This window comes from Cryptomeria japonica, chromosome 8 (assembly GCF_030272615.1).
Source record: "Cryptomeria japonica chromosome 8, Sugi_1.0, whole genome shotgun sequence".
In the NCBI taxonomy this organism is placed as follows: domain Eukaryota; kingdom Viridiplantae; phylum Streptophyta; class Pinopsida; order Cupressales; family Cupressaceae; genus Cryptomeria; species Cryptomeria japonica.
In genome coordinates this window covers 53,242,092-53,314,180 of record NC_081412.1, presented here as the reverse complement: position 1 = coordinate 53,314,180, position 72,089 = coordinate 53,242,092, and the positions used below count along the sequence as shown (strand labels likewise).

The 72,089-nt window shown below is 35.4% G+C and overlaps 4 protein-coding genes across 4 annotated transcripts in view; all 4 read left to right on the top strand.

Moving 5' to 3' along the window:
• Window positions 1-455, top strand: part of LOC131038772 (patatin-like protein 2) — a 2,186-nt gene extending 1,731 nt beyond the window's left edge. The window contains exons 7-8 of the mRNA XM_057971321.2: window positions 1-112; window positions 199-455. The exon at window positions 1-112 is cut by the window's left edge and continues 64 nt beyond it. Coding sequence (XP_057827304.2) covers window positions 1-112; window positions 199-271 — 185 coding nt within the window. The 3' untranslated portion in view covers window positions 272-455. The remainder of the gene's footprint in view (window positions 113-198) is intronic.
• Window positions 456-36,555: 36,100 nt separating this feature from the next.
• Window positions 36,556-37,974, top strand: LOC131857401 (patatin-like protein 2). The gene is made up of 5 exons (XM_059209932.1): window positions 36,556-36,757; window positions 36,878-37,059; window positions 37,157-37,409; window positions 37,493-37,668; window positions 37,755-37,974. The coding sequence occupies exons 1-5, from the start codon at window positions 36,632-36,634 to the stop codon at window positions 37,825-37,827; spliced, it is 810 nt and encodes a 269-aa protein (XP_059065915.1). The 5' UTR covers window positions 36,556-36,631; the 3' UTR covers window positions 37,828-37,974.
• A 14,785-nt stretch (window positions 37,975-52,759) lies between these two features.
• On the top strand, window positions 52,760-55,608 carry LOC131855768 (disease resistance protein Roq1-like). Its single transcript, XM_057971354.2, has 3 exons — window positions 52,760-53,506; window positions 53,791-54,955; window positions 55,355-55,608. Exons 1-3 carry the CDS (start codon window positions 52,965-52,967, stop codon window positions 55,586-55,588), a joined length of 1,941 nt encoding a protein of 646 aa, XP_057827337.2. The 5' UTR covers window positions 52,760-52,964; the 3' UTR covers window positions 55,589-55,608.
• Window positions 55,609-55,790: 182 nt separating this feature from the next.
• Window positions 55,791-57,646, top strand: LOC131038804 (uncharacterized). Its single transcript, XM_059210777.1, has 2 exons — window positions 55,791-56,666; window positions 56,857-57,646. The coding sequence occupies exons 1-2, from the start codon at window positions 55,797-55,799 to the stop codon at window positions 57,523-57,525; spliced, it is 1,539 nt and encodes a 512-aa protein (XP_059066760.1). The 5' UTR covers window positions 55,791-55,796; the 3' UTR covers window positions 57,526-57,646.
• The last annotated feature ends 14,443 nt before the right edge of the window (window positions 57,647-72,089 follow it).

Here is a 72,089-nt window from a genome sequence, read left to right as displayed (position 1 = left end):
TTGAAGATATAGGCCTACAACTTCTGCACAAGCCTGTTTCCAGAGTTGATTTAGAGACGGGATTATTTAAGCCAGTTAGTAATGAGGGTACCAACAGCGATGCCTTGATCAGGTAAACATGTATACATTATGAAATGAAAGACAGCGAAAATATTAGATGATTAGAATATCAATGACAGTTTCGTAATTTGTGAGCAGGTTTGCAAAGAAACTCTCAGACGAAAGAAAGTTACGAATGGATACAGCTCGTAATCGTGTGGCAAATCTCTAGTCAAATTTCATTTGGCATAGGTTGTTTTTCGTTTAAAGAGTAGATGTAGCGCATGAAACGAGCCAATAATGGACTGAAGGCCTTTCGACTTGTTTTTCTTGGAAATATATGTACTGAAAAATATCAAGAAATTGGAATTTCATTCTAAGAATGTTTTATTTAATTAAAAAATATTACTATTTTAGAGGTATTTTGCTCTAACCCGCACAAAATCAACGCCATGAAAGTAACCAATAATACAAAAGCATATAATGACTGGACTTCTGAAGAAAATACCACAGTTGGTGAAACGTTTTGCAACCACAAAAGTTGAAGCGCGTCAGACACGTTGAGTTTTCGAATTTGAAGACTAATTTAAATTTACTTACATCTCATAAAGAAAAGTACATTGACTGGCAATGACGACTCGTACAATTCAAAAAGAAAACTAATGCTAGTGCGCTCCACGGCAGACCCTGGCAATCACAGTGACACCTAATCTTGAAAACTGTGGAATGTAAACAATGTTAAAAGCTTGTGTTGGTTGTATTTGTTAGTTCTTGAATCAATTTTTCCCCTATCTTCCACTCATTCACACTAAGTAAACATGGGAAATTGTGTCTAAACTAGTTAGGACTTCCAGACTTCCAGACTATTTATTAGAAAAGATTACACAAAGACCTCAAACAAATCAAATTGAAAAATGGCTATCTAGCCCCTATGATGAGCTAATGTATAAACTAATTCATAATATACCATATCATATGCATTGTCTTAGCAACTCAATAGCCATTATCATTAAATTGTAGGATCCACAAAATCAAGTGAGACATTCATCAAAATATATGGTCCCTATAAGTCACACGTCATCAAGTGACATATGCTTATCACTACGATCCACGTCATTGGTGACATGAATGTAACTTTTACATTTTCAATTTCAATTATTTAGGAATTAGGGATTGGATGCTCTCCGTGGAAAACAAAACACGCGAGGAGAGAAAAATAAAGAAGATGTAACATTGACCATGCAAAGACGTGAACGATGAAAACACGAAGTGCTTTCCAAGTGAATGCAACCATGGAGCGTGCATTGACCATCAACCTACATCCAATATAATCTAGTCAAGATTGCATTTATGGTGAATACAATTATAGATTAGGAAATATCATAGTCAAAATTCTACTTATGTTTCGTTTACACATGCGAAACATTAAACAAAAATTTGGCCAAAAATACTACTTACAAGGTACATTTTCTTTTTAAGTAGATTGTTTTATGTAGTTTTTTTTTTCAAAATAACCAAATGGAACATATTATATTATATTGTGGAATGAAATAATTTATTTTGAATCTTAATTGTAATTTGCAAAGTTCTAATTAGTATAAATTGAATGTTGTGATTTTTAAGTAAAGAAAAAAACAAAAAACTAATTCATCAAATGTTTCTTTCTGGATTATTGAAATATTATAAATTGATAGGAACAAAATATATTTTAGTTGTATGCTAAAATTCATACCTTTGTAATTATAAATGTACTAGTTTAGGCATAACTCTATATCTTTCTACATATGACCAACCTCATGATCAAGTGACAAAAATAAATTTAGAAAAGAAAGGTCGCCTATAAATGTTCTCTCTTGTTTATTAGGATTAAATATGGGAAATTAGTTGCAAGTAAAGTTATATACATGGTTAGTCAATGGGATATACTTCTATTTTGTTGCTATACATATGAGGTATGAATGAACTTACAAAATTAAAGTATTTTGTGAAGAATATTACATAATTTTAAAAGGGTACTTTGAAGTACCTATCAACTATTAGAGTACTTAAATATTTTTTGTATTTGATAGTTATTGTAATCTATTAAATTATTTTTTAACAAACATTTAGTACAAAGATAAAATATTTAAAAAATTAATTATATAAGTTCATATCATTTCTATAAAGAAAAAAAGGGTTGAGAAATTGAAAGATGGAAAATTAGCATGTTATATAATACTGATCACTATATTTATAGCTAAATGTAGTCACTATTATTCTACAGCAAAAAATATGACCAAGAAAGCATTCTAGATCTAAACACATTGAGCAGTAAGCTACAACACTCTACATTCAAGTATGAATTTATGATTTATTATGTTATGTTTATCATTTTATTGCATTAACATTTGGAAGATTTTTTTAAAGAGCATTGCATCACCACCATTATCAATCATAAGGTATAATCTTGTCAATTCAAAATTTCAATTTTTAATTATCCTTTGTCCTCCCTAACGAAAACCAAGTTCATGATATAGCACAACCATTTTTCCCTATTTTCATGTGTGTATGTTAGACATTGACAACAAAAGAGGTTATAGGAGTGTAGAGCAATCTTAGGTAGACAATTCCAAATTTTGGACAAGCAGAAACATCTCGACTGGGGTGCCAAACACATGCATCTAATACTTTTTTGATGGATTTTAGCAAGATAAGGCTACCAGACCTCTTGACTATATTTTTGAACTTTTATGTCAATTTGGACACCCATAGGACTAGGGATCCCTCCTATTGTGTCTGACACTTTTGGTTCCATATTGCAGTTACATGTTCCTCTCAGTGTGCCATTTCTAAATCTTACTTACTATGTTCGTTTCCAATTCAGTATGTCAATGTTATTAAATTGAAATCCATCATTTTTGTATCATTTAACCTAGGTCATTCACACTCACTTCACAATATCAAATCCATCACAATAAAAGGAATCATAAAGCACAATTTTTCATCTCTCTTATTAGGACTATAGCTAAACTATTTATGTTTCCAATGATATGCCATGGAGATTTGAGATCTTAGTGTGTATTCCTAATTTTGGTTCTTATTTCCCACATATCAATACCAAAATAACAATTGAATATTTTTTCTTTAATGGAATTTCCCCAACCCCTACTATGGGCTCCACTCTTATTCCCTCATTAGGGGGATCAACTCCTCAGGCTTGGTAAGAGGGGATTTGTACCTACACTCTCCAATAATTTTTTTCTGGGGAAATGTGACTAAAAAAGTAACCAAATTTTAAGATTGATGACATGATTAGTCGCCACAAACCAACAATCTCCCAATTAGAGACTAATAAGGCTCCATGCCAAAAAATCCCCCACTTGGAGATTATTCTTATAACAATATCATTATACCTATAGCTCCCACTAGATTTATGCACCTAGACTTAGATTGTTTCTCATTTTCAGTATTATAATTCTTTAAGACTAATAAAAGATAAGAATGAAATCATTTTCTCCTGAATTATTACCCTTTTTAACATATCTACAAGATTTTGGATAATGTGTATGTTTTCCAACTTCAACTATCCATCTTCTAAAACTAATCATATGAAATGGTACTTGATTTGTATATGTTTAGTCTTAGAATTAAGGGATAAGCTATTTGCAAGATGAATGATACTCTATCTATCACTATACAACCTTCTATTCACCTACTACTTTCCAAATTCCCATAAATATTTGTAACCAATTCGTATCTTTACTTGCCTCTATAGTACTAACATACTTTGCTTCAATTGTTGAAAGTGAAACAACCTTTTGTAATAATCAAATAAAATTGACTTTTGCTCCACCTGTACTAAATACATACCCTACTTTTCTCATCTTACTATCCATATCACCTTCCAAATATGACTCAACATATCCCTATAGTTTCAAATTAGAGCCTCCAAAATATAATTCTTGAGTATTAGTACCTCTCAAACAACTAAGAAATCACTTAATTACATTCCAATGCTCTTTTTTGAGATGGTTTATATACCTGCTCATTAATTCCATTATATGTGCCATATTTGGCTTTGTACATGCTAGGGCATACATCAAGCTACCAATTATTGAAGAGTATGAAAATTTAGATTGATAGGGCATCCCCTCTTACATCTTATGATGCACCTCTTTAGACAATTTAAAATGATCAAGCCCACATTTACTTACTAGTTTTGCATCCTACATCTGAAATCTTTTCAATAACTTCTCCATGTACTCATTTTGAGAAAATGTTAATGTGTGATTTTTATGTCTCTTTCTATACTCATAACAAATATTTTTATTTTTGTACCCAAATCTTTCAAAAAAAATGACTTTTACTATTTTCTTTTTAGTAACCTCATTTATATTTTGCATATTGGATTTGACAACAAAGATTTCATCAACATATAATAATAAGATAATGAAAAGTGACCATTATCCAATCTCTTAAAATAAACACAATGATCATAGTTAAATTTGTGGTAACCTTGTTTGAGCATAATAATATCAAATTTTAAATACCATTTCAGGATGCTTGCTTTAGGCCATACAAATTCTTATTTAACCTTCATAATAATTTCTTCTTGCCTTTAATCTTGTATTCTTGTGGTTTTTGCATATATATTTCTTCCTCTAAATGTCCATGGAGAAAAAATTTCTTTACATTTATTTGTTCAAGATACAAGTATTTGTAGCCACAAGACTCATAATAGTTAGATGATTTAAATTATTTTTACAATACAAAAATTATTTTATCAAAACCTATACCTTTCTTTTGTGTAAATTCCTTGTATCTTATTTCTCCTTCATATTTTTCCTATATCTTATAAACCCTTTTTTTTGCAATTATCTTTTATGTTCAAGAAATTGAATCAATTCTTCAGTCCAATTTTGTGTCAAGGAGTTTATTTCCTTTCTCATATCGTGCTCCCACTTCTTTATAATTTCTATGCATATTATTCCTAAACATAACTATAAGGCTCACCAAAATTGATCAATAAAACATATTATAATGAATGAGAGTCATTTTCATGGGTCTAATAATGCTAGTATCTCTTTTGGTAAGAATGTGATGGGCTTGTTATTCTTCTAGTTGTGGAATATTTTGAATCTTTTGCACTGTTGGAACTATATTTCCAAGGATCTCATGAAGCACTAGATATTTTATGTTTTATTTTCCTATTTATTTCACTATAACTGATCTTTGTACACAATCTTCTCATTGAATATGACATCTCTACTCTTGGCTAATGAATATGTTATTCTCACAATTCCATTAATAATAACCAAAATCATTAACTCCATATCCAATATATATGGTATCTAACAATGATGAAAACTATGGACGCAACAATTTTGTGTTACGAAATAGATGTAACGTTTATATTAATTAGAATATACATCTTCATCATTGGTTAGTACTATTTTAAGGTTTATCTTTTAAAATATATATCAATACATCTTAATATAATATTTTCTTCATTAATATTGTGAATGGTGCAATTATTACAAACTTCAGTTTTAGAATATACATCTTCATAAGTGGTTAGTACTATTTTAAGGTTTATCTTTTAAAAGATATATCAATACATCTTAATATATGTGTAGGGGAAAAAGCGAGACTAGGTCAATGTACCCTAATCCTACTTTTTGACACACATTGTGGAATACGAAAGAGCCTAGAGATATCACACGATTGGCTACTTCTTTTAATGAAAGAGATAGCCACGGGATATCTATTAGGATTTCTATTCCCTTGTTGAAATTGTAAGATTAAGTAATGTAAGTTCAAACTCTAACCCCAAAATCAAGTATGAACCAACAACAAGATTGCAGAATTGAGATTAAACAATGAACAGCTGTAAATGTAAGGATAAAATAAGAATGCAAATATGTACCCGGGGTCAGAATCGGACTGAAAATGTTCGGGATGGGGGCTCAGGCACCACTGTCCTGAAAACTGCACCGGAAACCACTGTTCTGCACCCTAAAACACTGTCTGGAAACTGTCTGTAAACTGTCTGTCTGGAGGACCAGGGCGCCCAGCGCCTCTGTCCCAGGGACCAGGGCGCTCAGCGCCCCTGTCCTGGCAGGACCAGGGCGCCCAGCACCCCTGTCCCAGTCTTCTGCTCTGCAATTTCACACAGAGTGTTGTCTCGACCTTCTCTCTCCGGATCTGTATCCCGCAATGTCGTCCGAATCCTGAAACCTGCAATAATATCTGAAAAGGGGGAGGGGCGGCTATATAGGGTTTTGCCTTAGTCAAACCCCCGCTTCGGTGATTTCCACCTCCACGAATAGCCAAGTTGTTTTGTAAAATATATTGTGTGTGCAAACCTAGTGTGTGTGCAAGGTCCAAAAATGCAAGAAAGCAATCTAGAGCAACCTAGAAAGTAAACCCTAATTGCTTGTAAATGATAATGCAAATGCTCTAAATCAAGATGCAATGTGATCTAAAGCATGAATAAATGATATATCAAAGCTTATACAAAGACATGAAAACAATATGAAATCATACCCAACCCTCAAGGGAGGAGTACAAGCCAATCTTTAGTCGGTAATCTCCTATTGTTCTTCAATGTCTTCCAAGCCCTACGTGGATGAATGAATTTGGTAGATGCTTGATAGAATGATGTTGAATGTTGTTGAAGTCCTCAAAGATCTGCTCTTTCACTGCATATGAAGTTCCTGGAAACAAAAATCGGATCCTTTCAACTGAGGAAAGAGAGCTCTGATGTATGAAACCCTAGGTCGTAAATTCGTATTTTGGCCAACCTAGAGATTGAATATCCCTCCAATTTCTTGGGGTTAAGCTTTATTTTATGATTGGATCGTGCTCCCAAAATTTCGGGAAAAATGTCTGGGACCATGTGCACGGGAGCCATGGTCCCGACAACTTTTCACCAAATTTTCAGGGCCGTCAGATATGATGATTTTAGAGAGAATCCCGAAGTTACAGGTGATTTCGAGATGTTTAGACCCCAAAACCAAGCCCCCAAGTTCGAAATAGGACTTAATTAGGGTTTTTGATTAAGTGGTGTATTGGAGGAATAAAATGCGAAGGGTGCGCTTTAGTGAAAGGGCCCAACTTTATGATGTAGAGAATGATGAAATAAGACCTTAGACCTAATTAATTTGATTAATTAAGTGCTTAAGGAGAAATGCAATGCAGAATGCAAAATGCACTAAGGCGGGTGCTAAACTAGGTGTGAAATTGTACCACCCTAGCGAGTGCGTACAATTTACGACGCTACATTTAGCCCCCACTTTAGCGGTCATATGAGTACTACGTGCATATGCAAGCTAAAGTACAGAAAAGTAAACATCATTTGAAAAAGGATATATCCATAAGTTATCGGACGAAGCCCCCAGCGGTATCTGCAGTACACAGTTAGGAACCGCACCCTACAAAACAAATGTTAGATCACAAAATCACCTAATGCTTACTAGGGAAAGTGATGAAATCTGTGAGTAGCTGTATGCCCCCCCTGTTTCGACTTGCTTATTTAGGGAGGTGAAACAGGGTAGCATGTTTACTTGCGACAAATTATGTAATAAAGTATTGATGAGGGGTGTTCACTAAATAGGCTTCAGCAGAGCACTTTTTGGAACATCCCGAGAGTAGGAGAAGGAAAATACGATTCCAATGCAACAAACAGCTCGAAAATCGCATCTCCCAAACTCCAGTTATGATAAAATGAATGATAGAAGAAAGATTAGGGTTTCAAAAAGTAAGAATAAACAAACGAGAGTATATACTTCGAAAGTGACACTTGTATTCGTCACTTTGTGGGTTTCAGGATACTATTCAGTGTAGCGGAGCCCACCTAGCCATCACCATGCCTTCACGACGATCGGAGCGTCCCACGAGGATCGAGATCCTGCGCCAGGCCGTGATCGACGACGAGCCACTGGACGAGGTGAGTTGACTGAACGTTTGACTTTTGATTTTTCGCATGTTTGACTTTTTCGTGATCGTATGCGGACCTTGAACGCCGACCGGGGCCCACCTAGGGCGCCATGGTCCCTGAGGGGCACCCTGGTCCCCCCAGGGCGCCATGGTCCCTGACAGGGGCGCCATGGTCCCTGACAGGGCGCCATGGTCCCCATCAGGGCGCCATGGTCCCCAATCAGGGCCTGGCGAGGGGTTACAAGGCTAGCATACAATGTGCGACGGTTTGCATTTACGATTTCGATGATTAAGTACTGATTATGGTCATGTTTTCATGTTGCAGGGTCTCCCATACATGAGAGAGCATACAGCGGGACATATTCTTCGCACTTTGCAAGATCAGATTCCACGGCTGACTCAGTCAGAGAGAGACACCCTATCGATTGTAGGATTGTGGTACGTGATTCTTATGCCGGCCATTCGATTTCATCCTGCGATGCTGATGGCACTGATGGAGCGATGGGATCCTGACACATGTACCTTTCACTTTCCAGTAGGAGAGCTGACGGTCACACTCGAGGATGTGTACCGTATACTGCGTCTTCCTATCAGAGGAGCGACAGTTACATACACGACCGATCAGTTAGCGGAGGATCATCAGAGAGAGCAGCTGTACTGCATAGGGAGAGTCATGCCGAGCGAGACGAGAGGTCGCATTATGGTCAGCTGGCTCTTACATCCTACAGGAGAGATACCACTTCTGAGACGCCTTATGATAGCCATCATAGCACTAGCCATCTGCCCTAATGGGCGAGGGACACACATGCATGGGGGCCTCACATGGTGTATCAGAGCGATGGAGAGACACAGGAGAGTTTATGCATGGGGTCGGAGTATGCTTGCACATCTCTATCACGACCTTGAGGAGTATGTATTCGGACAGGGTTGTAGTTTGATGACATGCACACTTCTGCAGGTGTGGATTTTAGAGCACTTCACATGCACCAGGCCCGTCGGCTTTCCACTGAGTACAGCGAGCGAGCGACCTAGGGTGTTCGCTTATCCACTTACCAGCGAGTGGAGATTTGGAGATTTGTTGTATTGGAGAGTGATTTTTGATAGACTGACAGCCGAGATGATAGTGTGGAGACCCTACCTGCTGATGCACAGAGAGGAACCGCCTACTGCGAGGATGATATGCACACATCATAGTCCCTTTCTACTTTGACCGAGTACGGAGGCAGTTCGGACTAGAGCAGTGTGTTCCAGCCGATGTGCCCATCTATACTTGACACTCACGGGTCCTTCCCAGACCTGGAGCAGTAGCGAGACCGACGGTGGATGATATCGAGACGACAGACTTAGAGGGATCTGATCAGGATATAGTCACTGATTATTCTGCAGAGCCTGGAGCACAACGCAGATATGTTTCATGGTTCATGAGATCATATCCAGGTCCTATCTTTCCACCAGATCATCCGACAGGCTATCCAGGCCCATGGAGACATGGAGACCGAGACGAGGACGAGGGATCCAGGTCAGAGGAGCCTGAGGAGGGAGAGGGTCACGAGGAGGCGGGAGATCCTGATGCACCTACAGGCAATCAGCCCAGTGACGAGGAGGAGGAGGAGGATACAGATAGAGAGGAGGACGAGGAGGATGCAGGTGATGATGCGGATGAGGACGAGGATGACGAGGAGGATGACGAGGAGGATAGAGATGATGAGGAGGAGTCGGATGTAGCTCCCCACCATTCAGGAGACGATACCATAGCTCTGGATCCACCTCTTATTCCCCAACAGGGGGAACATGAGGCGATACGGATACCTGTCACCAGTACCGTCCAGCCTACACCCATCGTGGATAGAGTATTCGAGCGAGGGGAGCCTAGCAGTTCCCAGTCACAGATGCTACCATATCATGATCCCTACTGGCGCGAGGGAGATCCAGGTATAGTAGGTTTATATTGATTGATTAATGCTTTGATGATATAGAATGTTACTAACAAAAATCTGTTCTACTGCCACAGCTAATGTGCAGAAATGGCGTTCCTTGATTCAGCAGGCAATGACAGACATTTCCATGATAGCACAAATCCCTAGTTCCTCACAGATTGCCTACAGGCCTCAGGGGAACGTGGGTCGGCATGAGGATTTGTTTTTCCCATTCCGAGTACAGGTAGATATATGGAGGGAGAGAGAGAGAGAGAGTCCTATCAGAGGACCTCCAGCAGGCGCGGCAGAGAGAGAGAGTCCTATCAGAGGACCTCCAGCAGGCACGATAGAGAGAGAGAGTCCTATCAGAGGACCTCCAGCAGGTGCGGCGAGATCTAGCAGCGGCCCAGACCGAGGCTACCACCTATCGTGCGATCCTTATGGATAGGGATCGTAGGAGTTCCTCTCGGAGTCACTCACGATCTGTATCGTGCTACACACCCATGGGTCCACCTTCATGGCCAGATCAGGAGGGAGCATCCAGTCGACACTCTCCAGCCACTAGCCCTAGGGATAGGAGATGATTGTATGATGTAGGAGAGAGGTCACATTTTGGATATACAGCGACCTAGATTTGTATACGATCCACACATATATATGTATATATACATGCTTCTCTTTTATCTCAAATGTGTCATCTTTAATGCTTAAACAATGTATATTTTGTTTTGATTAAATCTAATACATTTGGTAAATGTACATGTATGTTCAGAATTTAATTTCCATGTGATTGATTTCTCAATGCTCCATGATTAAATTGATACATGTGTGACTTAATTAAAATATTTAATCAAGTACGACATTGATGATAAGGAAGAAATATGCATTAAGTCTAAGAATCATATAACTAATGTGATTTAATTTTGAACTTAAACACAACATGATACGATTCTACTTAACACACATAAAGACACTGTATAATATGCTAGCCTAATGGAAATGTAAACCTTTTACAATTTACATAAACGAATTCAAGACAAACTATAAAGTAAGAAGACATGCTTGTCAGGAACGAAGCAATATAGATCATAACATTTAATTGTATTTTGCTTTAATTAAGAAATACTAACATATTATCCAATGTTGAAGAATTGAAAAGAAGATAGGTAAGAAATGAAGAATTAAGCATAATATCTACGCAAGTGCATAGCATTGATAGGTTCTTTAAGAGGCGTACCGTCTACATCCGCTATTTTGTAAGCACCTGATCCATAATCCTCAATAACAATATATGGTCCAAGCCAATTAGGACTAAATTTTCCCTTTTCGGCAGGCAAGGCATTCACATTACGCTGATTCTCATAAAGGACTAAGTCACCTACTGAGAAGGAACGTTGAATGACCTTATCATTATAGCTTCGTTGTAGAGTTTTGTGATACGCTTGAATATGCTCAAGAGCATTTATACGCTGTTCGTCAAGCATCTCAAGCTGTTGAAGTCGTTGTTCTCTATAAGAGTCATCATCTACTATACCTTTAAGAGAAACCCTAAGTGATGGAATTTCTAACTCTAAGGGCATAATAGCATCAGCACCATAAACAAGATTATAAGGAGTAGTTCCCGTAGCAATTCGTACACTCGTTCGGTAGGCCCAAAGAGCATAGATTAGCTGGTTACTCCAATCCTTACCATGCTTATTTACGGTTTTACGAAGAATTTGTTCAATTATTTTATTGGATGATTTGGCTTGACCATTTGACTGAGGATAATATGCTGTAGAAAATCGATGTTTGATATGATACTTCTCGAGGAATTTCTTCACATCCTTGTTCTTAAACGATGTCCCATTATCTGAGATAATAGTGGAAGGTATCCCAAATCGAGAAATAATGTTTTCTAGAAGAAATTGACAAATCACTTCAGCAGTAGTAGAGCGAAGGGGAATAGCTTCTACCCACTTTGTAAAGTAATCTGTTGCGGTTATAATGAAGGTGTGTCCTTGAGATGAAGGAGGAGAGATTTTTCCAATAAGATCCAAACCCCATGCGGAGAAGGGCCAAGAAGCTACTTGAGAGCGGAGTTCTTGGGCAGGAGCATGAATCAGGTTATTGTGTTGTTGACATTGATGACATTTCTTAACAAATGAAAAGGAATCCTTCTGCATAGTTTGCCAATAGTATCCCATACGAAGCAATCTATGAACCAAGGATTTGCCCCCAAAGTGCCCCCCACAGGCACCTGAATGTGCCTCTTCAAGAGCAATAGGGATTTCCGACTTGTTAAGACAACGAAGGAGAAGACCATCATAACCCCTTCGATAAAGGACATTAGAAAGGATGATATATCTAGCAGACAACTTGCGGATTCTAGCTCTAGTGTTCCTATTAGCAGAATCAGGAAAGGTACCATTGGTCAAATATCTTATGATATGCGAGAACCATTCATCTGAATCTACAAAATCACAACATGTTACCAAGCTAGAATCGTCTTCAATAGCTGGAGAAATAAGATTGTGAATAATGAAATTAAGATCGACCATAGGGTCCTCTAAAGATACTAGAGAAGCCACACATGCCATGGCATCCGCATGTCGATTATCTTTTCGAGGAACGGGTTCCATGGTATAAGAATCGAAATTTTGTAATAAAGAGATAGCAAGGTCTTTATATTGTGATAATTTGTCTTGTTTTGCTTGATACATTCCTGTTACTTGTCTTATAATTAATTGCGAATCTCCATAGATATGTATGTGTTTTATATTCAGAGCTAAGGCTGCTTTTATTCCCGTTATAAGAGCCTCATACTCAGCAATGTTATTGGTACACAGGAAATTTAGACGATATGATAAGGGAATAGGTTTCTTTGTAGGAGAAACTAGAACAACACCTGCCCCCGATCCCGTACGACACTTAGAGCCATCAAAGTATAACTCCCAAGTTTCATCTTTCTCTATAGAAAGAATGAAGTCATCAGGAAAGGACTCAGGGTTAGGGAATGAAAAAGGTGAAGGGGCCTCAAATAAGTGATCGGTCAACGCTTGTCCTTTAATTTCTCTTTGTGAAACAAATTTAAGGTCAAATTCAGTTAACATCATAACCCACTTAGCGAGACGTCCTGATAAATCAGTTTTAGAGAAAAGATGCTTCAAAGGATCAAACTTAACCATGACGTGGACTTCTAAATTTAAAAGATAATGTCTCAATTTCTGAGTCGCAAACACCACGGCCAAGCATTGTCTTTCTATCGCAGAATATCGGGTCTCATAATCGAGTAAGGTACGACTTATGTAATAAACCGGACACTCCTTACCATCTTTATCATGTTGTGCTAACAATGCTGTGAGAGCATGAGAGGAAGCAGCTGTATACAGGAGAAAGGGTTTAGAAGGTTCGGCCGGTTGAAGCATAGGAGGACTAGCCAAATATACTTTTAAGTCTTCAAATGCTTGCTGACAATCCTCATTCCACTGAAAAGTGATATCCTTTTTAAGAAGTTGAGTGAAAGGAAAGGTACGATCCGCGAGTTGAGACACAAACCTATGAATAGCTTGAATCTTTCCTTGTAAGCTTTTAAGTTGAGAGACATTTCGAGGAGGTGGCATGTTAACAATAGAATCTATTTTCTTAGTGTCCACCTCAATCCCACGATGCGAAACTATGAACCCTAATAGTTTTCCATTATCCACACCAAAAACACATTTTCGGGGATTCAAGCGCATGTGATATTTACAAATTCTTTCAAAGATTTGATGAAGGACTTTAACATGATCCGTGCGAAGAAAGGATTTAGCCAGAATATCATCAACATAATCCTCTAAAATCTTATGCATATAATCATGAAAGATAAGGGTCATCACTCGTTGATAAGTTGCACCGGCGTTTTTAAGTCCAAAAGGCATCATTATCCAACAAAACGTACCCCAAGGAGTAGTGAAAGCGGTTTTGTATTGATCTTGAGGGTTTATGAAAATTTGATTGTAGCCTGAAAAACCATCCATGAAGGATAACAAGGCATGTCCTGCCGTAGAATCAACTATCATGTCAATGTTTGGAAGAGGGAAATCATCTTTTAAAGAAGCCTTATTTAAATCCTGAAAGTCGGTACACATTCTTATTTTGTTATCTGGTTTAGCCACAGCGACAATATTTGAAATCCATGGGGAATAGTCAATAGGGCGGATAAATCCAGCCTCCAATAATTTCTCAACCTCAGCCTTAACAAGCAGAGCCACCTTAGGATTCATTTTTTGAATCTTTTGTTTCATGGGCTTAGCATCAAGAACTAAGACAATATTATGAGTAACAATCCTAGGATCTATACCAGGCATGTCAGAATATGTCCAAGCAAAGATCTCAGGGAATTCATGCAATAGTTCTTCATATTGTTTCTGTTCCTCTTCGTCCAAACATTTTCCAATTTTAATGACTTTTTCTTTGTTGCAAGGATCCATCTTAACATCAATGGTGTCACTTATAAGAAGATTACTTTGTTGAGGAGTATCCTTTAACTGAGGGAATTCTTTCACAATCTTATCGTCATCAATCTCTTTTCCAAAATAGGCTTCAGTGTTCAAACAATAAGAGAGTCCCCTATTGTGATGATAACGAGGAAGAGTGTCATAGGCTCCCAAGAACTCAGCTAAAGCATCGTCGGTAGGGAAGATATCCAGAGCACAATCACTCGAAGAATCCTCATCAATATACTCAGGGTGTTGTATTGATAAAGATGTAGAGATAGCATTAACACTAATGCATGGTCTTTTAGAGGCTTTAGTACGTCTGCAGGGATTATAGCCAAGTCCAAAGGCATAATGTTGAAAATTAGTCTCTAGAGGAACTCTAATCCCTTGTTCATTAGCACCGCAACCTTTTCCATGATACCCATGCTTAGCAAAAATGCGAAAACCACGACCATAATGATCAGCCATTTCAGGAAGAGAAGGTGGTTTTTCATAAGACAAAGAATCAAACTCTTCATAATTATAGATATGAGGAGAAGAAGTTTGAGAAGTGGCCACAAAGTTATTACACATAGCTTCGGGCAGGGTTGATTGATTTTTAGTTTCTTCTTTCTTTTCAACTTCGTGATTTTCAGCTTCTTCCTTCTTTTCAACTTTAATCTCTCTAGAAGGAATCTTATATTCACCTACAAAGGTAGGGTTAAAATGAAGGTTTAGCATCCTTAGGGTTTAAAAACTCATCTAAAGCTTCATCTAATTCATCTTGGCTATACTCATAATAATCATCAAAAGCATGAACATTTTGCAAATAAAAATCTGACATTTTGAAAAGATTGCATAAAATTTAACACACAATGCAAAGAAACACACCTTTTTTTTTTTTCTTTTTCTTTTTAATGAGAAATGAAATGAAAACACACTAAATCTAGATCTAGATCTAACAAATGCAATGCAAGAGGAAGCAATGATAGATTCACATCGGGTTCACCAAAATGTGTAGGGGAAAAAGTGAGACTAGGTCAATGTACCCTAATCCTACTTTTTGACACACATTGCGGAATACGAAAGAGCCTAGAGATATCGCACGATTGGCTACTTCTTTTAATGAAAGAGAGAGCCACGGGATATCTATTAGGACTTCTATTCCCTTGTTGAAATTGTAAGATTAAGTAATGTAAGTTCAAACTCTAACCCCAAAATGCAAGTATGAACCAACAACAAGATTGCAGAATTGAGATTAAACAATGAACAGCTGTAAATGTAAGGATAAAATAAGAATGCAGATATGTACCCGGGGTCAGAATCGGACTGAAAATGTTCGGGATGGGGGCGCGGGCGGCACTGTCCTGAAAACTGCACCGGAAACCACTGTTCTGCACCCTGAAACACTGTCTGGAAACTGTCTGTAAACTGTCTGTCCGGAGGACCAGGGCGCCCAGCGCCTCTGTCCCAGGGACCAGGGCGATCAGCACCCCTGTCTTGGCAGGACCAGGGCACCCAGCGCCCCTGTCCCAGTCTTCTGCTCTGCAATTTCACACAGAGTGCTGTCTCGACCTTCTCTCTCCGGATCTGTATCCCCCGGTGTCGTCCGAATCCCGAAACCTGCAATAATATCTAAAAAGGGGGAGGGGCGGCTATATAGGGTTTTGCCTTAGTCAAACCCCCGCTTCGGTGATTTCCACCTCCACGAATAGCCAAGTTGTTTTGTAAAATGTATTGTGTGTGCAGACCTAGTGTGTGTGCAAGGTCCAAAAATGCAAGAAAGCAATCTAGAGCAACCTAGAAAGTAAACCCTAATTGCTTGTAAATGATAATGCAAATGCTCTAAATCAAGATGCAATGTGATCTAAAGCATGAATAAATGATATATCAAAGCTTATACAAAGACATGAAAACAATATGAAATCATACCCAACCCTCAAGGGAGGAGTACAAGCCAATCTTCAGTCGGTAATCTCCTATTATTCTTCAATGTCTTCCAAGCCCTACGTTGATGAATGAATTTGGTAGATGCTTGATAGAATGATGTTGAATGTTGTTGAAGTCCTCAAAGATCTGCTCTTTCGCTGCATATGAAGTTCCTGGAAACAAAAATCGGATCCTTTCAACTGAGGAAAGAGAGCTCTTATGTATGAAACCCTAGGTCGTAAATTCGTATTTTGGCCGACCTAGAGATTGAATATCCCGCCAATTTCTTGGGGTTAAGCTTTATTTTATGATTGGATCGTGCTCCCAAAATTTCGGGAAAAATGTCCGGGACCATGTGCACGGGCGCCATGGTCCCGACAACTTTTCACCAAATTTTCAAGGCCGTCGGATATGATGATTTTAGAGAGAATCCCGAAGTTACAGGTGATTTCGAGATGTTTAGACCCCAAAACCAAGCCCCCAAGTTCGAAATAGGACTTAATTAGGGTTTTTGATTAAGTGGTGTATTGGAGGAATAAAATGCGAAGGGTGCGCTTTAGTGAAAGGGCCCAACTTTATGATGTAGAGAATGATGAAATAAGACCTTAGACCTAATTAATTTGATTAATTAAGTGCTTAAGGAGAAATGCAATGCAGAATGCAAAATGCACTAAGGCGGGTGCTAAACTAGGTGTGAAATTGTACCACCCTAGCGAGTGCGTACAATTTACGACGCTACAATATAATATTTTCTTCATCAATATTGTGAATGGTGCAATTATCACAAACTTCATTTTAAAAATGTTCCTTTATTATAGTTACAAATACCCTAATCTCTAAATGTAACCCATAAAGCCAATAAAAATACATAAAAAAGCCAAAAAAAGGTCTTTAGAAACTGAAGCTAGAAAGAGGTGGTGTAAGGTGGAAACATTTGGTGGGAGGAATTGCATAATTAGGTACCCATTCCTAGAGTCTATCACTATCTTCAACTATTACAAGGAAAAAATAAGTTTTCAATAATTTTAATAATAAAATTAAGAAATGTGTATACATTTTGCAAATGGGTATGCATATCTAGACACATACCCATACTAAATAGATACCTTTTTAAAACAGTATCCTAACTTGTGATTGTTACCCATTTTTATTTCAAGCTTGAGTCCCCAATGCTAAATGGGTGTCCTTTCCTATCATTTTGTTTTCAACCAAGACTTCCCCTATATGTTTTCCTAACTTCTTGCACACACTCACAACTCACCGATACACATTTTTGTAAAATCTTGTGATAGTTTTTTATTTATGATCTATCTTTAGAGCTATGCATGTTAGGTTACTAAGTTCCATGTATCATAAGTAAAGCATAAGGAAATTAAACTTTCACCATAGGAATTTGGGCAACATATTTAATTCATTACTAAACAACTATTAAATGATTTCTAGATTTACATAACTTATAAACTAATATAAGAAGTATTTATTTATAAACATTTGAAATTTTTATATAAAAAAAATTAGATATAATATAATTATCTAAAATTTATTTTGAATTAGAACATCAAAATTTATTGTAAAAGACTTGTAATCCTATAAAATGTCATTGAGTATAAAAATTAATGCTTGTTTATTTTTATTTCATGGGACTAGTAATACTACTTTGTTATGCAATTACCCTACAGTGCGTATTTCATTATGGGTAGTCATTTTGTGGCTATCCTAACTCTTAAATAAGTTGCATAGTCATTATTATAATTTTATATAGGTATTAGGGCCTTCTTAGGTGTTATAATTGAGTATCTAAGTTGGCTAGGGTGTAGCCAATGCATAATGAGGTATATATAGGAGTTAGTGGCTAGTTATTATCGACATGTTCAGTATCCAGTTCTTATGGAATAATATTAGAGGTATCCACCTCAAAGTGGCATATTATTATCAATAAAATTTCAACATAATTCCTTTTATACTTTTCTATTGTAAAAGTTATTTCATTATATACTTTGACTAAAACATACTTAATTATGGATTATGTACCAAACGTAAGTCCACTCAACTTGCTACCTTATTTATTCATTCATGTATATGATAGATGGGTTTCGTGAACCACTCCATTTATGAAACATCGTCAATTCATTGGACTACAAAACTATCCATTTGAAATTTGATAAAATGTCATATTTGACACTTTCAAATAAGCTAACAAATTAAATTGATTTGATATTGGAGAAATTAAATGATTAAATACATTTGAATTAAAATAATATTAAGATGGCTGACTTCCTTGAAAATCTGGATAATTTATTTTTATAATAAATTTAAATATATATATATATATATAGTGTTAATGTTAAAATGAACCAGCCCAACCTTATTGTATCTTACATTGTAGTCGACCTACAATGGTTGATAGTTAAAGAAGTAGGCGAAAGTAATAACGTGATAGATCATTACCAATGAAAAAATGATTTACCGCAGGATAGATTTTTCTTACTATCAAACTGTGAGTGATCGAGACGTCGATATTTTTGATACCTCCATCAATTATTAATTTTAAAAGATGACGGATATCATGACCTCAGATATCATGTGTTTCGTCTGTCCCGCAGAATTTTTGTGGACAAGATGATATTGTAAAGAAACTTATATAATTGTAAGCCTTATTTTTAGGAGACTCGATGATCAATTTCACCATTTTCTTGGTAGTGTAAGGCAATAACGTCGAAGCACGATTTCGGGGTACTTCACGGCCAACGAATTTTCTTGGTTATTGTAACGTAGTAACGTTGAAGCAACAATGAGGAAACACAGTCACTAATTTTGTTTTCGTCAACTCGGTCGTTGACACTAACATTTGCAACCACACCCCACTTGCGCACCCCTTGTTTATCGCCCATTTCTATCTCCATACCTGTTACCCGTTGAAGCACTCAATCCCCTGTTTACAACTATTTGCCAACAATTCTAAAATATCAAATCTAGATTCAGTTGGTTTTAACCAGACAAGCAATTTTCTTTTAATGGACTCCACTTTGTTAAATTTTCTGCATAGCAGAATACACACTTAGCTAGGAAGTAAGAAACAAAACTTCCAGGAAACAAAGAAGAAAAACAGAGCTGCAAGAATGAAATTATATTAATTCATTGTGTGTTTTACAATATGTCTGAAAGCATGATTTTATGCAAAGAATGAACCACCAAAAGAACTAAAATTATGGTAGAACCATAAACTAGAGGATATGCATGAAGAGTTAAATTGAAATTATGAGGAAGATGTAGAGTTTAACACTGCACTCCTTGGTTAGCTGACACAAATCTAGCAATGCACGAATGTCGATTACGGTGGAACACAAGTTTCCCGTTAATCACAAGCACCAAACTATTGCAGACACTAACACGTCCCCTTAAGTCTAACTAAGGAGAGATAAACCTAATGAAAGGAAAGAGGAAAGAGGGAAAACCCAGTGGGAATAAAACCCCACCTCAAAATTACAAGAGATGCAACTATATGAAGTGCAGAAGAATATCCTTTGAGATACAAGAAAAGTGTGAACAACTGTCGAATGATGACCACCAGACTGTTGAATGAAGAACCTCCTCACAAGCCAAGATGATGATCAAGATCAAAAATCTACATGAGTAGCCTCACTGACACTACTCAAACAATAATCAAATGGAAAACAAAGGCAAAATGTCTGACATTTGAAGATGCACGTGGCACATGAATCTGCATGAGTGACCCCAATGACACTACTCAACCATGCAAGAAGAAGCTGCTAGTTGAAAATACAGGTGCCAACAGAGAACTGATCAAACTTGAAACAAAACCAAGAAGCATTAGCACTAATAATATAAAATCTCCCTCATAATGTGACAAAGGAGAAACAAGACAGGTCCACTGAAATGATGTGTCACAAAGAAGAAAATGAAGGCAAGGCTTGTAACCAGAGGCTTACGTCAACTTCCATTCTTCAGAAATCTGCCTGCAAATAAATTGTCCTTCCTCCTAGCTCTCGGGCTCTGATACCATGTTAAATTTTCTGCATAGCAAAATATAGACCTAGCTAGGAAGTAAGAAACAAAACTTTCAGAAAATAGAGAAGAAAAAATAGAGCTGCAAGAATGAAATTATATTAATTCATTGTGTGTTTTACAATATGTCAGAAAGCATGATTTTATACAAAGAATGAACCACCAAAAGAACTAAAATTATGATGGAACCATAAACTAGAGGCTATGCATGAAGAGTTAAATTGAAATTATGAAGAAGATGTAGAGTTTAAGAATGCACTCCTTGGTTAGCTGACACAAATCTAGCAATACATGAGTGTCGATTATGGTGGAACATGAGTTTCTCGTAAATTACGGGCATGAGACTATTGCATGCACTAACACACTTCCACATCTGGTCAAGGAGACCAGGCATCCGATCCATTTTCAGTAGTTGAACCTCCGAACAAAAAGATAAAGTCCTTCTTGTCTATAAAATAGTTTGATGTACTCATCAACCATTGAGGCCCAGATGTCAAAACAACTCTGGCTTGGCAGCTTTACAATTCCCTACAGAATGATGGGATCTCAGCATATCTAGATTCTGAAGAGACTGAACTGGGAGATTATTTTCCCTCTACGATAAAGAATTCCATATTCTTTTCCAGAGTGCACATAGCCATCTTATGACCATGATATGAAGAGTCTGCTTGGTGCTTAGCTAAGCTAGCTTTAATGTTTCAAACCAAGGATAGAATTATTCCCTTGTTTTACCATGTCCAGCCTCCAAACTTCCGCCACATCAAAAATAGAGTTGCAGATGCATTTTCCAATTACGAAGAGAAGGGTAGATATCCTAATGATGACATTCAATAGTGAAAAGATTGCTTGTCGAACGTTGCAGGGATCAAGGGCTACAAACTCAACTGACAGAATGAGTAATACATCCTCATTTTCTTTCCTTCCACATACATTTTTTATATTTTGTTAAATTTTATTTTCTACAAAGTAGTTTTATTGGTGACAGATTCTTTTTTATATTTAGTATATTAGATTTTATACATCTCAGTAGAGATTATGTTCAAGAAATAAGATGAAATATTAGCTCAATTAATTGCAACCCTTTTTAATTCAATTTTTTGTTTCTTCTTTTCCTATTTTTAGTGATCTAAATAAGTTGTGCTATGATGTAGTGATGGCGGTGGTCAAGGAGAAGAAAAAGAGAAAAATTCCTCTCCAAGTTACAAAATATGATCTTGTGAAGGATTTCCAGAGCCATTGCCAAAGTAATGGGGAGATGAGAGAAAAAAAAATTCGCTTCTTTCGAATGGGAGGGTCTAGCAAGACCACTCTTGCCAAATATTTGTTTAATCACAAAAGTTCATAATTTAGTGGATCAACTATTCAGTTTGATGTATGGGAAAATGATGTCAAAGCTACGCTCACTTCTCTGCAAAGTAAGCTTCAAAATGATTTGTTTCTTGAAAATCATCAGTCATTTTCTAGTTTAGAAAATGGAATTGTCGTGATCTAGGATAACATTCAAAGGAAATGCAAATCAAGGTTCCTTGTAGTTATTGACGATGTTGATAATCAAAAGCAGTTAGAAGCCCTAATACCCATACATGTTCTCAATCCCAAAAGTTTGGTAATTATCACAACTCGTGACGAGGGGCTTCTTATAGAGGCTGGAGTAAGAGTCCGTTATAAGATGAAATAAATGAATCTAGAGCATAGCAAAGAGCTCTTCTGCTAGCATGCATTTCATAGACAATCTTGTAAAAGTGGATCTTGTAGATGGCTTTGTCGAAGTGTGTTGAGGTTTACCTCTTTCTCTTCGAGTAATGGGCAGGCATGTTTTTGGTAGTGACAAGTCTTAGTTTGAATTGCAATTAGATATAGTTAAGAAAAAACAACACAAAGTGTCAGATTTTGCTAAGATCAAGGAAACAATGAAAAGCATAAAGAGAGACAAAAGTATGCCAAGAACAAATTGCATTCTCATCAATATGCAAATGATCAACTAGATTAACCAATACAATGAATATGAACCTGCTTATATAGGCAAGGCCATATGGATATGTGAGCATATAATCATGACATGTGGCTCAATGAGAAACAAGGGTAGGTAAGAAATACTAGGGGTAGGTAAGAGAAATAATATAATATTCCACAAGAGGTGGATGACCCACTGAATGTGGAGTGTAACAGCAAGATAAGACCACAAAAGGTGGAATTTCTCCTAGAAGCTATATCCCTATGTGCACACTTCCCTAAGTGTCTCATATCCAAACTACGAAGAGATGCATTATCCTAAGTTAATGTAAGTAAAGTGTAATAATATACATGATGAATATTTATTTACACCAACACCCCCCTTTAGTGCAACTTAGGGGAATGAAGACTCAAGTCAACAATGTAAGATGGGTCCCGGCTACGAGTCCATGATAGGTACCCATGTACAATATGCAAATCAAAGCAAAATATGCAATGTAATCTCTCACAAATGGAGAAAGGGAGAAAACCCAGTGGGAAAAAAATCCCCCCCAAAAGAGAGATGAAGGTACAAAAGACTCTCAAAGAAGAAGGGCACAACCTAATAGAGGAAAAAATATGCCCCATAAGAGAGGAAGGAGAAGTCAGCTTCCCCCCCCTAATGAGACATCTCGCACCCCCAAGAGAGCTCGCAACTGTTGGAACTTACTCTCGGTGAAAGGTTTGGTAAAGATGTCGGCAACCTGCTCTGTTGTAGGACAATACTACAAATCAATGACCTGCTCCTGAATCAGCTCTCGGATATAGTGCATCTGGATCTTGATGTGTTTGGTTCGTTGATGCTGGACCGAGTTCTTTGAGATTGCAATAAAACTCTGGTTCTCACAATGTAGAACTATCGGCCGTGGAGTGGTGAACCCAAACTCTTTGAGAATCTGCTGAAGCCAAATGGTCTCAGTTGCTACGTTAACAGCTCCTTGATACTTACCCTCAGTTGAAGAGAGAGCAATAGCATGTTGCTTCTTTCTCTACCAGCAAATGGGGCCCGAAGCAAGGTGAAAGTTGTAACCTTAAGTAGACTTACGATCATGAAGATCGCCAATCCGATCGGAGTCTGTGTAAGCAGCCAAGTGAAGTCCTGTGCCTGGTACATAGTGAATCCCATAGTGATGTGTACCCTAGATGTAATGAAGAATGCGTTTGGCGACTTTCCAATGAAGCTCATGTGGTTCCTCCATGAAGCAGGCAACGATCATGCCAACTACAAATGAAATATTAGGGCATCTGTGAGTCAAGTAAATGAGACTACCCACAAGCTGACGATACGATGTGGCATCAACTGGTGGAGAAGAACATCGAGCCTCAAGATTTGACTCCTGAAAGAAAGAGAGTTAGTGCAGGCTTACAATTAGCAATATGAAAGTGTGCAAGAAGATCAAGAGCACACTTGGGTTGCGAAAGAGTGATCCCGGAAGATGATTGTGAAATCTCTATCCCGAGAAAATAATGCAAAAGACCCAAGTTAGTCATAGAAAATCTGTCATGCAAAGCAGATTTGACACTATTAATGATGGATGCGGTGCTCCCTATAATGATGAAATCATCAACATAGAGCGCAAGTATCAAGTGTGATTCATCCTATCAAAAAATGTAGACATTCGGATTAGAATGACACCTAGTGAACCCTGTGGAGAGAAGAAAGGAATCCATCTTGGCGTACCAAGCCCTGGGAGCCTGCTTAACACCATAGTGAGATTTCCTTAGTCTGCAAACCAAAGAAGAATCTTAGATGAAACCCTGTGGCTACTCCATATAAATATCCTTATCAAGACCCCTTGAAGAAAAGCTCTCTTCACATCCATCTGATGTACAGCCCAACCATGAGCTACGACAATAGAAAGTGTCAAGCGAATCAAGTTCATTTTGGCTACGGGCAAAGGTCTCAGTATAGACAACACCTAGAACCTGAGAGAAACCTTTTAGAACAAGTCGAGCCTTATACTTATCCACACTACCATCCACTGCAAACTTGGTCCAATAGATCCGGTTACATCGAACCATCTTTCTCCCCTTAGGGAGAGGGACTAACTCCCATGTTTTCTTCCTCATCAAGGAACTATACTCTTCCTCCATAGCTTGGTCCCACTCAAGAACCCCCGATGCTTCCCGAAATGTCTGCAGATTAGAAGCAGTAGCAATGAATGCATGTGGAAGGTCCTGATGCTGTGATCGATATCTCCATGTATCTAAAGGATTCCCAACAAGAGAACCCATTGACTCAAGTGCTATTGAGCCCAACAAGGTCTAGGTGGAGGTGGAGAACAAGGCTCCTCAACTGCAAGTGGACCTAGTGGAGGTGTAACCCTAAGAGTCAAAATTGAAGGAGTCTCAGCATCTAAATCACTAGCATCACTATCCATAATGGAGGAAGATGGAGGAGGTAGAGAGGCTAAGCTAGGAGAGCTTTCCTCAAAGTGAACACTCCTCTTAATAAACACCTCATGTATCTTAGGATCCATCAATCTATATGCCTTAACATCCTCAGGATATCCAGCAAAAATACAAGGCCTATTCTGAGGTTTCAATGCCTTGCGTTTCTGTGGAGGAATGTGAGCCCATGCTAGACACCCAAAGACTCTGAAATGTCTCACAATTAGTTTCCGACCAGTCCAAGCCTGAAAAGGAGTAATACTTTGCAAATCTTTATGAGGAACCCGATTTTGGATGTGTGTGGCATAACTGATAGCCTCTACCCAAAAGGAGGGACCAAGAACGTGCATGTATCATACAACTAGCCATTTCTTTGAGAGTTCTATTCTTGCACTCTACAACTCCATTCTTCTATGGAGTGTATGCAACAGAATGTTGAAGATCAATCCCCTCAAATGTACAAAAATCCTCAAGTCTTTCGTTCACATATTCTCATCCTTTATCTCTGCAAAGAATCTTGACCACTTTCCTGGATTGCTTCTCCACACGAGCCTCAAAGTCTTGAAATCTATCAAACACTTCGCTCTTATGAATAAGAAAGTAGACCCAAGTGAAGTGGGAGTAGTCATCGATGAAGGTGAGGACATAGTGGGCCTTACTAAATGAAGTTGATGGAAATGGACCTGCTACATCGTTGTGAACAAGTTGAAGAATTTCCAAAGCTCTCCAAGCTTTCCCCTTATCAAACTTCTCCTTGGGATGGTTTCCCATGGAACATCCTCAACATACACCCTCTGAAAAACTGATTCGAGATAGACTTGTGACCATGTCTTTAGTACTAAGCTGCTAAAGATAGCGGTGGTTGAGTTGACCAAACCGCTCATGCCATAGCTTACTTTCTTAATTTGAATGAGTAAGCAAGGCCCTAGAAGGAGAACTTGGCACAAAGTGGGAGAATGAATAAAGCCTTGAGTTGTCATTAACTTGTCCCACTACTACCAAGGCATCATTATCAAGTTCCTTTACCACAACTAAATCAGGTGTAAACTCAAACTTTTTCCCATTCCCATAGTGGGTGATTTGGTAGATAACAAGAAGATTGGTAGACAAGTTAGGAACATAGAGAACATTCTCAAATGTTCCATCATGCATGACAACTGAACCTTTCCCTTCAACCTCAACTTGTGTATCATCACCTATGTAAATGTGAGGTACATTAGATGGTTCCAATGAAGAAAACTTCTCCTTTGTTATTTTTCTTAAGAATATTTGTCAACTCATCAACTTTCTTGGCATGGCATCGATGTTCATCATGAACATACTTCTTGCAATATGCACAAGTTGGTTTATCCTTCTTAGGTGGAGTCCCCTTCTTGGAAGAGGATGCAAAATCGCCTTGTGATAGAGAGGATGATTGTCCTTTTTCTTGTTGTGGCTTTGAATTCAATTGCTTCTTCTTCTTGTTGGAATCTTTGTCTTGACCTCCTTGATTCCCTTAATTAGCCACCAAATCCTTGGACTTTGAATACTTGAGAAGCCCCATTTTCAACAACTTAGTTTGTTCCAACATCAACATTTCTATGAAAGTGTCAAATGAAGGCATAGTGTAGGAACTCCCTAGTGTCAAACGATGAGTTTGGAAGCTAGAAACAAATGCTGCATATTCTAGTACAAGCTTGTCCAACAAGTTGAATATCAACTAAGCATCCTTTTTGTCAATTCCACAATCCTTAAGCTTTGGTCTTAGCTCATTTTCTTTGGTGACATAATCTTGGATTGTATCAAAATTCTTAAGATCCAAATCAGTGAGCTCATTGTCAATCTTGTAACCTCTGATTTCATCAACTTGACCATACAATTTCTGAAATATATCCCAATCCTCTTTGATTGTAGAACACTTCTCAATGTGAAAAATGAGGTCATCTGATACATACTTATGCAAAGTTCCAAGAGCCATGTGATTTTTAGTGAGTCATTCTAACTGAGCATTAGGATCAATCTTAGGATCTGGTGGTGCTGCTATTGTTCCATCTATGTAATGCGTGAGACCTTTTTCCATTAATTTGCTCCATGCTTTAATTTTCTAAGATGCATAATTATGTGGAGTTAAAGGTGGAAATTTATGAGGACTCATTGCAAATAAAATGAAAGAGCACAAGGAAGGAGAGGCGCAATCATACAAGACACCCCCCAAATTCACTCAATCAAAGAACCCCCCCCCCCCCCCCCCCCCCGAAAAAAAAATGATGATTTGACACTTTAAACTTAGTCCATGTACAATGGGCCACTTGCAAAAAAATGGCAAAGTGGACTTTTGATTTCAACTTTATAACTGCCTCAATATGGCCAAAGGAGACTCAAACTGTTAATGCAAGAGATCTAAACTAAGATCCAAGCAAATTACAAGTACCAAATAGGCCAAAAAAAGACCAAAATCTGAAAGTACAACATCCACTCAAAATATTTGAAAAATGATAATAGATTATGAAAGTAGATGAAAAAAATATGCACTTTAAAAAAAAAACACCTGAAAAGGAGGTTGTATGAGCCCAAACGAAGCCTTTGAAGTTGCAAAATCGAGGATTGGACAGGGACAGCTGAGAGAATCCAAAAATTCTGAAAAACATGTGCACCAAAATTAGAAAATAACCACACCACTGCAAAGAACATGAAACATTAGCCCAAATAAATAAAAAATTGCACCCAGAAAAGAGCAAAATTGAGCAAGTTATGATCCTCCAAATTTGACCCAAAAATCCAAACTGCTCAACGTAGAGGGGTCTAAAAATTTCAGAAAATGATGATGTCAACAAAACACTGTGTTAAATTTGACGGCCGTATGACCGTCAATATGGTCGTTCCAACCCTAGACCAGGCTGACTAGGCATTGCTGACGTGGCAGAAGGTACTGTTGACTGGGCAGAAAATTTGGGTGTTGCTGACGTGGCAACAAACACGATGGGTGACGTGGCCGACAGCCAACGGGAGGGGTCTGGTGGGTGGTGGGGGGCCAGCGAGAGGCGTTCGGCGAGCTGGTGTGGCCGGCGGGGCTGGAGGGGCTGTTGAGGCTGATGTGAAGCGGAGGTCAGTGGCGGTTGCTGCACCCAGGGGAGCTACGGAGCGGAGACCAGAGGTGGCAACTACCAAAGGAACTGCCGCCAATAGGTACAACCTTCAAACACTGTAGTACGGTGGCCAAAGTACGGTGGGGGGGTAGGTCATGGATCTCCCCAAAATTTCCAAAAAAAAAAAATTGTATCAATTTTTTTATTTTGTTTTCCAAAAATAAAATTTCAAACTAGAAAAAAATTTCTGAAATTTTTTTGGTTTTTTTTAAATCCAAAAATTTCATACCGTACCGCAGCTGAATTGGGCAAAAAAATCCTCCACACCCAAAATTTGACTTTCACCAAAATAGGTTGAGCTTATACTCGATTTTTATGGAAATGGCCTCCCAGAAGAAATGTTGAGGTCGAAAATGCTCTAGGGTGCCTCCAAAACGCATAGTACCTCAGATCCAAAAAATAAAGTCTTCCAAGATGTCTCCCAAAACCAATCAATGAAAGCCCCAATAGCTCTGATACCATGTGAGATTTTACCAAGATCAAGGGCACAATGAAAAGCAGAAAGAGAGACAAAAGTATGACAAGAATAAATTGTATTCTCATCAATATGCAAATAATGAACTGGATTAACCAATATAATGAATATGAGCTTGCTTATATAGGCAAGGCCATATGGATATGTGAGCACACAATCATGACATGTGGCTCAATGAGAAACAAGGGTAGGTAAGAAATAATAGGGGTAGGTAGGAGAAATAATATAATATTCCACAAGAGGTGGATGACCCACCGAATGTGGAGTGTAACAACAAGATAAGACCACAAAAGGTGGAATTTCACCTACAAGCTATATCCCTATGTGCACACTTCCCTAAGTGTCTCATATCCAAACTACGAAGAGATGCATTATCCTAAGTTAACTTAAGTAAAGTGTAATAATATCCATGATGAATATTTATTTACACCAACACAAAGACATTAAAGATACCCTTAAAATAAGCTATGATGCTCTCGAAGAGGATGAGAAACAGATCTTTATGGATATAGTGTGTTTTTTCATAGGGAAAAAGGCGAGCAAGGTCATAAGTATATTGAAGGATTCAAGGTGGAGAGTCAAACATGCACTTCAGACCCTCAAAGACAAGTGCCTTGTTGACCCACAACTTTGTTTTGACTGGGATGATGTCACCCCAAAATTTGTTTTGAGGATGCATGACCACATTCGTGACTTGGGCAGAGATATGGTAGACAACGAGATGATAAATCCTTATCGGTTGTGGCATCCTACAGATTTTGTATGTGTTTCTTGAAAACTTAAATTCATACTGAAAATGGTTATGGTTTAATTTTTGTAATTTTTTATTAAAATAAACAGGGTTTGGGACTATTTTCTGTAATTTTTTATTAAGATAAATAGGGTTTGGGACTATTAATTTCCTTCTCCACCCACTTCCAACAGCTCTCCTGGCTTCTAGTCACTTTCATCACTAGGTTCATCATAGTATTATTCTTTTGTAACCCACTGTCCGCTTATTTAGGTAGAGTCCCCTATTTTTCCTGCAGGACATTAAGAGGAATGTCCAGTTTAATTCCTCTGCCCAGGGTCTTGGGACCATAGTCCTTAACCGCAAGCTTCTTCTTTTTAGAAGAAGGCTCATAAATCAGCTTGTTGGTTGATTTAAACTTGCTGGCCACCCATCTGGGGGGATTTTTGCTAGTTCTAAGGGTGACCAACAATTCACCTTCTTCAACCGGCTTATAATCAGGGTCATCAAAAGGTTTGGCACTTCCACTATCCTCCATTTCTATATCCGAATCAGAGACTTCCTGAATATTAGTATATGGGATTTGGCCTTTCTCAAAGAGAGAGGGCATAACTTCATGGGCCTTATCGTACTCCATAATGAGTACAGTAAGCCCTTCATGGAGGACAAGATTATTCAGATTCTCAACATGTTTTTCAAGACTCTTCTCCAAAGAAGAGGCCAGATAGAAAGGAATAGAAATGACTTTACCATGCCTAAAGTGATTCAAAATGGTAACAATGGTAAGAAAAGATATTGGCATATCTCCCATCAAGCGTAATGTACCTCATGATGAATTCGGCCATATCTGCGCAGGGAACCATAAGATTTTTCCGATTGTAGCCACCATCAGTCATTTTATTAACTCTTCCTCCCCTGTTTTCCTGTCTCTATAGAACCTTCTGTCCTTCATCGCTAGACCTGTAACTGTAGCTACCAGGGTTTCATCCAACTGGAATTCAGAACCATAAGCCCTCAAAACCCCTTTTTCCCACCCATTAACAAACGTTTCTGTGAGTAGAGGAGAAGGACCATGGAGTCTTTCCACGAAGGGGACAATTCCCCCTTCAATGATTTCCTACCACACCTCCTTTTTTTTCTTCCATTTCTCAAAAGTGGACGGCTCTTGCCTATTCTTGTCCTCACCCATAATGATTTGGGTCACCAAACAAAAGTAGGGAATGGGCCACACCAAATTAGTCTTCGAACAGTAGTAGGAACTGGGCCACATAGTCTCCAAACAGTAGCAGGAGATGGGCTACGCAATAAGACAGAAAATCCAAGCACAAGGGTAGTCTCTAGATCTTACAGTAGCGAAATCAAATAGTAGTCGTTTCCCCAACAAATTAATCAAATCATGATTAAAATTCATTAATTATTGCAAGTTGTAGGAATCATCACAAGCCAGAATGCACAATTTTTTTGGGAAAGAGTCCCCACTGCTCCACCATTTAGCCACCGCCATATTGGCTAGTAAATCTGCCACCTTATTGCCTTCCCGAAAGATATGCAAAATTTTGAATTCATTTAACTCTTCTATCATATCCTAGTAATCCTTGATCAGGCTGGCAATAGTCCAACTAGGATCTGTATGCCCATTCAAGCAATTAACAATGTTTAGTGAGTCAGATTCCGACCAGACCTTTCTAAAACCTTCCCTTTTAGCCATGTGTAACCCAAAGTGGGCAGCACTAGCCTCTGCAAAATGTAAACAATGTTAAAATCTTGTGTTGATTGTATTTGTTAGTTCTTGAATCAATTTTGCCCCTATATTCCACTCATTCACACTAAGTTTCCACCTGCATTCATCTTATAGTAATGGTGACCTCATCAACAAGGTCAACAAGAAAACTTATTTGTGCCATAATGTTTTTACTTTTCTTTTAATTGGTTTTACTAAATCTTCTAATTTAAAGTTATCTGTAATTCCACAATAAAATACATATTCCATTATAAAAGCCTAACATCAATTTTTATCTACAAACATGATGAGAGGACAATTTACATAATATTCTTTACCTTTTATGCTATAGGATCAATTAGGGAATGTTCCATTGTAATGGGTTAAGATCAATTTTATCTACAAAACTGATGAGAGCATAATTCCCATAACATGCTTCACCTTTTATGCTATAGAATCAATTAGGGCATGTTCAATTGTCAGAGACTAAGATCAATTTTTATATGCACAACTTGATGAAAGGAAAATTTGCATAACATTGTTCACCTTTTGTGCTATAAGATCAATTAGGGCATGTTCCAACTGATTAAATTTCAATACATAAACCAAATTGATATTTAACTAGTAAATAATTTTTTATGCACGATGAACTATACCATTGATTTGAGAACATATAAATAAAGACCTAAATCTCTACCATTTGTGTCAAATACTAGGGCAAACATACTAACCAATCATAAATCCTAACCATTTGTTACTCAAACATGTAAATGCTTGAGACTTTGAAAAGTGTGAAATTAGTGTAAGAAACAAAGTGAGAAATTAGTGTAAGCAACTAAGTTAAAATCAATGAGAAAAACTTGACTATGATGCCCTAGTTGAGAAATTAATTATGGAAATATCTTCACCATTGTCAAAACCCAATAAGAACATCCAAAATCTCATAAAAAAATATTTTTTCAAAATTGTGGGAAGATTCGCTTCCAACGGAACAATTTGGACTAGTACTTTGGAAAACCTAGAAATCACCACAACTAATTATTAGTATGATAAAACATTCATAAAAAAATCTAAGTAAACATGGGAAATTGTGTCAAAACTAGTTAGGACTTTAGGACTTCCAGACTTAGCTATTTATTCAAACAATATAAATATCTCCTAGCTTGCCACATTTATTAGAAAAGATTACACAAATACCTCAAACAAATCAAATTGAAAAATGACCATCTAAACCCTATGATGAGCTAATGCATAAACTAATTCATAATATACCATATCATATGCATTGTCTTGGCAACTCAATAGCCATTATCATTAAATTGTAGGATCCACAAAATCAAGTGCATAATCAAGTGAGACATTCATCAAAATATATGGTCCCTATAAGTCACACGTCATCAAGTGACATATGCTTATAACTATGATCCACGCCATTAGTGACATGAATGTAACTTTTACATTTTCAATTTCAATGATTTAGGGATTGGGCATTGGATGCTCTCCATGGAAAACAAAACACGCGAGGAGAGAAAAATAAAGAACATGCAACATTGACCATGCAAAGACGTGAACGATGAAAACACGAAGTGCTTTCCAAGTGAATGCAACCATGGAGCATGCATTGACCATCAACCTACATCGAACATAATCTAGTCAAGATTGCATTTATTCTTAAAAAAATTATGGATTAGGAAATATCATAGTCAAAATTGTACTTATGTTTCGTTTACACATGTGAAACATTAAACAAAAATTTGGCCAAAAATACTACTTACAAGGTACATTTTCTTTTTAAGTAGATTGTTTTATGTAGTTTTTTTTTCAAAATATAATAATTGGAAAAATTGTATTCAATTGGAACATATTATATTATATTGTGGAATGAAATACTTTATGTTGAATCTTAATTGTAATTTGCAAAGTTCTAATTAGTATAAATTGAATGTTGTGATTTTTAAGTAAAGAAAAAAACAATAAACTAATTCATCAAATGTTTCTTTCTGGATTATGGAAATATTATAAATTGATAGAAACAAAATATATTTTAGTTGTATGCTAAAATTCATACCTTTGCAATTATAAATGTACTAGTTTAGGCATAACTCTATATCTTTCTACATATGATCAACCTCATGATCAAGTGCCAAAAATAAATTTAGAAAAGAAAGGTCGCCTATAAATGTTCTCTCTTGTTTATTAGGATTAAATATGGGAAATTAGTTGCAAGTAAAGTTATATACATGGTTGGTCAATGGGACATACTTCTATTTTGTTGCTATACATATGAGGTATGAATGAACTTACAAAATTAAACTATTTTGTGAAGGATATTACATAATTTTGTAAGGGTACTTTTGAAGTACCTATGAACTATTAGAGTACTTAAATATTTTTTGTATTTCATTGTTATTGTAATCTATTAAATTACTTTTTAATAAATATTTAGTACAAAGATAAAATATAAAAAATTAATTATATAAGCTCATATCATTTCTATAAAGAAAAAAAGGGTTGAGAAATTGAAAGATGGAAAATTAGCATGTTATATAATACTAATCACTATATTTATAGCTAAATGTAGTCACTATTATTCTACAACAAAAAATATGACCAAGAAAGAATTCTAGATCTAAACACATTGAGCAGTAAGCTACAACACTCTACATTCAAGTATGAATTTATGATTCATTATGTTATGTTTATCATTTTATTGCATTAACATTTGGAGGATTTTTTTTTAAAGAGCATTGCATCACCACCATTATCAATCATAAGGTATAGTCTTGTCAATTCAAAATTTCAATTTTTAATTATCCTTTGTCCTCCCTAACAAAAACCAAGCTCACGATATAGCACAACCATTTTTCCCTATTTTCATGTGTGTGTGTTAAACATTGACAACAAAAGAGGTTATAGGAGTGTAGAGCAATCCGAGGTAGACAATTCCAAATTTTGGAGAAGCAAAAACATCTAGACTAGGGTGCTAAACACATGCATCTAATACTTTTTTGATGGATTTTAGCAAGATAGAGCTACCAGACCTCTTGAGTATATTTTTCAACTTTTATGTCAATTTGGACACCCATAGGACTAGGGATCCCTCCAATTGTGTCTAACACTTTTGGTTCCATATTGCAGTTACATGTTCCTCTTAGTGTGCCATTTCTAGATCTTACTTACTATGTTCATTTCTAATTCAGTATGTCAATGTTATTAAATTGAAATCCATCATTTTTGTATCATTTAACCTAGGTCATTCACACTCACTTCACAATATCAAATCCATCGCAATAAAAGGAATCATAAAGCACAATTTTCCATCTCTCTTATTAGGACTATAGCTAAACTATTTATGTTTCCAATGATATGCCATGGAGATTTGAGATCTTAGTGTGTATTCCTAATTTTGGTTCTTATTTCCCACATATCAATACCAAAATAACAATTGAATATTTTTTCTTTCATGGAATTTCCCCAACCCCTACTATGGGCTCCCCTCTTATACCCCCATTAGGGGGATCAACTCCTCAGGCTTGGTAAGAGGGGATTTGTACCTACACTCTCCAATAGTTTTTTTTGGGGGAAATGTGACTGAAAAAGTAACCAAATTCTAAGATTGATGACATGATTAGTCACCACAAACCAAAAATCTCCCAATTAGATTCTAATAAGGCTCCATGCCAAAAAAATCCCCCACTTGGAGATTATTCTTATAACAATATCATTATACCTATAGCTCCCACTAGATTTATGCACCTAGACTTAGATTGTTTCTCATTTTCAATATTATCATTCTTTAAGACTAATAGAAGATAAGAATGAAATCATTTTCTCCTGACTTATTACCCTTTTTAACATAGTTACAAGATTTTGGATAATGTGTATCTTTTCCAACTTCAATTATCCATCTTCTAAAACTAATCATATGAAATGGTACTTGATTTGTATATCTTTAGTCTTAGAATTAAGGGATAAGCTATTTGCAAGATGAATGATACTCTGTCTATCACTATACAGCCTTCTATTCACCTACTACTTTCCAAATTCCCATAAATATTTGTAACCAATTCATAACTTTACTTGCCACTATGGTACTAACATACTTTGCTTCAATTGTTGAAAGTGAAATAACCTTTCGTAATAATGAAATAAAATTGAATTTTTCTCCACCTGTAGTAAATACATACCCTACTTTTCTCATCTTACTATCCATATCACCTTCCAAATATGACTCAACATATCCCTATAGTTTCAAATTAGAGCCTCCAAAATATAATTCTTGAGTATTAGTACCTCTTAAACAGCTAAGAAATCACTTAATTACATTCCAATGCTCTTTTTTTTAGATGGTTTATATACCTGCTCATTAATTCCATTATATGTGCAATATTTGGCTTTGTACATGCTAGGGCATACATCAAGCTATCAATTATTGAAGAGTATGAAAATTTAGATTGATAGGGCATCTCCTCTTGCATCTTATGATGTATCTCTTTAGACAATTTAAAAGGATCAAGCCCACATTTACGTACTAGTTTTGCATCCTACATCTGAAATCTTTTCAATACCTTCTTCATGTACTCATTTCGAGAAAATGTTAATGTGTGATTTTTATGTCTCTTTCTATACTCATAACAAATATTTTTATTTTTGTACCCAGATCTTTCATAAAAAATGACTTTACTATTTTCTTCTAGTTGTGGAATATTTTGAATCTTTTGCACTGTTGGAACTATATTTCCAAGGATCTCATGAAGCACTAGATATTTTATGTTTTATTTTCCTATTGATTTCACTATAACTGGTCTTTGTACACAATCTTCTCATTGAATATGATATCTCTACTCTTGGCTAATGAATATGTTATTCTCATAATTCCATTAATAATAACCAAAATCATTAACTCCATATCCAATATATATGGTATCTAACAATGATGAAAATCATGGATGCAACAATTTTGCATTGCGAAATAGATGTAACGTAGGAAAAGACGACAAGGTGAGATTAGAAGCATTCTATCTAATATTCTTGAAGATGTTGTAGAGTCCATATTGAAGGGGTTGGAACTTTGTGTGTTACTCTTGAATCCACTCTTTCTCATTGTTGAAAACCTATCAACCACTACAGACACAACCATGACAATGTTTGGTTGTAGGTGGTCATACATGAAATTCATATAGATAGAGCATCAAGACTTATTCAAAAATTAAAAAGTTGCCACACTTTTCTCGTCCTCAAAAAATTAAATGAACATTTAGATAAAGAGACAATTGAAAGCATACTAGAAAAACATTTAATTTTGATACCCTTATATGACAAGACAATATCCTACCTCATTAAATAAATATTAAAGTACATTGATGCTTTAGAAAACCTTAAAGAAAACTAGATTTGATTTGGGTGGAAAGGATTCCGTAACGCCCTTCCTACCTAATGAAAGACTATAAAGTCAATTCGACTTTGCAACCATCTGGAAAAATAATAGAAAGTGTAAAATGTACCCCCAAAAAATGATATTTCCTAGAATGAACCATGCACGTTTCCTTGAATGCCTTTACTAAATTGGTCAAACGATGGGTCCCATTGCACCGATATTTAATTAAAATGAGGACAACTTTGTTCAATTTGGCGTGTAGTGAGGCTTACCTATACCATCTAGTAGAGAGGAATTTTTCAATTCTTCAAAGTCTAAACAAGAAGATTAGTTACTTGATCTCTTTTATGTAGAGTACCATTTCCTTGATTCATTCATGCCCTACTGTGGTCTCGAAATTTCTCAGCCCTTGCGTCTTCAACACGCACTCGTGCTTTCATTGTACTCTCATATACCTACTACACTAAAAACTGCTTATAAAAATGTTTCCATCTCAGATCATCTTATATAATTCAATATTTGCATGTAATCGTTGTACTGATTTGAAGAAGTGCAATGACAACCATGAAAAATCTACCACCCAGTGATGGAGATATGATCACCATTCTTAGCATTGACGGAGGAGGCGTCCGGGGAATCATCCCTGCAACTATCCTTGAATTTCTGGAGACACAGCTTCAAGTATTTATTTCTCTCCGATCATCCCTGCAACCATCATTACATATTCTAAATCATTTCTATTGTTCTTATCATTAATAAGGTTTTCTTTTGGTTTAATTAATTACTTGATTCTGTTGACAGAAATTGGATGGTCGAGATGCTAGATTAGCTGATTATTTCGATGTCATGGCGGGGACAAGCACAGGAGGGCTTGTTACCGCAATGTTAACAGCTCCAAGCAAGGAAAAAAAACCATTGTATGCGGCCAAGGACGTTACACGGTTCTATTTGGAACATTGCCCTTCAATTTTCCCATACAGAAAGTTAGTGCCCTGCAATCTCTAAGCATTGTAATTTTGTAGAATAGGACAACTTAAAATGTGTACTAGGAAACTAAATCGTTAAATGAATCATCACCAGGGGCCCTTCAGGATGGTTGCAATCAATTTACACTTTACTGAGAGGACCCAAATACAGTGGAGATTATCTGCACAATCTTGTTCAAGAAATATTGCGTGGCATTCGATTGAACGAACTACTAACTCAGAGTAGTTCAAGTGGGAGGGTGCCAATATTAGAGACTTTTATGCAATCAAGTTCTGATATGGTGGACATTCATGCTTCTGTGGTCTTCCAAGCCTTTGAATCTGAACAGAACTATCTCAGAGTTCAGGTATATAAAAATTTCTTCTTATATAAAAACTCTTTACCCATTAAATTTTTTGTGATGTTTACCCATAAATTGTTTTATTTTAGGAAAGCGAATTGACGGGAGAGGCAGCCTCTGTTGATATCTCTACTGAGCAAAACCTTAAGAAGCTTGAAGATATAGGCCTACAACTTCTGCATAAGCCTGTTTCCAGAGTTGATTTAGAGACGGGATTATTTAAGCCAGTTAGTAATGAGGGTACCAACAGCGATGCCTTGATCAGGTAAACATGTATACATTATGAAATGAAAGACAGCGAAAATATTAGATGATTAGAATATCAATGACAGTTTCGTAATTTGTGAGCAGGTTTGCAAAGAAACTCTCAGACGAAAGAAAGTTACGAATGGATACAGCTCGTAATCGTGTGGCAAATCTCTAGTCAAATTTCATTTGGCATAGGTTGTTTTTCGTTTAAAGAGTATATGTAGCGCATGAAACGAGCCAATAATGGACTGAAGGCCTTTCGACTTGTTTTTCTTGGAAATATATGTACTGAAAAATATCAAGAAATTGGAATTTCATTCTAAGAATGTTTTATTTAATTAAAAAATATTACTATTTTAGAGGTATTTTGCTCTAACCCACACAAAATCAACGCCATGAAATTAACCAATAATACAAAAGCATATAATGACTGGACTTCTGAAGAAAATACCACAGTTGGTGAAACGTTTTGCAACCACAAAAGTTGAAGCGCGTCAGACACGTTGAGTTTTTGAATTTGAAGACTAATTTAAATTTACTTACATCTCATAAAGAAAAGTACATTGACTGGCAATGACGACTCGCACAATTCAAAAAGAAAACTAATGCTAGTGCTCTCCACGGCAGACCCTGGCAATCACATCGATAAGATGATTGTTTTTTATTAGGCAATAACATGTTTTGAAGGGATTTGGAACCCTTTACAGTATCTATATGATGATTGTTAATCCTCACTAGTGGCAATCCATCTAACATAGTATATAATATTATACCACTATGTTTTGTCAATGATTCTAAAATTTTGGCTTTTGGTTCCTTACTTTTTACTATTCTACTATATACTTTGGGAATTAATATAAAGCACAAATTGTAATATTTTTTTTCCATCCACCAAAAAGATATGGAATATTGCACTCTCCTAATAGAGCAAAAATATCTTTTACCATCCTTCATCAAAGTGTAAATATTTTCCCTATCATTATGTATAAATTTAATATTATATTTTGGAGGATCTTCTTTTGAAAAAGAAAATCTTAAACCAAGTGGGACTCCATCAAGTTGTCTCTTGACCTTCAAAAAGGTGTAGATTCTAGTTGTGTTCTTAATCTCTCAATCCCAAACTCTCGAACCATAGAGTCTTAAATCATTAAACAATGATCCCTAAGAGATACAACAGATCTATAACATTTCCTAATGACCACGAAAGGGTACCTCTCAATCCCAAACTCTCGAACCATAGAGTCTTAAATCATTCAACAATGATCCCTAAGAGATACAACAAATCTCTAACATTTCCTAATGACCACGAAAGGGTATAATTCTTGATCATATACTTTGAAGCTCACTTGACAACAATCCATATTGAGCTCAACACCAAATCTCAAACCTGTCTCCAAAATATAACCTTCAAAATACATGTATTCTTCAAATCTGTCTCCAAAATATAACCTTCACAACACATGTAATCTTCAAATCAGCCAACGTCAAAAGGAAGACCAAAAGAAAGAAATACCAAAACCCAAAACTCTTCTAAAGAAAAACGCCATCTCAAAGTGAGAAGCTAACTCAAGATGATAGAGATTCCTCCATCCTCCGATGTTGCCCGCCTCCAAAGTTTTGAAATTCTATAGTACTAATGCACCATTGACACCAACAAATGCACAATTCACACTGGCAGAAGAGCCATTGTAGGTGGTTTCTCCTTTCCACTTACTATACCCTATAAATTTGTATTCATCAATTGTATTTGAATTTTCATTCTCCAAGTGTAAAAATTGAATCGAAAATACTTATCGAATAAAATTTCCATTTTAACAAATTACTCCCAGCCTTATCCCTTCGAAATGTGTCAAAATATTTAACCACCTTTATTTCATTCTCAATGTTTCAAAACCAAAACAAAACTCGTTATAGCTTCATTTAACACTTTAACCAGTAACATATAGTGCAAAGTAAAACATAACTTTAACATTTCCTTTAAGTACTTCAAAATCGAACTACCAACTTTACTACCATATCCTAGCCTTTTCATTCTACTTTGATGTGGCATGCAATCGGCCAATTCATTCACAATATTCCTTTGCCATGTTTCTCCTTGCTTTGTTTCTCCTATTTCTTCCACAATTTTGTTTGAAATTCCTGGTAACTGCTATATGAGTATGTCATATACCCATATTTCATGTTTACCCAACCAAAGAAGACTGACAATAGAAGTGCTCCAACGCTATTCTTCCTTGTCATGTCAGGCTCTTGCATGTATAGAGTTTAGTGTTCTTATTTATGTCGTTAAATATCATCTTTCAATAGTTTCCAATGCCTTTGAATGGCAGATCCATATGTTGCTTTTGTTCTTTAGTTAGGATCAGGCTTCCTACATAACAAAGAGATTGAATTACTATTGTTCTGCTCAACACGGTTCTTCGCAGGTCAACTGCTCAACACAGCTCTTCATAGATCAACAACTATTCGTGCATATGCTTTGCATTTCCATGCACCATTAAAAACAAATGATGGATATCATGAATGCTCAATCCATTTTCTATTACGAAAACTCCAGCATATTATTACAGCTCTGATAGAGGAATTGGTAAAAAATCCAATGATTCATTCATTCATTCATTATCGAATGTAGGCGAATGCATAAATGATAAATGATATTGGAATGTGCTTGCTTGGACAGTTGCAGTAACTACCATAAACATCAATGTAATAAATTATGGTTGTTCAGTATAAATTTAGTTTTCCAATTTAAACTACATAGAATTGGGCTTTTACGTGTTGTATCTCAAAATGACAATAGTTGGTGAGTCCCATCTTGGAGATCGCTCTCCCACTTCTCTTTGTATTGGTCTTGTTTGTAGGAAGACCAAGGCACCAAAAATGCTTTGGACTCTTTTAAACAAGCCCCAATTTGAAATGGGGCAAGCCCTATATCTCCTCGATGGCTTCTAATCCTTATAGCTAGATATGATTGTTGGCAGTTAGTCTAATTGGTAATTTACCTAGGAAATCATATATATAGAACCAAATATATAAAGACATCTTATCAATTCATTATAGTCTAGATATCAATAAAAAAACTATCCACATTATTCATGCATCCATGAAGAATTCATCATCATGCATTTTCAAAGCTTGAAGGCTCCATTTTATCCTTCAAGCATTGTCAAGAAAATTTATGTCAATCTTTATGTAAGCATGTGTGTGATTAGGGTTTTTCATGTCCATGTGTTTTTCATGCCATTACGTTAAAAAATTTTGACTACATTAAAAGAGAATTGCATTATCAATATCTGCCATTGTAGATCTAAGGTATATCTCCTTAACATTTATTTTAGTATTTGCATTGTTTCATCCTAGGTTAATTCCTAAACTGATGTTTGACTTAGGCAAGCCCCTATGTGCAACATATTTCCATCTTTCTATGTGTAGAAAATAGGGTCAGAGTTGTACTCGAGCATTTCAATAGAGTCAACTATGACGAATAGGTTCACCTTTCAATAGAGGAAAATTTAGAGGATTGGGATAGATCTATACTAGCTCGTCCCGAAAAATTAAGCCAAACTTCTAACTACAGGTTTTGAAACTATTCTTTTTTCCATATCACATTTTGTGGCTCCATGGGAAATCTATAGCTTTCCATATTCATCAAATCACTTCAATTATTAGCTATTTTGCCCTAATTTCACAACTCAACTTCAAACATTCAACTAAAGGAGTGTGGAAAACATAACTAGTGAACCTAATCAGAATTTCAGCCCTTTATACATTTGAATTTTGGCTAGATCTAGTGGATTTTCCCCTCTTTAATTAATGGTTATTTTGGTTCGGTATTGGTATTATAATCTTGATTGAAGCCCTAATTCCAAATTACACCATTACATTTTAGTTAACCTGACATCTTACATGCTTATATCTGATTTGTATTCTCATATTTGATTTGTATGCATTTTAATTTTTAAATTTGCACTCATATATCATATTTACAATTAAAAAAATACATGTAGAGGTTAAATTCATTAAAAAGCCTAATTTATTTTGCTAAATTTTGCTTGTGGATTGCATAATTTTTAACTTGTGTTTTCAAATTCAAATGATTTTAGACATTCATAATGACATTTACTATATCTAATTTTTTTTTCATTTCACATATGATTACATTTCTTTTCACTTATATTTATTAAATTTATGTGTTGGATAATGCTTTCTTTCACTTTACATTACTTCTTTTCATTCATTGAACCTTGGCATATTGCAATTTTAGACTTTAAAAGATATTTCCTACTAACTAATAATATCTCAAAAAATTTATCCATGTTGCATATTATTTTATCATGATATTTTTAAGAAAATCCATTATATATGTAGATCACATAAAATCTTTTGAGGAAAATGATAATCCTAGAGAAGACATTAAAAAATATAATACTTGGATCTTTCCTAGTGTATCTCATGTGAATGAAGAAAGATTCAATACTCCTATCAACGATTTCTCTAATGGAGAGAAAGCATTGAAGATTAACATGGCAACATCTTCTTCTCATACACACATCGTAGTGCAATGGGATAAAGTTCAAAATATTGGTGTATCAATCCCCATAGATCCTCCTTATTCTCCTAGAGCTTTTCTTAATCATCGACACATTTGTAGAGAAGATGATCTTATACATTTTATTCATGATCTATATCCTCGCATAACATTAAGTAAAGATGAAGCCTTAGATTATAAGGATCTTCCTTCCCAACCTATCAAAGAGAATATGATTGGTGATAGAAAGGAGAATCTCCTTACAAAGGATATTCCTTCTTCATATACTTCTCCCTTTGATCCTTCTAGGAGTCGTTACACTACAAATTTTAAATAAATTCATGATAATGGTCTTTCTTCACAATTGAAAAAGTTCTTATAGGAGTGGTTATAATATCATATCAAAATAAGATTATAGTGGACAAGGACTTGGAAAATATGAATAAGAAACCCTGGTCTGTATAAATCCTCATTCACAAGCTAGTACAAAAGGTCTAGGACATCATCGTCATTCACCTATGGATGATCTCCTTAAAGTGCAAAAGCTTAATGAGTATGTTGCAAGACATAAACTTTTTTGTCCATACAAAGGTGCTTCTTCCTCAAATACTCCTTTTTGCTCATATAATTAGACTAATGACCATCATGCAAATGATTGTCCTGATTTTAATAATTTAATTGAAGGACTCATTAATAGTGCAATAGTGAAAATAATAATAATAAAAAATCCATCTGTTTCTACTAACACACCTTGCATCTTAAGAGACAAAACCAACCCCTATTGGAAATCAAGAAAAGTTAACTACAATAATCTTTTGGAGATTGAAGTATGATAGGAATGTTGTTTTTCGTCCAATAAAATATACTTATAAGACTAATGAAGGTGGTGGGGATTATCTTTTTCATAATTGTTATTCTCTCTCTTGGAAATTGTAAAGATTTTAAAATATTTATTCAAGACTAATATGATTGAGCTTCCATAGCTCTTACAACTGATCTTGCACTTTTTCTTGGTGAAGAGGTAGTTACTTAACACTCCATTCACCCTATCATGTTGCTCCTCACCCTATGACACTAGTAGTAAACTTCATTGGGGGCTCTTTGTCATAAGTAGTGATGCATTTTCAATTACAATCATACTTGGATAGCAACATCATTATTACTTGTGTTCTTGGTTTGAGCACAAGGATATTATATTCAAATCTCTATATCTCCCTTCTTTTTTTAAATTGCCTCTTCTTTTTAGTTGTATCTTACATAACTTAATGTCTTTTCTCGCATTGAATGTTCCTTCATTTGAGTGCATGTGTGTTCCTTGTTTAGGACATTTTCTTTGCTTGAAGTACTACATTTTGTTATGCATAATCTGTCTTTAGAAGATGCATAATTATTGTCTTTGTCCCTATTCTTGGGAGGCATTGATTTCTCCTATCCTTTCTAAGGATCTACTTTTCCTTTTTTGAGTGGTGTTTGCTTACAATACGATGTTATTCTTTATGTGAAGTTATTTGTTCAAGGATTCTCTCTTATGCATAATGTGTGTATTCTTTTTTACAACCTCTTCTTCACTCGACAATGTAAAAAAAATTAAATGTATTATAGAATGAGCCAATCCAACCCTATCCTATCTTATTAACTCCTACAAAAGGCAAGATACTTATGCTCCATTCATTTAAAAAATAAATAGTTTAGCTAATCATTGCAAAGAATCAAAAATTCTGGACAAAAATCCTATACTGTATTTTTAATTTCTATTTTAAATGATTTAAAAATGTCATTTTCTTATGTTCCTATTGGTTATAGTAAGTAGAAAATCCTGTTTTCCAAAAAAAGGTACGCATTTTTTAATTTCAACTCACTAAATACAATGTCACTCAAATGACAGTTGTGAGAAAACTTTGTCAATTGCTATTACTGATTACCAAATGACTCCATATTAAAATTCCAATACTTGTCTTTCTTTTTTAATTAAATTTTATTTAGAACCGTAAATAACATAAATCTTACTTTATTACAACCACACAACTACCACTAAGGCTGGATTAATTAACATTTGTACTCGTATTTCTTTCTTTTGTTCTTATTATTTTTCATTCTCTCACTTCTTCAGCATTTCGGTGCCAAATAAATAGATTAATTCTTAAACAATAATTGAAATAAAATGGTCTTTGTTTAAAGAAACATTTTTTTTTAATTTTGGAGTAGGTATAGGGTATAAACATTATGGATTTTTTTTCAAATATTTAGTTTTTATATTGAATAAAAAATAAATTTCAAATATCTTAAATAAAAAAATTTGTTAATCAAATATTTTTACAATAAAATAAATATAAATAGTATATTTTAAGAGACTTGTTTTTATCTTATTTCTTTAAAAATGTTTTCCTCAAATCAACTTAAAAATTAAATAATGCATCTTTATTTTTTAATCTAATGGACCCCTTTTAGGTTGCTACCAATGATTGGTGCATTGTTTGTTCTACCTATGTGATGAACATTCATTCTCCAATAGTTGGCAATAGTTGGTGCATTTACACATAAGTACCCTTATTAAACTCTTTCATTAATTTATTTAAATTTTTTTTATGGTTATCAACCCAACTAATAAATCTAGATTAATTGTGATTATAGATTGTATGTATTTAATTAGCTTGTATTATTCAATGTAAAGAATTCAATTTTCTTACATAAATTGGTGAACCAAACGTGTAGTATGTCACCACATAGGCTTTGGCCCTAAAGTTTATTTTTTCTAAATTATAACTTTATATTTTTTTATTTCTTCTTTATTTTCTCTCTAAGACTTGGTTAGGATTTTATTTCCTCTGTCATTTCATATACGTATCCCTTTCTAGGGTTTGTAGCTCATAGATTGACCTTACTTCCACCCTTTGTATTCACTACTAATTTGACCCTTTAGGTAAATCATTTATATGTTTGATTATTAGCTAAATTTATAACTTATGTTAATCCCTACCCCATTCTTACACTAGTTCTCCATTTTTAATAGGGTTTAGGCTTTTGATTCTTAAACATTTATCAAACTCATACCTACCATCCATAGATTGTGGTTAATACTTGTCTTTTTCACCTTCTTCCTCTCTCACTCTTGCCTCCTCTATTTGTAAATTAACCAAATACTTTTTTATTTTCAATTCGCAACTAAACAAACTATTAAACACACTATTGATAAGAACTTAACGCATTGCAACCCTTTGTCTTACAGTGTAATAAAACCCATAATAGTTTGAAGAAATAAAGGAGAGTACTGAGGCGATAATTCATCACCCTGTATTTTAAATCTTCCACTGAAGAATGATTTAGTGCATGACAGAATGTTATAAATCCTCCAACTAAGAGAAAAAAAGAGTAAGTGAATGACAGATTTTGTCATTTCTTGAGGAGAAAATTTTGAACGGTCAAATGAATTATACATCCTGTATATCTGGATCCAGATCAAGACGGCCGACGTACATGGTAAAAGACATATACACAATATCAAACTGTGGATGGATGGAGCTGTTGATATTTTGTATGCCTTGGATGATAATGACATCTGATGTTACGCCACCATGTAATTCGTCTGTTTCGCTGAATTTTCCAGGACACAATGATGTATTTGCAAGGCAATAGCATCAAAGCACAGTCAACAAGAATTTCATGGCGAATGAGTTTTCTTGGTTATTGCACCAACTTCAGTTTTTTTCATTGTCGTGTTCTTGCCAGGAAACAATGTGGAAACACAGACACCAAGTTTTTTGTGTTCTTTCCAGGAAACTACGTGGAAACACAACCACTGCCAACTTGTGCGTCCTTTGTTTATCGCCTATTTGAATTCCCTGTTTTCACCTAGAGGGGGTTTCTTACATATCAAATCTTAATATTTAGTGATAGAAATTAATATGCCATGAACATCATCAACATCAATATATGCTTCTTACCCGGCTTTTGGCCCAATGATTTGGAGAGCAAGAGTTGCAATATTTTCACTCAACTTCAATCATATATCAGAATCTCTTCCCTCACGTAATTGATTGTTGTCTATATAAATTTCTAGGACTACTCCACACGAGCCCATTATAAGAATTGTGTTAGAAGGCACTCAGTTATGTCGATAATAGAATTAGCAACTCTTAGGACTTTTCTTATAACTCTAGGAGTAGGTCAAAATTTTAATTATTATTTACTCATTTTATCATTACTTTATGTTCAAAGGCTTTTGGTCCTTATCATCTCTCATAATTATACACTTCTCATTTAACTGAGGTTCCCCTTCGTCATGAAGGATAGAATGTTGATATAATATCATATTGGTATAAGTTTAATTGACCTTTAGACAACAAAGGGAAGCACATGGTTTGTGATGGATTATTTAAATAATGATAGTACATAGTTTCTAGTAATTAAAGAGGAATTGAAGTGATTGAAAATCATAAAAGTTATGATGAATATGAAGTAATTTGTATATAAATTATTGATGCAATGAAAACAGGGATTAGTGGAAAACCAATATGAGATCATTTAAATAAAATGATCAACCATAAACATAATGAACTCAAACCCTTTCAAAACATATCAAGAAAAATTAGTTAAATAAGAAGCAAGATAGGAAATGAACAAAATGAAATGAACTTCCCCATGATTTTCCCTATGCCATGCCTCTTCCTTGTCCTCCTCCTCTCTAAGATCCTGCTACTATTTGATCTATGCCCTCAGTTTGAACACTTAGCACAAAAGGGATGTCAAATGGAGGATGAGAGATGGCTGATTGTGTCAAGTGTTGAATGAGGATGCAAATGAATTATTAGAGGTTAAATAGAAACTCCAACAAGTGGAAGAGCTAGAACCTAATACAATGGCTTCCTACGAAACACTTAAATTCTAAGTAACAATGATAATGCACCTATAGTAACAATGCTCACAATGCTTCCTCCTTTGCTTGAGGAGAAGGGTCCTACTTATAGGAAAAATAGAAGATTAGATGGTCAAAATTGATCTAGTTTAGCAAGGGATATGATTGCATGAGAGGAGCATGATCCTCAATCCATGTTTGTAACTTGCACCAATGTCATTGTAACAAGTGGCAACATGAGAGGGCTTGAGAGGAGAGGGTTACTCTCCATGGTTGGGGTTAATGGATAAAGCTTTTATCCAAGGGTAAGGTTATTATCCAATGAGTAAACTCTTGTGTAAAGTTTACCCATGGTTAAACCTTGACTAAATGGTCAAGACCCATGTCGGTTAGTGTGTTGAAGGAGGGAAGCATTAATGACTCTGTAAGAGTCCTTCATGTGTGGGAATGTGCATGGGTTAAAGGTGGGCTAATTTGGGGTTTAGACTGATTTGGAAGGGGTTAGAAAGTTCTAGAAGAATATTTAGTGTGTGAGGGTAAATAGGATTTATTTAAATAAAAAGATATTTAATTGTGCAACTTGCATTTGTAGGAAAATGCAAGTGGGTGGGGGGATTTAAATAAATATTGATTTATTTAAATGTGAGAGAGGGTATTTAATTAAACAAATATGATTTGTTTATTTAATTAAAAGTCAGAATATGGTTTAAGTGAATTAAATCAAATAAATTAAATAATTTATTTAATTAATAGGAGAAGAGGGTTAGAATAATTAATTGTTGATTGATGGTTAAATAATCAAATAAATGCAATTATTCATTTAATTAAATGGACATATTTACGTGTCTACAATTATTAATGTGATTTTTAATATGGTTACTTATATATGTATTATTTTTAAGTGTTGCAAAAAAATTTAATGTGACCAGTGACACTAGTACAATATGAACTCTAGCTCTACATGAAATACTTTTGTCTTTGAGCTATGAACTAGTGAGGTAACAAATGGGAACCTCATCCCTATTTAACAATGCTAAGGCTCAAACCTATGAGAACATTGGATCAACAAATGTACAAGCCTACTATGTCAATGGCCCAACAACACCATCACTTAACCAACGAACTATGGGGAGAAGCTCAGTATGGTTATTTATATTAAATATTATAAAAAAAATTATGGTCGGGTACCTTTTATTTTTACTATAGATATATCATTTTATAATATTTAGGCAAACAATAACGTAAGGTAAAAATGTCATAGTCAAATAACGAGTAATAAGAAAAAGAAATAATAGACTAACACCGCACTAGTAGAAATCACAAGAGGGACCTCCCTCCAGTTCAACATATTCAACTTAGAACCATTTACTCAACTCTATTCAACTAAGAAGCCACAATACAATTCCAAGAGTCATAATTTTGAATTCCAACTTAAGATGTCACGTTGGAGATTTGAAGTTGGATCTCCATCTTAAGAACCTTATGGCATTGCCATTTAAGAACAACCCCATTGAGATAAGTTACATAATCATTATTGTAATTTTATATAGGTATTTGGGTCTTCCTAAAGCCTATGATTAAATATCTAAGTTGGTATGTCCATGTAGCAAAGGCATAAACAGGATTAGTGAGTAGTTATTATCATCATGTTTATTCTTGAGTTCTTATTGAAGAATATTGGAGGTATCCACCTCAAAGTGGCATATTATTGTCAATTATTTTTCACATTTTTCCTATTATATTATTCTATTTTGAAAGTTATTTCATTATATACTTCTACTAAAGTATTACTTAATTATGGATTCTCTCCCAAATCTAAGCTCACTTAACTTCTATCATATTTTTTCATTCATATACATTATAGATGGGTTTATGTGAACCACAACTTATGAAAGAATGTCAATTTGTTGAACTTAAAAACTACGTAGTTGAAATTTGGTAAAACATAATATTTGACTCTTTCAAATAAGATAGCAATTCAAATAGTTTTTTGTTGGATAAAATGAATGATTAAATGCATTTGAATTAAAAAAACATTAAGATGATAGATTTTTGTTGAATAAGATAAACGATTAAATGCATTTGAATTAAAAACATAAATACAGCAGTAGATTTTTCTTACTATCAAACTGTGAGTTGATGAAGACATTGATATTTTTGATACATTCATCAATTATTAATTTCAAAAGATGACAGATGATAATGACGTTTGATGTTACGCCACCATATTTTTCATCTATTTCTTAGAATTTTCCTAGACACAATGACATTATAGAGAAACTACCTAGCATATTTGAAGGCTGCTCATGGGAAAAACAAAAGGCAAGATATATTTCTTGTTTGATAGAGTTTTTGAAAAGTGATAAGTTTAATTAGTTCGTGAGGCAATGTTTGCGATTTTCTTTTTTGTGATTGATTAGTGCTTTCTAATTGGTTCTAATTTTATTGAGTTTATGTTGTTGTAATGAGTTGTGCTAAGTTATTGTTGATACATTTGGTAATTAGAAACATATATTGGTTCTAATTTTATTGAGTTTCTATTGTTCTAGGAAAGTTTCAGTTTTGGATAGAGTTTGTTTAGACTCTAAGATGTAGGTAATTCCATATAGTACATCGAATTTTAGGGGAGATATATAAATTATTAATAATTAGGGTTTAGTTTATATTAATTAGAATATACATTTTCATAAATGGTTAGTACTATTTTAGGGTTTATCTTTTAAAAGATATATCAATACATCTTAATATAATATTTCCTTCATCAATATTGTGAATGGTGCAATTATTACAAACTTCATTTTAAAAATGTTCTATTAATATAGTTACAGATACCCTAATCTTTAAATGCAACCCCTAAAGCCAATAAAAATACATACAAAAGCCAAAAAAAGGTCTTTAGAAACTAAGGCTAGAAAGAGGTGGTGTAAGGTGGAAACATTTGGTGGGAGGAAGTGCATAACTAGGTACCCATTCCTAGAGGCTATCACTATCTTCAACTATTACAAGGAGAAAATAAGTTTGCAATAATTTGAATAATAAAATTAGGAATTGTGTATACATTTTGCAAATGGGTATGCATTTCTAAACACGTACCCATACTAAATGGGTACCTTTTTAAACCAATATCCTAAATTCTGATTGTTACCCATTTTTATTTCAAGCTTGAGTCCCCAATGCTAAATGGGTGTCTTTTCCTATCATTTTTTTTTTAGCCAAGACTTCTCCTATATGTGTTCCTAACTTCTTGCACACACTTGTCACTCACAACTCAGCGATATACATTTTTGTAAATCTTGTGACTGTTTTTATTTATGATCTATCTTTAGAGTTATGCATGTTGAGTTACTAAGTTGCATGTATCATAAGTAAAGCATAAGGAAATTAAACTTTCACCATAGGAATTTGGCTAATATATTTAATTCATGACTAATCAAATATTAAATGATTTTTAGATTTACATAACTTATTAACTAATAAAGAAGTATTTATTTATAAACATTTGAAATTTTCATATAAAAAAATTTAGATATAATATAATTATCTTAAATTTATTTTGAATTAGAATATCAAAATTTATTATAAAAGAATTGTAATCCTATAAAATGTGATTGAGTATAATAATTAATGCTTGTTTATTTTTATTTCATGGGACTAGTAATACTTCTTTGTTATGCAATTACTCTATAGTGTGTATTTCATTATGGGTAGTCATTTTGTGGGTATCCTAGCTCTTAAATAAGTTACATAGTCATTATTATAATTTTATATAGGTATTAGGACCTTCTTAGGTGTTATAATTGAGTATCTAAGTTGGCTAGGGTGTAGCCAATGCATAAATAGGTATATATAGGAGTAAGTGGCTAGTTATTTTCGACATGTTGAGTATCCAGTTCTTATGGAATAATATTAGAGGTATCCCCCTGAAAGTGGCATATTATTTTCAACATAATTCCTATTATACTTTTCTATTGTAAAAGTTGTTTCATTATGTACTTTGACTAAGGCATACTTAATTACAGATTCTCTCTCAAATGTAAGTCCACTCAACTTGCTACCTTATTTATTCATTCATGTACATGATATATGGGTTTCGTGAACCACTCCACTTATGAAACATCGTCAATTCATCGGACTACAAAACTATCCATTTGAAATTCAATAAAATGTCATATTTGACACTTTCAAATAAGCTAACAAATTTAATAGATTTGATCTTGGAGAAAATAGATGATTAAATGCATTTAAATTAAAATAATATTAAGATGGCTGACTTCCTTGAAAATCTGGATAATTTATTTTTATAATAAATTTAGATAATAAATCATGATAATGATAATATAATGTTGATGTTAAAATTAGCCAGCCTAACCCATGATAGAACTATATATATATATATATATATATATATATATATATATATATATGAAAAATGGTAATGCATGTAGTATAGTGTTAATGTTAAAATGAACCAGCCCAACCTTATCGTATCTTATATTGTAGGTCTTTACAATGGTTATAGTTTAAAAAGTAGGGGAAAGTACTAACGTGATAGATCATTACCAATGAAAAAATGATTTACTGCAGGATAGAAATTTTTTACTATCAAACTGTGGACAGAGACACTTCCTTACAAAAAAGGCTGCGTAAAATTGGAAATCTTATCAAGAATACCTACCCATTCTATCCGGATTTTATCTGCTTTGGTAAATTCGCATCACAAAAAATGTGGAGAGAGAGACATCAGGGAAATGGTCATAGAGCAGCGAACTTCACTCTTGTGGCAGATGGCCCATTGTTTCAACAGTGAACAAAAGGATGGAAAAGAGACTTGACTGACGGCTAAACGACAAGGCTGGGTCCCGCTCAGCGACAAAAGCTGCAAGCTTAAAGTAGGAGAGACGTCGGCAGGCCTACAGTGAAAAAACGGGAGAACCGTGTTTGAATCCGTGTAGGCTTATAGTTTATGATTTATATTCTTGATTAAAAAATAATCCTCTTAACACAAAAAATAAAAAATTATTGTTAAATATATTTAAAAACAACTTACCTATTCAGTAATCCTAAATAGTGCAAATATATTACCAAATTACTTATTTAATTGATTTTTATAAAACTATAAAGATTAGAGTTGAATCGTGCAGCAGAAATCTCTGAGGGAAGATTAATCGTGCAGAAAAAATCTCTGAGGGAAGATTCAGTAAATGATTGTGTATAGTTTAGTCAAAAAGTCTTATCAAGAGTATTCAGATCCATCGCAAATGCTGTGGACAGAGACAATTCCTTACGGAAAAGGCTGGGTAAAGTTGGAACTCTTATCAAGACTACGTACCCATTGACGGCGACACATCGGGCAAGTGGTTTAGGGCGCTAGAGTAGAGAAGTGCACTCTTCGGGCAGATGGCCCATTGTTTCGGTCGTAAGCAAAAGGACGGAAAGCGACACTGCCTGAAGGCGTAATGACAAAGGTGGGCCCCGCTGAGCGACAAAAGCTGCAGGTCACTGCATGACCATCGGTTTAACGTAGGAGAGACGTCGGCAGGTCTACCGTGAAAAAGCGGGAGATCCGTGAAAAATGATTTACTGCAGGATAGAAATTTTTTACAATCAACGGGAACTTCACTGCCAACGAAATTTTTTGGTTATTGCGAGGCAGTAACGTTGAAGCAACCACTTCACTTTCTTCCATTGTCGTTTTCTTGCCAGGCAACAACGTGGAAACACAGTCACTCATTTTGTCTTCGTCGACTCGGTCATTGACACTAACATCTGCAACCACTCCCCACTTGCGCACCCTTTGTTTATCTCCTATTCTATCTCCATACCTGTTACCTCTTGAAGCACTCAATCCCCTGTTTACAACTATTTGCCAACAATTCTAAAATATCAAATCTAGATTCATTTTCTTTTTAACCAGACAATCAATTTTCTGTTAATGGCCTCCACTTCGACATCTGGTCGAGGAGAGCAGGCACCCGATCCATTTTCAGTACTTGAACCTCCCAACAAAAAGATAAAGTCCTCCTTGTCTGTAAAGCAGTTTGATGTATTCATCAACCATCGAGGCCCAGATGTCAAAACAACTCTGGCTTGGCAGCTTTACAATTCCCTAAAGAATGCTGGGATCTCAGCATATCTAGATTCTGAGGAGACTGAACTGGGAGATTATTTTCCCTCTGCCATAAAGAATGCCATATTCTCTGCCAGAGTGCACATAGCCATCTTATCACCGCGATATGCAGAGTCTGCTTGGTGCTTAGCTGAGCTAGCTTTAATGTTTCAAACCAAGGCTAGAATTATTCCCCTGTTTTACCATGTTCAGCCTTCAGACTTCCGCTACATCAAATATGGAGTTGCAGATGCATTTTCCATACATGAAGAGAAGAGTAGATACCCTAATTATGACATTCAAGAGTGGAAAGAGTGCCTGAAGAACGTTGCAGGTATCAAGGGCTACGAACTCAACGGACAGAATGAGTAAGACATCCTCATTTGCTTTCCTTCCACATACATTTTCTATATTTTGTTAAATTTTCTTTTCTACAAACTAGTTTTATTGGTGACAAAATCTTTTTATATTTAGTATATTGGATTTTATACTTCTCAGTAGTTTTATTGGTGACTGAATCTTTTTATATTTAGTATTTTAGATTTTATACTTCTCAGTAGAGATAATGTTCAGGAAATAAGACGAAATATTAGCTCAATTAATTGCAGCCTTTTTTAATTCAATTTTTTGTTTCTGCTTTTCCTATTTTCAGTTATCTGAATAAGCTGTGCTGTGATGTCGTGACGACGGTGGTCAAGGAGAAGAAAAAGAGAAAAATTCCTCTCCAAGTTGCAAAATATGAGGTAGGACTTGATGAGCTTGTGAAGGATTTCCAGAGCCATTGCCAGAGTAATGGGGAGATGAAAGACAAAATAATTGGCATCTTTGGAATGGGAGGGTCTGGCAAGACCACTCTCGCCAAATATTTGTTCAATCGCAAAAGTTCAGAGTTTAGTGGATCAACTTTTCTGTTTGATGTGCGGGATTTTGATGTCAAAGGTATGCTCACTTCTCTGCAAAATAAGCTTCAGAATGATCTGTTTCCTAGAAATCATCAATCATTTTCTAGTGTAGAAGATGGAATTGCCGCGATCCAGGATAACCTTCAAAGGAACCGCGAATTTTCTAGTATAGAAGATGGAATTGCCGTGATAAAGGATAATCTTCAAAGGAGCCGCGATTCAAGGTTCCTTATAGTTATAGATGATGCTGATCATCAGAAGCAGCTAGATGCCCTAGTGCCCATACATGCCCTCAATCCCAAAAGTTTGGTAATTGTCACAACTCGTGACCAGAGGCTTCTGATAGAGGCTGGAGTAAATGTCCGTTATAAGATGAAACAAATGAATCCAGAGCATAGCAGAGAGCTCTTCTGCTGGCATGCATTTCAGAAACAATCTTCTAAAAGTGGATTTCAGAATTTGGTAGACGGCTTTGTCGAAGTGTGTCAAGGTTTACCTCTTGCTCTTCGAGTAATGGGCGGACATGTTTTTGGCAGTGACAAGTCTTATTGGAAATTGCAATTAGATGTAGTTAAGAAAAAACTACACAAAGACATAAAAGATACCCTTAAAGTAAGCTATGATGCTCTGGAAGAGGATGAGAAACAGATCTTTATGGATATTGCGTGCTTTTTCATAGGGAAAGAGGCGAGCATGGCCATGAGTATATGGAAGGCTTCAGGGTGGAGAGCCGAACATGCACTTCAGACCCTCAAAGACAAGTGCCTTGTTGACCTGCAACCTATGAGTTTAGGTTGGGATTATTGCGACCCAGAATTTGTTTTGAGAATGCATGACCACCTCCGCGACTTGGGCAGAGATATGGCAGACAATGAAATGAGCAATTCTTGTCGGCTGTGGCGTCCTACAGATCTTGTATGTGTTTCTTCTGACCTTAAATTCATAATGGAAATGATTATGGTTTATTTTCTGTGATTTTTTATTAAGATAAACAAGGTTTGAGAGGATAAAAAACCACTGATAAAGTATTAGGCAGAGTAGGACAGGATAGATCTATCACACAAAACAGCAATAGGACAACCAAAACAGAACAAAAACCAAATCAGGACAGCAACCAGAAACAAGCAAACACAGCAAGACAGCCTAACAGAATCCCAACCAACTCATAGGGGTTTGAAAATGTGATCCAAAGATATTCGTTTAACTTTACAATCAGAGTCCTCCCAAAAAAAACGTTTATTTTCTATAATTGTTAAAACGTTTACACATAATTTAGGATTAACTTTTTCTAACTCCGTGGAAATTTGAATTCAGATTGAAATGGAAAACATTGTGAAGGAGGAAGGAAAGAATTTCAGATATTTCAATGAAACTGCTACATATATGACATATCTTCTAGAAATATCAAAGACATCAACTGATTTACAATGGCTTCAATTTCGCTTGAATTGGGGTTATGAGTATATTCCTGAATGGATTCCTCTACAAAATTTGCACACTTTTAAGACTTCAAGAAGTATCATCTGCGAGATTGTGGCAGACGGGTGACCGGGTATATGCTCTTTCTTCATAAAAAAAATATTTTTTTGTATTATCCGCAAATAGTTCGTTCTTGTAAGACTTTTTACCATTCAAAAATAATAGTTTGAAACAAAATGATTGTAAATTCCAGGTTCCACTCAAGTTGAAAGAGCTACATTGCACGATTGGGCATTGTCAAATTTCAGACTTCAACGAACTAGTGAGTTCGTTTGGAATGTTAAAACATCTGGAATCGCTAGACCTACGATCTAAATTTGAAATTCAATCCTTAGAATGGAATTGTTTCCTAAAATCTGTAAGAGAACTCACCAATCTAAAAACTTTAAAGTTGGAATTCATTAAGGTAGAAGGGGAATTCAGTTTGAGCAACAGGGGAGAGACAACTGATGACCAGTTTCTTATGAGAAGCCTTGAAGCCATAACTCTGTGTGATGCACCGGAAACAAGGAAGGTCTCAATTAGTGGACAGTTGTGTCCCACCCTTAAATCTCTTAGGCTTTATTCTATGAAAGATCTAATTGAAATGGATTTAGCAGGGGTAAGCACACTGGAATATCTGGTGCTGTTCGGTTGTGAGAAGTTGAGAAAAGTATCGGTCAATAATCTGCTGAATCTCGAAATGTTCCACATAAAACATTGTTGGGCAATGACAGAGTCGCCAAATTTTGGGCGTCTCAGTTGTCTCAAGAGGATTTATATTAGCCGCTGTGGGATCGTGAGGGATATATCAGCTATTGAAGGATTGAAGGGATTGAAGAGGATCTGGATTGCGTATTGTCCAGAGCTGAAGAATATAAAAGCTGTTGAGCAATTGAAGGGATTGAAGAGAATCTGGATTGATGGGTGTAAGCAGCTGGAGGGTGTAATTTGTTTTAAAGAGTTGAAAGAGCTGAAGAGAATTTTCATTGGGCACTGTGCTAGGCTGCAAAACATAGAAGGTATTGAGTTTTTAGTACGCCTGGAGAGCATTATCATTGCTGCATGTCCGAAGCTGCAGAATATAAAGGGTATTGAAGAATTGAACGGACTCAAGGAGATGATTATTTCAGACACTTCTACAATAAGTTGCGTTGAAAGATTGCAGGTATTAAATACAGATATATGTGTATTCTCTCAATAGTTTGTCCATTATTTCCTTTATATTTAGTTGCACTTTTGCTATTTCTTGTAAATTTTGGAGCGGTTGCATATCTATGAACTATTTCTGAATGTTCTGTTTTCAATTTTCCATATATAATGTTGAAAATAATTTAGCCAGAGTACTATGATTTCAGAGGTTGCCGTTGGAGCTTACAATTCTGGTGGGAAGACCAGCCATGTCAGAAGAGGATCAAGATATAGAGTCAGTTTTTAAGATAAATAGAATTGGCAAATATAAAATTGGCAAAAATGAAATTGGCAATGCATTGTCTATGGCGGATGGTTTCTGTGATACAGGGGATGAGCGTTGGTGGCTGAGTAGGAAAGAAATAGAGGAGATGATTCATTCGTTTCATAATAAATCCCAAAATTCGCTCAGTAAATTCATCTTTTGCGACATTTGTAATGGGACCAGCATTATGCTTGAGGGGGAGCCTTCGTTGAGAGTTATAGATCTCTGCGGTGATGGTGAAGAGTGGATATACACGTGCGTTGTTAATGAAGAAAGGCTCTCAAAATATGACTACTGGATGCCATTACCTTGTGATGCGGGATATGGTCATATAGAGAAGGCAGTTTTAATGGGAGTGAAGAAAGGCGAGGAATTGAAAACCCTCCACATATTGCAAACCTTATTTGCTCAACTACGCCTTGGCGAATATCAGGAAACAACTCTCCAAATCTATGATAACATTTGCTGGCACAGGGGTTCCAAAATTGAGTATGATGATGTGAATGAGTATTTTGACGAGGTTGAAGAATATGATAGTGATGATGATGATCATAATGAAGATGTAAGTTAGTTTTAATTGAAAAAAAAAAACTGTCTTGAGAGTAAAACATTTTTTTTTAAATGTGAGGGATTAAATGCGTATTTCAAAAGATCATTATTAATATATTTAATTATGATAGTTATTATTTCAATTGTTTAATTTTTTATTTAATGAAAGTTATTAAATGTTATAAATTATTAATCATTATTTTAAAAATTGTTATTTTTTATAGTATATAAATAAAGTGTTATTTTATTATTAGAGTTATTTTTAATCAGAGAGATTGAAGGAAGTCATTATAGCTAATTAAAACATTTGCAATAAGTGATGTGAAATTTTAGAGATTTTATGGTTCAAACTATTAGAGATTTTGTGGTTTGAGATAGTTTTCCTTATATTTAAATTATATGAACAAAATAAAATTTAAAATGGCTTCCAAACCCTACAAATTTGCTTTACCAACTACTTTGACCATGATCCATAATACATTTCCTTTTGCTTTTAAAATCATATATGTAACTAATTTGACTCTTGTGCTTAATAGGGATTCCCCACAAGGGTGAGATTTGTGAATATAGTCATGCAACTTTGCGATTTGATGATTGTAGATCCACAATTCCATCCTCTTGTAACGTAAGGTCTAGTAGGACCAATACTCTTAAGATAGTGAAAAGTTGGGAAGATTGTGAAGAAATAGGGTAAACTACTATTATGAAGTCTCAAACAAATAATGGACAATTTCAATTTAGCCAATAAAGTATAATGTGACTAAAGGTTAATTAAAAAAGGAAAGGCATATAATGAAAAATTAAAATCAACAAACAACTATGAAAAATATAAATAAATGGTGAAAACTCTTTTGAGAAAAAAATTCCACCACCAAAACAACTTTTGAAATTGTCTTAATCAAATAACTATTATAATCTAATAAAAATCCACCAAACACCTTAGCTCGTAGTATTTCATAAGCATAACATTATTTCACTTGCTAGACGTAGTAAACCCTTTATCTTTATAGTGCAAAAAGGAGTGAAAGCACTAATGCTTTCCCAAAATCATGTGCCATCAAAACCATAGTCCAAGACCAAACTACATGCCCCCATAATGCACTTAGTTAAATAGTCAAGATTGATATCTAGACACCTAAAATTGTCCAGTCTAATTAAATAAATATCTGTATTTATTTAATTATTTAAGCCTAGGTCTTCTATTAATTAAATAAATCCTTATTTATTTAATTAATTCATTTATCCTCTTCTAGCCTTATTTCTCATTTAAATAAATGCGTTTATTTATTTAAATTATCCTTTTCCTCTTAAATTAAATAAATACTTTTATTTATTTAATTGATCCCACTTCTTATATTAATTAAATGAATCTTTATTTAATTAATTAATTCATTAGCCTTTTCTACCCATGACACATGTCATTCATCTCTTAATTCATACACTATCTACCCTCTCATTATTTTCTTATTTTCTCTACCTAATCTCCTAATCATTCTACCCAACTACGCTTTTGAACTTTCATACGTGATCAAGCCTACTTGCAACCACATTTCCGTTCTTTGTTGAGCTCTTGTGCACACATAAAATCTGAGAGCAAATATATCAAGCAAGATCAATGGAGATAGGAAAAATGGAGATTCAAACCCTATTGGACATGTGATGGTATAATCTTTGTGATTTCATTTGATTTGCATTGTCTTAGGTAATCTTAATATGTTATGGTGGATCTTTGTTGTTGTTAGGCTAGGGTTTTGTGGTTGAATCTATTTAGTCTTTCAATATTGTTATTATCCATTTTCACCATAAACAATATCCATTCACATATGCATCTTTGATCTCGTTTAATATAACAAACATGCATTCCCAAGTCTAGCACTCTACTATGGAGTGGCCAACTAGTGTGAAAAGCTTTTTTCATTCATAACAAGATTATCCTCTCTTTCAATATAAATTTTAAGTGCTACATAAAGGCTCAATAATCTTGTGATGGTGTACTTAATTGATGGTCAAATTCTTACTTCATAAGGAATTGACCAACCAGATAGATTATCCATGATTGCCATGTTTTTTTTGTACCTTAATCTATTGGAAGTGTGTAAAAGGAGATTAAATTTTCTCTTGGTTTTGAGGCACGATGCTCGTAGAATCTTCTAAAAGGCTTTTAGACATAAAATATTAAAAATGTTTTAGATCTATACAATGCAAAGGCAGAAATGTACCTCAATTATTTTGTCATAACTATAGTCAAGCATAATGATGAGTTGGGTACTTTTACATGCAACCATGCACTCCCTATAATGTTGGGTGAAAAATAGTGAATGGGAGATCTAGAGGAAAGCTTTCCTTCCCTCTGAGGAGAGATGAAAGTTTCACTTCGGATTTCCCTTCAAACACTTTTCACGCATTACATTGGAAGAGGGAGGGAAAATGCACTAGATTCAACCTATAAAGAAGTAGATTGAATTCTAAGTGAAATGATATGAGAATGGTAAGTTGATCCCCTCTTCTTGAATAAGATTGAATTGAATTGAATTGCGTATACGACTAAGTGGAAAAGTGACAAAGATTTGATTATAACTTGAAATAGAAGCGTGGGATGAAGATGTGCACTTGGATTTGGCAATAATATATTGAGACAAAGCTACCCTGTGAATTTGAGGAAAAGTTGCCTAGACCGTGGCGAAAGTGTACAGGTCCTCCAAAAAATCCACGAAATGAAAAAGGTTTTTCCGCCTCTGTAACTGGAGTTCAAATCTGAAAATACAACTGTGCACCTACAATCTACACACAAAAAAGAGAGGAAAAGGGGTTGGGATTAGGGGTTTATCTTTAGGTCAAACCCCAATTTTGGAATTAACCAAATGATGAAAGATAGTACTTGCAAGTAAATGTAAATGAAAGGCTGAAATGTAAATCACCTCAAGGGAGATCATGATAGAAATGTTGATAGAATTGTTTGTATGAAGTTGAATGTTGGAATGGATCTCCTCTTCAATTGTTGAATCCTTGACTTGAATGCAACACCTAGCCTTGAAGGGAGATTTGAGATGCTCAATGCTTGAAAGGAATGCTTGAATGCTTGATTGGTGAAAAATTATAGATTAAGAGTTGCCCAGGCCAAGCATTTTGACCCCGAGGGATGTATGAATGATATCAAAATAAACAAATTGAAGGAGAAGGGGTATTTTCATTATTTTGTAGAAAGGGAAGACCTAATTAGAAATGCCCTTCTGCATGAGGTGGATCAGAGGAGGAAGAAGTGGGACCTCATGAATAAATTTGAAAGAGAAAGGAAGCAAGAGGACCCCAATTTTGTAGGTTCCTTCCGGTATTTTTGGGATTATTTTGCCAAAATGTCTTTCATGCCTAGAAAGGTAGATGATATAATTCAGGATGAGTTACAAACAAGAGAAGCCGAGGATAAAGGAAATGAATACGAAGAAAAGCCAATTGATCCAGCTCCTAAAGCTCAACAAACGGAGGGGCAGACTGATGTAATTAAGGAAGCACCTGTAGAGTCCTCTAAAAGGGGCAAGCAAAAGGATAAGAGGGTAACATTTGAGCAGGGTAGAAAAATTGAAAAGGGAAAAGCCAGGATATCTGACTTAGTGGATATTCAAGAGGATTTTGATACTTTTGTGCCACCACCTTCTCCTCTGAGGGAGACATTCCAAGATGATGCAAATGCTAAAATTTTTAATGATCTAGATAGGGCTCTCATCCCAAGCACAATCCCTATAGAAGAAGCGGATGATGAAAGAATTGTCGCTTCAAAGAATTTCATGGAGGATGACAATTTTGTTGATTCCCTTGAGTTTAGGTTATTTTGGATAAGGGAGTATTTGAAGAATATGTCTGATGAAGAAATCAACAATTTTGATAAGAAAAATTTTTATTACACCCCTCAAGAGGGCAAAGAGATGGTGATGAATAGTGGAATGCTCCTTGTCCCAGGGTGGAATTTTGAAAATATATTCTTGGTGGATCAGATCATGCGGCAGAAGGATCCCAATTTCGCAAGAGAGTTTGGAGAACATGGCTCCGGAGTCAACATAACCTCACGAGATTTTTCTATATGGTCAACGGCTCCTAGCACTCAAAAGCCCATAGTTTTGCAAGGGGTACAACAAAACACAGTGGATGCTATTGTAAGGACCCTTGAAGATACTACTACTTCAAAGGCTATGGAAATTTCCAAACATGCAGTCTACTTTTCTCAACTTGCAATGGAGGATTTGGAGCAAAAACATGTAAAGGTAAAGCATATGCATGTTGCTCTTGTTGGCATTTCATACTCTAATGAGAATTGAAGGTTTTGTCATTGATGGCAACTTTGTGGAAACCTTCAGGCACCAACACTGGCAGACACTTCACCGACAATGACAACAATGTATACTGACACCCCAACTGACAGGAACAACTTTTGTAAAGCCGACATGGCATATTGTATTATACTCATATATAAGTATGAGATCTTGTAAATCATTTGAATATACATAGAGGATAGAAGATGGATATAATAGAAGTGGTGAGTGAATATTAAGGTAGATTTTGTATAAGGTTATGGTTATGATATGAGCTTAAACAGGTACTGTACCTGGCATAGCAGATGTTGAATTGTAGCAGTACATTATATTGGATTCTCATAATCCATTTTGTAAGTCAGCGATACTTCCATTTTGTATTTGAGCAATGAGCTCTAGGCAGTTGGCCTTCCTGCATGTGCAAGCACCACAATGTGAGTAATATCCATTCAATGGCCAGTGAGTGAATATTGTGGGTCACAAATCCCACCGAAGTTTTTCCCACATTGGGTTTCCTCATTAAAAATCTTGTGTTATGGTGTGCTTTCTATGTTGTCATTATTGTTCCTATTTACTGCATTAATTCTTTTTTACTAGTACACTGTTTTGGAATGCAAAATACTTAATAAGGTCAAATATTCTGCCAATCAGTTAGATACTCATTCACCCCCCCTCTCAATATCTTTGGGACTACCATTAATCCTAACAATTGGTATCAGAGCTTGGTCCTCTATTTTCAAAAGCCTAATAGCTTGAGGAAGATTCTAACACCGGTACAGATGGACAACTTGAGAAAGCAATTAGAAGGAGCTCTTATGGACTATGATGCAAAGAAGTTGAAGAATATCAAACTTGAAGATGATCTGAAGACTACACATGAATTCATTCAAGGACTTCAGGAGAATCTTACTATTGCTAGAAATAAAAGAAAAGAACTTCATGAGAAGATGAAAAGTGATGATGATGGAAAGGAAACTCTTAATGATCTTGTGAACAAATTGAGGCAAGAAAATAGTACTATGAGGAATAAAATGCAAGACATGACTATGAGGTTTTGTAAAGACATTGAAGACTAGAAAAAGAATGAAGATGACTTGACTAGGAGACTCAATGATGCTGGAAATGAAAATCTAAGACTTAGTCATGAAAATGACATGTTGAAGACAGATCTGATTCACATGCAACATGATAAAACTGAACTTATGAGACAAAAGGGAATTTTGGAAAATGAGTTGGCTATTGCAAATCAACATAAAGAGGAATTCAAGAAAATTTCAGAAGAACTTGATAATATGCTAAAAAGTCAGAAACCTAATGGAGATACTATTGGACTTGGATTTGAAGTTGGTGAAAGTTCTGGTACTGCAAACAATCATGATCATAGTAAACTGGTAAGACAACCTAATGCTTACAAATTTAATGGGAAATGCTTTAACTATAACAAGTATGGTCATAGAGCAAATCAGTGTAGATCTAGAAACAATCAGAACAGTAATGCACCCACCGGTCAATGTTCGAAATGCAGCAAAATTGGTCATAATTCAAAAAATTTCAGAATGAATGTGAGATGTTATGTTTGTGGAAGATTTGGACACTTATCTAATAATGCAAAACACAAACTGGCATAGGATATGGAAAGGCTATTCAAAAGAACAATGTGACTTGTTATGCTTGTAACAAGATTGGACATATTGCAAAATTTTGTAGAAGTAAAGCTTCATCGACAAATAATAAAGGACCCAGTTTGAAAGGCAAAGAGAAGGTAGATGAGGTAAAACAAGAATTTTCAAAGCAATGGATTAGAAAGAGAGATCAAAATGTTGATGAGACTATTCCTTCACCGGTAGAACAGAGTATTACTCCATCGGCAGGAGATTCTTCATCCAATTGAAAACTAACCTTTTGGGGGTAATGCAACATGTTGAAAATCATGCAAGTTTACCCTCGGTTGATGGTGAGAAGATGGTTTTCTTCTTTACCAACATATGTGTTAAGTTTCACTTAACCAGCAAGCATTTAATGCGGTTGTTGGAAGACAAGACATTATAAATCATTGTTTTTCCCTCTTTTTCAATTCATCGAGCATTCAAACTTTCAGAGAGCGCAAAATCTGAGTGAAGGCATCCAAAGAGAAGAAGTGAAGTGATTTATTTCAAGCACACAAACCATTATCAGGCAGCTTAAGGTATTTATCAATGGCTTCCTCCTCTGCACCAGAATTTATTGCAAACCCTACTGTTCTAGAAATTGTGAAATGCCCTAGACTAGTTTTTAAGATCATTCCCGAGATAGCGAAACAAGATGATTCCATAGGTGCTTTTTCAAAAATTCCAAAAGGTGTTGCATATGCTGAAGACCCTAGAATTTACGTTCACTACCATATTGAGGAATTAGGTTCTGAGAAGGTGTTAAAAAATTTTAAAACTGTTATCTGTGATTAAAATGGAAATTTAAAACCCGAACACAAGATAATTGAAACTTTAGGTTTTTTGGAGATCTTGGACATCCCTGAATTTCCTAAGGAGGTATTAAGGATTGTCCTTAGCAAGGTTCATGGTGAATTCTTTTGGCTAGATTCTGTTTGCAAAATCACAAAGGAAGCAATTAGGGCAGTAACAGGTCTACCCTGCATCGATAGTAGGCCAGATAAGACTAAGAAGGTTCCTAATAACATAGTGATGACCTTAACAAGAGCAACATATGATAGCAGATACTTGAGAGTAAATGATGTCACGGATGTAAATGTCAGATTCATAAGCATGATCTTAGGCTACAAAAACACACATGCAAACTGACTCAACTATGTTTCCAGTCTTTGCATTAAAAGTGCTTATGCTATGGTAAATAATGATGCAAAAATAGATGTATGTGAGTGGCTAAAGGATGAGTTGATAGACAACCTGAAAAAGATAAAAGGAGATAAGAAAGGAACTTTTCGTTTTGGCAATCTTCTTGTATGTCTGAAGTTGTACTTCACAAAAGAAGTTCCCGGTATTGGAAAGAAATACTTTGGATATGATATACCGATAGGCAAAACACTTCTAGAATTATTCACCGGTATGGGCACTGATAAGGAAAACAATATCACTGAGTATTTCAAAACATTCCAAGCAAAAATGAAAACAAGAGAGAGACTACCACAAAGCATTGTAGATAAACATGAAAAAGAAATATGTTTTGTAATTAAGAAGGATGAAATATGGATGGAGGCAGTTCTTCCTAGAACTGTATGGGTAACAAAAATGGGGTATGAGGCAGATGTAAACATTATTGAAACTTATGCTAAAGCCCTATTAGAGGCACCTAGATAACCAGAAGAAAAGGTTTTCAGAAATGCAGAAACAATAGAAAGTGGTGTATAGACATTGAAACAGAGAAAGAAAAGGGAAAAATACATAAGGAGTGCAACTAAGAAAGAAAAGGAAATAAAAGAAAACATTATAAACATAACTGGGATTAAGGAAAGTGACTTAGAAGGATTATAACCAAAGGCACATCTCTCACCAGTTGGTACATCATCTGAGAGTGAAATTCCTGTTGAGTTTAAGAGAGTTGATAGGAAGAGAAAACCCTCGCCGGTACCCTCTCCTACACCAAAGAAGACAAGGAAGAAGCAACAGGAAGTGAGACCACTGACAAAGAAATTAACACCTAAGAAGAAGCAAAAATAGGTTTTACCACCATTAGATAACATATTGAGTGAAATAATTGATGACGGCAATCTATCAAATGTTAGTAAATTGTATAATAAATTCACTAATGAAGAAAAGGAAAGTATTGAGAATAGCATAATCCTACATCTTGACATATACATGAAAGTGTTAATAGAAGTTGTAGATGATTTGCCTAGTGAGTTGTACAGGAGATTAGATGCTAAGAGGATTGCAATTATGGAGCTAGATAAGAAACTTAAGATTGAGAAACTACTAGATGTACATCTGGTTAACTTTGTAGAGGAAATTGATGAACTAATCAGTGAAGCTAACAGAACAATTTTTGCAAGTGGACATCGGCATGTAAGCCTAATGGCTGGTAGAGTCAATGAAATTGTAGAAGAAACAACAGATAAGTGGGATATCTTCTTTGTAGAAAAAGAAAAATAGGAAGAGTTGAGAAGACCAAAGAAAAATTTCAAAGTTTATCAGAAGGGTAGAGACAAGGGGAAAGGTAAAGTAGGTGGAATACCAAATATAAAAGTAACTGACAACCTACCACCACCTTTGATTACTCCACTAGTACAGATTGATAACATATCAGCTACTCAAAATGTTGAGACAACACATGAGGATACTAACCCTGAGTCAAGAGTTCTATATACTATGAATATTGACACTCAGGAAGTAAACATTGTAGTGGATAAAGAGAGCACTGAGGAAAAGAAAGATATTGCTACTGAACAACCGACAGATAATATTGAGGTTGGGATACAAACATTGCAAGCAGAGCATTCAGTGGAACCTTTGGACAGTGGAATGGTTACTGGTAGTATTGATGCAAGCATAGAGAAACCTGCAGAGACATTAATATAGATATCGGCAGTGGACAATACAGAAAAACCAACTGAGATACCGGCTGATTCACAAGTACACAATGAGGTAGTGCAACCGGCAACCGCTAATAAACCAAAACCATTTCTAGTAGAAATGCAAACACAGATTGATCCACAAGAGGTTCATACAAGAAAATTGGTTACTCTCACCAGAAGCACTGAGATTGTAAAGGTAGTTGGTCAGACATCTGGTACTTCACTGAAAGAATTTAGACCTACTAATGTGACTGAAGTAGTCCTAGACTCAATAAAGAAAATAACTGATTGTAATGCATTGGTCTATAAGGCAATTGATGATACTATCCCTATTCTTAGAATGATTGCACCAAAATGCAATTTAGATAATGTAAAGGATTCTTTAAGTTAGTTAGACACATTGTCTAAATATATTACTAGAAATATACTGACAGATGATCAAATAAATGAGGAAACATTCAAGGAGAAAATGGAAAAGGAAAAAGAAAAATTCTTTAAGGAAACAATAAACAAGTGCACGGAACACATTGATACACTTTTATCGGCACTGAACACAACATTTTTGGAATATAAGGAACTGTACAGGGACACATGCAAGAAAAATCTGTTAACCTTGGACATTGATAAGGAAACAAGCAAAGTTCAAAAGGAGATAGATGAAATAGCTGATAATATCATTGGTTTATTTGAACCTATATGAGTTATTGAGAAAGAAATAGCTAGTTTTGAGGAAAAATTGGAGAAGCTAGAGAAAGAGAAAGAAAGGATCGAGGCAAAAGCCAGAGAGCTTAAGCACAAACTTAGTCCTAAATTAGACAACCTTATCTCTTTGAGGAAAGAGATCTCTGAGGCATTAATTCAAGGACAAAAGTCACTGGAGGAACATATGCATCATCTCACCGGTGCAATCCAGAGAACTGAGGCAACCATGAAGGATAGTAACAAATTCATATAGAGCTTAAACTTGGTTTTGGTTGATATTTTCCAGATTGTAACCAACTGGTTACAAAGTTCAAATTGAAATTTTGCACTCATTTGATAATTTTTAACAACCTATGTCATTTATGTCAAAGGGGGAGTAGTAGACAAAGAAAAATGGATATCAAAGGAGATCATCTGCTCAGGGGGAGCACACATTTTTGGTAAAATTTTGGAATTCATTTTTGGAACAAATTTTTGGATTTTTCTCATGAGTGTTGCCATCAATGCCAAAGGGGGAGATTGTTGGCATTGCACACTCTAATGAGAATTGAAGGTTTTGTCATTGATGGCAACTTTGTGGAAACCTTCAGGCACCGATAGACACTTCACCGATAGGCACCGACACCAGCACCAGCACCGACAGACACTTCACCGGCAGGCACTCACACCGACAAACACTTCATCGATAGTGACAACAATGTATACTGGCACCCCAGCCGATAGGAACAACTTTTTTTTATTGTATTTAATTGTAAATATCTTTTGTAAAGCCGACATGGCATATTATATTAGACTCATATATAAGTATGAGATCTTGTAAATCATTTGAATATACATAGAGGATAGAAGATGGATATGGTAGAAGTGATGAGTAAATATTAAGGCAGATTTTGTATAATGTTATGGTTATTATATGAGCTTAAACAAGTACTGAACCTGGCATAGCAGATGCTGAATTGTAGTAGTACATTATATTGGATTCTCATAATCCATTTTGTAAGTCAGTGAGACTTCCATTTTGTATTTGAGCAGTGAGCTCTAGGTAGTTGGCCTTCCTGCATGTGCAGGCACCACATTGTAAGTAATATCCATTCATTGGCCAGTGAGTGAATATTGTGGGTCACAAATCCCACCGAGGTTTTTCCCACACCGGGTTTCCCCGTTAAAAATCTTGTGTTATGGTGTGCTTTCTATGTTGTTATTATTGTTCCTATTTACTGCATTAATTCCTATTTACCGGTACATTGTTTTGGAATGCAAAATACTTAATAAGGTCAAATATTCTACCAACTGGTTAGATACTGATTCACCCCCCCCTCTCAATATCTTTGAGACTGTCATTAATCCTAACAACTCTAAATGCAAAATATAATGAATTATTTATTAAGAACATTGCATTAAAAGAGAAAATAAAGAATATATTAATTGATTCTTTTGGAGAGATTAGACTTGAGGAGCTTAAGAAAATGAATAAAGAAGTGCAAAGGGTCAAAGATGAAGCTAAAACCAATTATTTTGAAATCACGAAAGATATAATTTTGAGGATTTCAAATAAAATCATTGATAAATTAGATGAATTTCATACCTCATATTCTTTCACATCTAAGCTCTTGAGTCATATTGATGAATTCATTTCATTCTTCCAACCATTTAGAGCTACATGGTTGCCAAGGGTTCAAAGCCTGAAGGAGGTCATGTTGGCAATGAAAAATGTGGCCCAACCACCTCAAATTGTAGGGGTAACTTGGAAGAACTATAATTTATTGATTAAAGAGTTGCCCAACATAGAGGAGGAGAGAAAAGCATTAATAGGAATGATTTTTTCCTTCCAAGGGCTCAAAAAATGGCATGTCCCTATGATTTTGACAGATGATGAATAGATTGAGAACCTAGAAGAATTGAAGCAAGGATTACAAGAGGCAATAAATGTAGTTCTGATATCTTTGGAAGGTGATCCAAACCAAGGTGATACATCTTTCAATATTATTGATAAAATTATCAAAGTTGAACAAATGTATCATAGATTTACCTTGGGAGCTGCAGTTGTGCCCACCCAAAAAACAAAGGAATCTATGAACAAGTTGCATAGCTTGAAAAGTTTTTCTTGGGAAAATGATGAGATTTAAGTGTTGAATAAAAGATATTACTCCTTGGAAGAACAACAACCTGAAGATGAGGACTAGTCACATTCATTCCATTTTTTTTATTCCTAAAATTTTTGTGCAGGATGTCTATTTTGGGAGAATGATTAGAAAGCTCAGCCAGCAAGGACGAGTCTCCAAGGTACTTACCACTGCATGCCAAATTACACTTTTAATCCTAACAGGAGCAGATCTGAAGTACAAATGTGAGAACATGTTTTTGTAGATCCACAACCCAAGCTCCCAGGATGATGCCTTTTTAGCCATCATCATTCAATACAAGTTGCACACAGAAGTCAAGGACCTAAGCTTTAGGTAAATTTTGCAATGCAATTAAATTTTGACATGTGTCTTCTTCAGCCTGAGGCTTGTTTTTCTCCCTTGTGTTATAAAAGTGAATTCAAGGCCAAGAAGAAGGATTCCAAACTTTTTTATATGTATGCATTAGAGAAAACTTTAATATAGCAACAGGGAGTCTTTTGGCAGTTTTTGGTGATTCATTGTAGCATTTTCATGAATGTATCAGTTTTATCGTGAAAATCAATAAAGAGAACATTCATTTTCTTGCTCATATCTTTTGTGATGTGTTGTATGAATTGTTGTGTTAATGACATGTGCAATTTGTCTTCCCTAAAGGGGAATATGTATTCTTTGATGGGTTTCATTTTAAGCTAAATGAATTAAATTTTGTCTTGAATACTGCAATAAATTATGAGAGAGTGTGGGGAGGTTATGAATGCATTCTCAATCCATGCATTTTAAGCAAGTCTTAAGTGTTTAGTATTTGAACTTTAATGTTGATAATGTTATCTTGTTTGTCACTAGGACTGTGATTTGACTATGTTTTCCCTTAGAACATGCACTGATCATACTTTCTTGAAGTTTGTGGGTCATCATTATATTCTTATTTCACCTTTTATGTTCAATTTTCAGTCTTTCTGTATTAGGAGTAGAAGTAGATTAGAGCCAGATATTGATGTAATAAAAAGTGATGAGAAACAAAGGTTCAAGCCAGAATTTGTAGTATGTTATGCTTTTCCTTGTATATTTTCATTGAAAGCATCTATTGTACAGTGCATTGTCAGTTAGCATGAAGCCAATGGACTATAGTGCGATAGGTAAACCCACCTAGGTCTTGCAGAGCATGAAGAGTAGAAGATTGCAGCTTCCATGTTAAATCTTGTTCGTTGGCCATGTCCAATTCCGAGTCTGTTCATGAGTTAGTGGCTATTCCTCTAGGATTTAGAATCTATTGATTTGGGAACTAACAGATTGGCGACTCTTTTGGGGAATTGAAGCAAAGTCAAGATTGTGTCAAAAGAATATCCTACCCCCTGTAGCCCTTGTCCAAAGTTCAGAGTTACAAAATAAACGTATATTCCCATCTTTGGTAGCAATTCTGAAAAGAAAGAAGCTAGTTCATAGCTTGAAAAGGTTCACATGAGTAGTAAGAAGGTTACACATATTGCTACAAGAAATAGTGAGTGCATTGCAAGACACAATGCATCAAATACTAAGCTTAATTTAGAAAAGGAGGTAGGTCAAGGAAGAAGAAAGGGCAACAAGTCTACAACAAACAAAAAGTGGATTGTCAAAGATAAAGGTATTCCTCAAACTCTCTTTTCTCAAGCGTCAGTTAGTATTAACCTTGATACTCCTATGGTTAGAATAGAAGAAAGAAATCAGATGATAGTTGACTTAAAAGGAAAGAGTATTTCAGAAGGTTGTCATAGTGATATTTATAGGTCTGCATACGAAGTAGATGATACTAGTAGTGAAGAGTCTTTCATAGGAGAGAACCTTATTATTAGTCATACTTTTTCAAAAATGGATAAAAATCCACAAGATCCTTATTGTAATGACCCTATTCAAAACCAATCCGACTATGAGAAGATTTATGCAGATTTTGAAAGGGTTAGGTTGCAAAGAGAATTTGAGGCTAGTTATGTTGATCAACTAGCTGATTCTCAAGGCAACTTTGGCCTGGAGTTTACTAGAGGTAGTGAGCTTTCATGCCACACAAACGCCTTTTCAGACCCTATTCACTGATTCCAATATCTTCTCTACTTCGGGAAGTATTCCTGTAGTATCAGCATAAGAGTTGCAGAGACAATTAGACCAAGTGATAAGTGAGAGGGATATGATTGCACAAGAAATGTTGAATTTGACCATTCAACAATCTACACAAACACCTTTTCAAGGAATGTCAGATCAAATACCAAGTGTACCTAATACAGTTAGTTGTCCTTTAATCATATCTGCACCTCTACCCTCTAGCATAAGTACCACTGGGGTTCAACCCCTACTATTACAAGTACCACCACTCAAGCCCCTATTATAAGTACTATATCCACACAAGTAGTAGTTACTGACCAAGCTAAAACTCAGGCGAGTGTTAATGGTAGTACTGATAGTACTGTGCTAATGTCTAACCCATGGATAACATGAATGCCAAGTTCATCCTATGTTTCTTCCAGCACAAATGCTCCCCCTGTCAATATACAAAATAGAAGTATCAGTCAAACAAGTACCAGGAAATGTTATGGAGCCCAAAATCAGTACAATTTGCCAGGACAAGCTTTTGGTCAACCACCTCCACAAGCTCCTTTTATCCCATAGTATCTACCTCCAATAGTGTATCAACATGGTAACCCACTTGGAGTAAATAATTATTACAGTTCCTGCAGTATCAACAACAATATCACATACCCCTACAACAACAACAAACCTTGCAAGAAAACCATGAGAAACAAATGCATAATCAGTTTGCCAGAAGACCAATGCAACTGGATAAATATAGACAAATTGATTTTACTGGGATTGAGGGTTTCCCAAATCCAGCAAGTAATGAGCTAAGGGATGCATTGCCAAAGTTTTCAGGAAACACTGCAATTTCAGGAGAATATCATCTTAG

Coding starts and splice junctions, on each gene's coding strand:
- LOC131038804 (XM_059210777.1), top strand. CDS start 55,797: ATGTTAAAACATCTGGAATCGCTAGACCTACGATCTAAATTTGAAATT. Junction 56,667..56,856: donor GTTGCGTTGAAAGATTGCAG/GTATTAAATACA, acceptor CTATGATTTCAG/AGGTTGCCGTTGGAGCTTAC.
- LOC131855768 (XM_057971354.2), top strand. CDS start 52,965: ATGGCCTCCACTTCGACATCTGGTCGAGGAGAGCAGGCACCCGATCCA. Junction 53,507..53,790: donor GAACTCAACGGACAGAATGA/GTAAGACATCCT, acceptor TCCTATTTTCAG/TTATCTGAATAAGCTGTGCT. Junction 54,956..55,354: donor TGTGGCGTCCTACAGATCTT/GTATGTGTTTCT, acceptor ATTTGAATTCAG/ATTGAAATGGAAAACATTGT.
- LOC131857401 (XM_059209932.1), top strand. CDS start 36,632: ATGACAACCATGAAAAATCTACCACCCAGTGATGGAGATATGATCACC. Junction 36,758..36,877: donor TTCTGGAGACACAGCTTCAA/GTATTTATTTCT, acceptor TTCTGTTGACAG/AAATTGGATGGTCGAGATGC. Junction 37,669..37,754: donor AACAGCGATGCCTTGATCAG/GTAAACATGTAT, acceptor ATTTGTGAGCAG/GTTTGCAAAGAAACTCTCAG.